Source organism: Belonocnema kinseyi, chromosome 4, assembly GCF_010883055.1.
Source record: "Belonocnema kinseyi isolate 2016_QV_RU_SX_M_011 chromosome 4, B_treatae_v1, whole genome shotgun sequence".
Lineage (NCBI taxonomy): Eukaryota > Metazoa > Arthropoda > Insecta > Hymenoptera > Cynipidae > Belonocnema > Belonocnema kinseyi.
The window spans coordinates 26,092,837-26,164,399 of NC_046660.1; the positions used below are offsets into that span (position 1 = coordinate 26,092,837).

The following is a 71,563-nucleotide window of genomic DNA, read 5'->3' on the forward strand; positions in this document are numbered from 1 at the left end:
TGCGAGGGGGCTGCGTGGCGATATTCAGGCCATTTTTAAGAATGCAAAGTTAACCAAGGTGGGCCTTGCCACTATGAGGAATGCCTTATCAATTTTTTGGGCTTGAGTCCCCGTGTAGCGCAGTCGGCCGGATTATTTTTAGTAGAAATGTATCGCTATTTCGTGCGAGGTACCAGCTCATAAATGAGGGAAACTCTTTTCGTAACAAACAAAGGCAAATTGGAAGGATATTTTCCTAGCCAAGCCAAAACTGTTACGGAATAAGTGTGATAGCAAAGAGGTTTTTTATCCAATGACATAGTTTCCATGACAAACCCAAGTGTCTTACTTACCAACGCAGCTCCAGACAACTCCAAACGAGGAATTCATACATATTTAACAGGAGCTACTTTAAATTTAGCCATTAGTAGGCAAACATGAGCCTCCTTGAAATCTTTACTAAAAAGTATAATGTAAACGGAAGCTGAATAAGCTTTTGACGAAGGGTCAGAAAAGTCATGAAGCTCGAATTCAGAGTTTGTATACATTTGTCGTATCCATCTGTGAACTTTAAGTGTTTCTAATATTTCTGGGGAACCATAATAATTTAACCATTGAATTTTAAGATCATCAGATAGTCTGCTGCCCCAGTCGAGTTTACGCAGCCAAAGTTCCTGCATTAAAAATTTTGCCACAATTATGACTTGAGTTATCCAACACGTAGGATCATACAACTTATCTATTGATGAAAGAACAATCGGTTTTGCTGGATTTTCGACTATAGAAGAAGTCACTTTAAAAAGGAATGAATCAGGCTCGGGATCCCAAAATAAACCTAGAACCTTGAACTGAGCATCCACCGCGAACGGAAATGCGGTAGCACGTTCGCGTTCTCCTGAGGGACAATCTTCCAATAGTTCGGGTTAATTTGCGGGCCATTTTCCCAAATGGAACCGCCAGCTCCTAATAACAGTGTTATTTGAGCTCGCGCCTGTTTAGCCTCAATCTGACTATCTGGACCAAACAAAACATCATCGACGTAAATATTATTTTCTAATATAGTTTGGGCTATAGGAAATCTATTTCCTCTATCATAAGCTAACTGTTTAACCACTTTGTTAGCCAAATAAAGAGCACAAGCAGTACCGTAAGTCACAGTTAAAAGTCTATAAGCAACGAGCCTTTCATCAGGATAAATACAGACAACTCTTTGATAGTCGCAGTCCCGAGGGTAAACTAGAATTTGTCTAAACATTTTTTCAATGTCAGTTATATAAACAAAGCGATGTGGTGCCCAATTCATAATAATTGAAACCAAATCATTGAGAATCTTGGGACCGATGCGAAAATGAAAATTCAAAAAAGAATTATTGGAAGTTAAAGTGGAAGCGTTGAAAACAACCTTCAACTTAGTAGTGGAACTACTTTCTTTCAAGATAGGGTGATGAGGCCAATACACAGTTTGCGGAAAACTATCCAATTCCTGTTTCTGAAAAAGTTCCGTGTGTTCAAGGCTTTCATATTCTGCTAAGAAACTGGAGCTCTGTAACAATAATTCCGATTTCTCTGATAAACCACGAATTACTTTATTTAAAAGTAGCTTAGCTCTCTTCAAGGATGCACCTATTTTTATGGGAGGAACGTTCTTGAAAGATAAGCGTATCATGTAACGTCCGTATTTTGTTCGTTGGTAATTCGTGGCGAAATGCTCATCACAAAACATCTGGCCATCTGTCAAAGTATTTTGAAATCGAACTTCCTTTAACTCCCAGAACCTGGTTAAGTCTTCATGCAAGACTTCTGCTGAAATAGCCTGATGTGCTGTAACTGGAATGTCAATTTATATTTTATTTGTGACTGAAACCAACCCAGATAATATCCAACCGAAAACAATACTTTGCACAGTAAGATAACCCAATATACCCTGTTGGAGACCAGGAAGTAAACATGAGCCATATTTATCGGCTCCTAAAATCAAATCAAGTAGATGGGAGCTAAAGGGATTTGGATCTACTAACCCTAACTCTTTTAATTAATGATCATTCCCCACATTGAATTTTACAGGAGGAGCATATGAGGTAATGTGTAATAATACTAAAGCTTGGATGTGGATTTTAGGACAGTTCGTATCTGTATGAATTTAATTAAATTCCGCTAACTTTCTTAAAGAACCAATATTAACTTCTCCAACCCCATATACTACTGCTTAAACCTTTTTGTAGCGTGGACTTAATATTTTCATTGCTCTCTCGGTAATAAAACAACATTCAGATCCTTGGTCCAGCAAAACTCCAAATCTGTGACTTCATCCATTTGCGGCTTGGAAGGAAATAACAACCTTAGCGAATAAGGTTGGCGTAACAAAATTTTAATAATTATTGAGAAAATCCAACGAAACTTTATCGTCTGCTTCTTTAAGCACTACATGATTCACACCCAACTTCACGGTGGAATTGCGGGGATCATTTGATTTTGACGGCAGAGAACCTGAAACTGCCAATTGTAGAGTTAGTTGGTTGTAAGGTAGGATTTGAATTATAATCATCGGAATGCTACCGGGAATTATGTCTCCTACCCCACGTGTAACATATGAATTTACGAACACAATTATCAGGTCGATGTCAACAATTATTATTTGTAGCAACTTCCCTACGCCTGTCTACAGACAGAGCTTTGAATTGGTTGCATTTTAATGAAGAGTGATTATCCTTACAAAGAAGACACTTTGAGCTAGAAGTTGTATTGTGGCTCCTAACTTCCGATTTTTTTGAAGCCCCACTCTTTTCTTGGAAACTTGCACCAGGTTTTGAAGCTTTAACAGCCTCCAAAATAAGTATGCGAGTCTCCAAAAATGAATAAACTTGTTGATAAGTAGGATAGTCAGTGATAGAACTAATCACTTTAATGTTCTGTTAGGCGTTCAAGATTCTTGAGAGCAGCCAATGACTCATTTCTTTTATTGCCTAAGTTTTTTAAATCTTACAGAATATTATTCGACACATTAGGAACATTGATAAAGGCTTGTAAATGAGTTGAGATTAAAGCTCTCTTGTTGTGAAATCTGGTCTTAGCGACTCCCAAATGGAGATCAAGTTAGCGTCAGTTATCGAAATATGTCTTAAAAAACCCTCAGCTTCGCCCTTTATGGACAATTTCAAATAGTGTAATCTTGTTACATTTTAACAGGAATCGTTTTGAATTATTAAAGCATTAAATAAATCGCGAAAATTCTCCCAATCCTTGCAGTCTCCTGAAAACTCCGGTAAAGTGATCTGAGGAAGTTTAGCAGGTAAGGAACCATGTAGAATGAAGTGTGGATTTTCGACTGACAGCTAGAATACGTCATAACAAGTATAATATATCAAAAATGCTTATGATAAAAATTTATAAAAATATTGAAGTCGAGGTATAACTGCCTAGCATAATGCATTAACTTTTTGTTGAAAATAATACAAGAATACCATGAACTGTTCTTAACAGATTTTCTTTCATTTTTCAATTGAAATGTTTGGATTTTGAGATTGAAAGTTACTTTTGGAATATTGTTTTATTTATCTATGAAGTCCTCTTGCTTTAACTCAAACGTATTTTATAAAAAATTGAAACAATTTATGAAAGTAAAAAAATGTGTGTCTCTCCAGGTGTTTGGGAATAAATGTATTTTTGAATTGAAAGCATTTAAACACAAGGTGACTTGATACGAGAAAAGGAAACTACTAGACGAAAAACCGAGTTTCGATTATCAGCTATTTTAGGTAGATATTCCAAAAGTTAGATATTTTTCAAAATTTTGTTTACCAATTTTTTTAGGATTAAAAAATTTAAGTAGGCTCATTCGTAGTACTCAGAAAGCTGATCAATTTATTTTTCAACACTTTTATTTTTAACAAAATTTCAGAGTTATAGCATTTAAAAAATTTTTTAAAGCAATCGAAAATGAAAATGTCAGGCCAAAGAGCGTCCGATGTCAACTGGAGTAGAAAAAAGAAAAACGCTGCTTTTTGAAAGCCCTACAAGACTATTGTACCACGTTTTTAAATTTTCCTAAAAGATCGAAAATTCAAATTTTAATCAAACAAGAAATTATAAAAAATCCTGTTTGGTGGACAACTATTCAAGAAACGAATATAGATAAATAAATGAAAATTGTGCTATTAAAAATGATTTACAAATTTTGTATTACTTACTTTTTATTAGGGTGTGTGTTTTTTATTTATAAAAAAAATTTTAAATCAATCAGATTTTTGGAAAATCCGATTTTTGGACAAGCGAAACAGGCTACTAAGGTTGTGTAACTAAGAAATAACTACAGTTTTTTCTCAAATCGTTTTTTTATACGATATGTAGTTTTTGTTTTAATTGTTGACAATCATATTCAAAATTTAAAAAAAAAATAATAATTTTTGGAGAAACAACATAAGCTAAGAAAAAAAAACAAGTACACATTCACAAAATTTTTAGAAATTTTAATCGTAAGAAATATCTTTGGCATACTTTTTAGGCTAAAAGAAGAACGAGTTGTTAACGAAATTCTTTGACAACGGTTGATAGAATTATTTAAATAATTTTTACAATCGTTTAACTGTTTTGAATTCTTTCGGATCCAATAAGTATACATATATATATATATATATATATTTGAATATGTTAAATACATTGCATTCTATTTGATTATCTGAAATTCTTAATTTTTTAAAAGTATTTCTCGAATATTTTTTGAATATAATTAGATTGTTTAAATCCTTTTGAATTCTTTTCAATCTTCGCATTTCTTTAAATCTTTTAAAACTTCGGGATTCTACGAATTTATTGAATTCTTTGAATTCTTTAAAAGTCTTTCAACTTTTTTGAATTATTTTTTATATCTGAACTGCTTCTGTTTTTTTTTTAATTTTTGCATTGCATTGAATTTTGTTTGAATTCTTTGAACTCTTGAATTCTTTGAATAATTTCCAATTATTTTAGATATTATATTTCAAAGATAAGGTATTAGTTATGACTAAAATTAACAATATGAAGAATTAGTTTGAGTTTTTTGAAGTTATTGAAAAAACTTCTTGTGAAAACTGAACTTTATGCTTTAAAGGAGGAACACGAAAACAAAAATAATAATTTTGACCTCAACTGAGGAGAACGCTAATATTTATATTATTTAAACAAATACTTTTGAATTATTTACTGCTCTTAAATTCCTTCCATACTTTTTAATTGTTTAACTGGTTTGAATTATTTGCAATTGCTTGAATTCTGTTGAATTCTTCGCATTCTTAAAATTTATTTTTATTTTTCTAATTCAAAAAAGAAGTAATTCGTAAAATTAAAAGCAAATACCTCAAATTAAACATTCATTTCAATTCTTTTATAATCTTTTGAATGCTTATGAATGTGTTTAAATTCTTTGTGCTCTTGAATTCTTCAAGCCTTTTTAAATTCTTTGAATTCTTTTGTTTTACATTGTTTCGAATTTTAAAAAATTGTTTGCATTCTGTTGAATCCTTTCAATTTCTTTGAATTTTTTAAATTCAAATCTTCATTACAATTTGAAATTAAAAGCAACATCCTAAAAGTAATAATGTATTTGAATTCAACGAATGCTTTTAAATTATTTAATTCCTTTTTAATTTTTTTAATTGTTTGAATTCGCTTGAAATCCGTGTAATTTTGTGAGTTCTTTGCACTCTTTGGCATGGTTCTCATGCTTTGAATTAAAATCTTAATTCTTAATTAAAATTTATATTAATATTTTTAAATCAAGAAGTATTTATTTGAATCCTTTGAATCGATTTTGAGTCTTTCAATTAAAAAAAAATTAATTATTTTTATTTTTTTATTCTGTTAAATCTTTGGAATTGAGCGAATTCTTTAAAATCTTTTGAATTCTTAGAACACTTTTCGAATCTTTTCAATTCTCTGAATACTTTTGAATTTTCTTGCCATCTGTCGGCTTGTATTCACGTTTTTCAATTCTTTTGAATGCTTTGATTTCGTTTGACTCTGTTCGTCTGCTATTTGTATTCTATTGAATTATTTAGAATCTGTTGCTTTGTTTTCATGCGTGAATTTTTTGGCTTCTTTGAATTCAAAAATTAAGCATTGCTTATCATTAATATTAAAACTTAAAATTAGGGAGAGTTCGTTTGAATTTTTTGAATGTATACGGATTTTGTGAATGCTTTTGAATTTTTTGAATTATTTTGAATACTTTTCAATTCTCTAAATTCTTTTGGATAAGTTTAAAAGTCTTTAATTTGAAAATAAACGATCACTTTTTACTCAACAAGAAATTAAAGTGTATAGTAAAGTGTAGAACACCTTTTTTTATGATTCTTTGAATTCCTTCAAATTTTTTGAATTCTTTTTATTTCTTTGAATTCTTTAGAATTCTTTAGCATTCTTCAGGATTCTTCAGAATTCTTAAGAATTCTTTGAATCCTTTGAATTCTTTGAATTCTTTTTATTTCTTTGAATTCTTTAGAATTCTTCAGAATTCTCTGAATCCTTTGAATTCTTTGAATCCTTTAAATTCTTTGACTCCTTTTCAATTCTTTTTAAATCTTTGACTCATTTATATTCTTGTCAATCATTTAAACTTTTTTCATTTCTGCGTATCCTTTAAAATTATTTGCAATCTGTGGCACTGTTTTCGTGCTTTGAATTTTTTGAAACCTTTGAATTCAAAAATCAAGTATTACTTAAAATTAATATTAACAATTTAAAATTACGAAGATTTCGTTTGCATTCTTTAAAACTATTCAGATTCTTTGAATTCTTTTGAATACTTTTGAATTCTCTTAATTCTTGTGAATCCGCTTGAAATTCATCAACATCCAAACAAAGAATCACTTATTCTTACTCACAAAGGAAGGACAACCGCCCTCATCTACTCTCTGGCTTTCAATTTCTTAAAGTGTAGAACATCTTTTTTATGATTCTTTGAATTCTTTAAAATTCTTTGAATTCTTGGATTCTTTTGAATACTTTTTAATTCTTTAAACTCTTTTTAATCCTTTGAATTCTTTTGAATTTTTTTGAATTCTTTAAAATTCTTTGAATTATTTTGAAATATTTTAAATCGTTTGAATTCTTCGAATTCTTTGAATCCTTGTAAATCATTTTAACTCGCCTGAACTTTGTGTATTTTTTCGAATAATTTTCAATGTGTAGCACTGTTTTGCTGCTTTGAATTTTTTGAAGCCTTTGGATTCAAAAATCAAGTATTACTTAAGATTAATATTAACAACTTAAAATTACCAAAATTTCGTTGGAAATCTTTGAAACCATTCGAATTCTTTTAATTCTATTAAATACTTTTGAATTCTCTTAATTCTTTGGAATCCGTTTGAAAATCATCAAAATGCAAATAAAGAATCACTCATTGCTTAACAGAAAATGAATCATTTAACAGTAAATTTATAATTCATGATTTTTGGATACTTTTAAATCCTTTGAATTCTTTAATTCTTTTGAATTCTTTGAAATCTATTGAATTCTTTACATTCTTTTAAATTCCTGGAATTCTTTGGATTCTTTGAATTCTTTAAACTCTTTTGGATTCTTTCGAGTTATTTGAATTGAGATCTTTGAATACATTTCTGGCCGTTTGAAAAGAAATTAGCCTAATGGCAATGAAGGCAAGACATGAGCAGGACTTAGTAAATATCCGGCCAATTAAGGCAAGACATGAGCAAAACTTAGCTAATATCCGGCCAAGTAAGGCAAGACAATGGTCGTATTTATAATTAAAAGCATTCAAAATTAAATAAATAAAAACGAAACCCCTTGAAACGTTCATGCTACTTGAAACATGCAGTACGCTTCATGGCAGTATCAATGTAGGCCGTCTTGAGCATGGCAAATGTTTCAGTTGCAGATTTCCCGAGTTTCACACAAAATTTCACAGCAATTTGTTGCTCTTTCAGGCTGTCCATTTTACAATCCGACAAACAAAAAAACGCTCTTTACTTAAAACCGTGTAGCTTATCAACAAATAAAGATATCTGCGACTCGAATACCGCGTTTTAAACAGCTGATCTGTACGAATTAAGCGACACCAAGCGGATTCTCCTGAAACCAACTCAAGCCGGGAAATTCAAACAGTCCGCTTATTTTTTGAACAGACCTCGTGATTAACTTTATGTAGACAAGGCGGTATTGAATAATTTGATCCGCTGTTCAAATCGTCTGTTGTGTGCGCAATATACATCCTTTGTCATACATGAGATAAGAAATCGGAATCTCTTTTATTATCTTATCATAACTAATATGAGAAAATTCTGAATATGGAAATCTTCACTGATTATAAAATAGATATCGTAATTAATTTTTGTTGAAAATATAATTCTATGTACAACAGTTATGATATAAAAGAATCAACAGTTTTTTTTATTGATAATCAAATTCAGATATATGCCGCTTAGAAAATCGATGTCAGTTCTTGTGTTAACCGATATTCTTTTGTTAACGCGGTGGCTAACTTGGTAATGGAAGATCTAGAAAGTAGTGTTCTCAAAACAGTTCCAAACGGAGTTTAATTTTTCTTTCGCTATGTTTACGATATTCTGTCTTGTGTGCATAAAAACAACATCGATGATTTGTTAAAAAGGTTTAAAAAATTGAACGCAAGGATTAAGTTCACTATAGAGAGAGAAAACAATATGAGTATACGCTTTCTAGACACTTTAGTAAAAAGAGCCAATGGCAGGTTGAGCGCTGACTAACATAGGAAGCCCTGGTCGGGAAGGTATCTAAACTTAAATACATTTGCACCTATAAAATATAAAATCAGTGTTGTTAATTCCTTGTTCGACAGAGCAGTTAGACTTTCTGACCATACATACAAAAATAAAAATCTTGATTTATAGAACTTGAACATTTAAATAGAAAAATTATATTTTTTTATTTTTGGTAGGGCTTGACAATGTAGTTTAATTATTCGAAAATACAGTGGAAAAATAGAACATTTAAATTTTAGATCCAAACGATTCAAAATACATGGAAAAGTCTTAAGAAGGGATTATAACTTTTTAATAGTCCTAAATAATTTTATTCTGATAATTTTCTATAAGACTTGACAATTTCGTTTAATTTTACGAAAATACCTTGGAAAAATAGAAAATTCACAGTTTGATCGACACGATTAAAAATACAGCGAAAAATCTCGAAAAGGAATTAAAGATTTTGAAAAGTAATTTTGAAATTTTGGTTCAAAAGATTCAACATATAGGAAAAAATCTCAAAAAGGAAAAATAGAACAAATTGTGGATACAGACGATTCAAAATACGTGGGAAAATCTCGAAAAGAAATTATATCTTTTGAATTCGTTTTAATTTTACAAAAACAAATTGGAAAATGAAAATTGCAAATTTTAATCCAAACGTTTCAAAATACAGGAAAAAATCTCAAGAAAGGAATCATAAATTTTGAACTGTCCTACAAAATTGTATTTGATCCGTTTTTCGGTAGGGCTTGTCATTTTAGTTTAATTCATCGGAAATACTGTGATAAAGTAGAAAATTGAAATTTCGAGCAAAATGAATCAAAATAGAGGGTAAACTCTCAAAAATAAACAATTATAAATTTTAAAAACTCCTAAAAATCTGTCTTGTAAAGTTTTATTCCTATCAGAAAAAAATAAGATAGAAAATTTTTGATTAAAATCATATTGATTCTTACCTTCAATCTTACCAAGTTTTGTAATGCCTGGCAGTATGTTTTAAAATCTATTTCCGAAATTTCAAACCAGTGGGGCCATATCTTCAGAATTAATTTATGCAGTTTGATTTTAAAATATCATATGGAATTTTACTATTTCAATTTAACAACTGTGAAAAATTGATTAACATAAATATTTTAATCTCCAATAGTCAAAACGGATGTTACTGTGATCTTACAACGATTTCCACGTTACCGACGCAGTTTCTAGAGACTGGCCACTAAGCTTCTGTAACTTGGCGCTGTCATCTATTTCCACACATGCTTTTTTCCGCTAGGAGACAAACACTTCTGCTATCTCGTCACCTCACTTCCTTACTACATTTTAGTTATTTCATTTCAATTCGAAATAATATTTTGTTAATTTTAATATCACCTATCATTTAAAGAAAAAATTAGCACTATATTTCAATTTCCCCGTTTTTAATTTCGAGAATATTTTTAAACATAATTTGTTTGACAATTTTTTAAAATCAAAATATAGCGAAATCAAGTTTTTTCAAAACTTAATTGTACAACCCTTTCGTGAATATAAGATTTTGGGTCATGAACTAGATAAACCATATAGAATTGAAGGAGTTTGAGGCATAGTTGATTTTAAATTTGTCATTAGTTTTTCAAAATAAATTTGTTTAAGCAATTTGTTTAAATAAATTATTTTGAATAATTTGGCTTCGTGAATCTCTTTGAAATTCATTTACAAACATTTGTACCTAAATGTTGTTTGATTTGGTTGAGATTATTTATTCCTGCACAATAAATATACATGGTTTGGAAAAAGGAAAATGTAACAGCTTTCAATGTTAATTTTCATTTCTTAATTTATATTTTGAAAAGCCGTACATATAATTTTTAAATATTGAAAAAAGCAATCTCTAATATTTTTTAAATGCTTTATCTTTTCATTTTTTGTCCAAAATAGCTGGGTAACGAACTCGCCTTTTTCAGCCTTAAAGAAGTATGTAAAAACTTAATCTACATACAGATAGCTTCGTAAAAATCAGTTTTTCTGACTCAAGGGTTTTCAAAATATTAAGATTTGATGAAAATTATCTTGGTCGAATTTAACATAAAAGCAATATTCTCTCATTAGAATTAAAATAAAAAATTCTAAACGTCATTGACCTTGAACTCATGTATGTTCTCTATCTGAATAAAAATGTGTTTGGGCCAACTATTTACAACTCTCAAAATGAGCTAAAATTCGGTTTAAGAACAATAAATTTTGGCATGCAAATATAAGAATTGAAATTTTCATTTTTAGACCATCGAAATATAAGCTACTACAGATTTATTACCACCGTTTTACTCTTAGACGAAAGAAATATTTTTATATAAACTTTTTTTCAATTTTATCATTTCGGAAACTATAAAAATGTACGCGTCACTTTTATTTACAAAGGAATTAATACAGAAATTCAACAAATACTGAAATAAAATGTCCTAAGAGTTCAGTCTGTTTTATTTAGTTTGTGTACGCAAGATTGCTCAATTTTGATTGCACAACTCGCGAACTTGATATATTACTACTTTAGTACATAAAAGTTAAAAGTATGTAACAAATTTTCCAAGATTATGAAATAAATATGAATTGTCTTGCATTATCTTGGAAACGGTGTATTTTTTTCTAAAATTAAATGTTTGCAATTTTTTTAAGAAAAACGAAAGAGTAAGAAAAATGATAAGAAAAAATGGCGTTTCTTTAGAAAAATCTTTTTACCACAAAAACGATTTGGCCTGCAGACAAAGTGCCGAATATTGTTTTGATACAATCTGGTTTTTTTTTATTTGATTCAATATTTTTGGAAGATCTCTGTACAATGAAAATATTTTGGTTTGTTTTTTGCAAAAAAATGGTTGAATTCGAATATAGGTATTATGCCTTTGTATCAATTAATTTTTATATACTTTTTTCATACTTTACTTTTAACGTTTGATAGTCATCTGGTAAGTACATATTAAATAATGATATTGCCCTTTACATTGTAAGACCTTGTTTTTGTTTAAAATTGGCCTAAGTGCGTATATCATCAATGTTAGGTAAATTTGAAAAATTGTGCAGATTTTCTTGTTAAAACTTAGTGATCGTCAGTATAAAAACCAGTGTGTTAATTAACAATTTGTCAGCTACGCTTATGAATTGAACCCGGCGATAAAAAAAATGAAGATCTTTACCGGAAGTCTCCTTCTCATAATCGCAATTTTTCTGTTTAATTTTTTTGGTGGGTACAATAATCTACAATATTTTATATAAAAATTCTAAAAACGATACCCGAATTAAAAAAAAAACTTCTCTTGGAGTGACCGTCGAAAACGACAACTTTTGCGTTATTTTTTGTAAAATCACCACTCCATTTTTGAGTTGAACTCTATTTTAGGAATTCGCAGAATTTAAGCAATTCACACAATTAAAGAAATTCACGGAATTTAAAGGATTTGCGTAATTCACCGAATTTTCGAAATTCCCGAAATTTAGGGAATTCGCGGTATTTAAGGAATTCACAGAATTCATATAATTTAATGAATTCAAGAAATTCACGGTATTTGCGGAATTTAAGAAATACACAAAATTCGCGAAATTTAAGCAATTTATGGATTTGAAGGAATTCACGGAATTCGCCGAATTTAAAGAATTAATGGAATTCATGACATTCAAGCAATTTGCTGTATTCATAGAATTAACGGAATTTAAAGAATTCAAGGAATTCACGAAATTTAAGGAATCTAAAGAATTCGCGGCTTGAATTTCTTCTGTTTTGGTAAAAAAATAACAATATTTGTCAAAAGTTCATCAGTTTTTTTCAGGATCAAATTATTTTGTTAAAAATTAGTATTCTTAGATAAAAGCAACTATTTTTGACTGAATATAATTAGATTTTTGTTTGAAATACCAACTATGACATTTTTTATTGAGACAAAAAATCGAGAGGGAAAATTTTGCAACTTTATCAAAACAATAACGAGGCTAGAACCGAGCGAGTTAGTCCCCTCCATTTTTTTACATCTCGTGTCTGGTCGTACCGTAAATATTTGTTTAATTTCCAATGAATTTTAATTAACAGTAGCTCATTTTATTTACTTTTGATTATTTTTAAAATTATTTTTACTATTTTATTTATTTATTGTTTGTTCGATTTAAAATTTATAGATATTTAACTAAATTTTAATTTTCGAACTTAATAAGTGAAAATAACTTCACTACTTGCGGAATAATATAATGCCAATACGAGGATTAAAAATAGTTCACTAACAAGCGTAATTTTAAATCCCAAAGTCTTAGGGTTTCAATAGGTCCACTTCTATGCGTAAACCATACGTCAGTGAATAATAAAGTGAATTATACTAATAACTATTAGAGATTTTATTGCTCTCCCAGATTCATTATTTACATCATCACCTGCGTCAAAAGCGTAAAGTCCTACATTACGAGAAAACCAACCAGTTTAAGAACATGGTTTAGCTTCATTGTTATAGTTTCAGATAAAAATGTATTCATCATTTTTAGCAGTTATGTGGTTCAATCTGCGTTTTAGTCTGACGTATAGTATATTCATTTAATAGATAGACAATCGCTTATTTTTCGGTCTTCTTGCATTAAACAATTGACTTGCTTGCGATACCTCCATGATTATCCCACTCCTTTCTACCTCTTTAAATTCCTCCAACCTCTATTCGATTCGACTCCCCTGATACACGCCCAGAAACCTTTGAGTACTTCCAAAAAAGTCAGATGCAGCTTCAGATTATCAATGGTTGTGATTGAATTCATTCAGCAATTCTAAGCCCACCTTCCTGAAAGAAACATTTTCACAGGCCCATACCCAGTCAAGTAAAAGGCATATGCTACAAAAGGTTTCAACAGCAATTCTACGACACCTGAATAATAAAGTTATATGGAATGACGGCATGTTCTGTGTTGCGACAAATAGCCAGGTTTTTCCCAAGCCCGAAAAAAAAACAGCTGAACTGAGTGATAAACTTTGTGGAGATTTTTCTGAAGAATTCGACCTCTGGTTTATCGACTGTGGTGTGTAATCGTATAACGCAGCGAGACCGACGGCAAATGTCACCTATAAAACAAAACCAACAGATGATCATAGACCAATATAACGGTACATGAACGCAGCACAAAGTTCGACATTCAGTGTTTTATTAACTAAATAACATCTGGCAGTAATCTCACAGGCCAAGGTATATACTGACTTATCTGGACTCTTCAAAGATCCTCCAGTAAATGTCGGACATCCAACTAAACCAGAAGAGGTCGAAGCATTTTTGAGCAACGTCTACGAAGTCCAGTATCCCCTTGCAATGTCTACATAACACCAGAGGAAGAACACTTTGTATCTGCGACGATGGTCATCGCCAGAGCCATCCCCATGGATATGATCACCAGAGAAAAGCATCAGAAATACCTTGAGAGGCATAGAGGTGTTCGAAGGGACGATAATGACCGCCGTGTGGCGACTGTGATCGAGTGGTAGTTGCACTGGGACCAAGAAGAAAAGGGTCGTTGAACACACAAGTTTCTACTCCAAATCTGGTAATGGTTGCAGCGGGTCCATGGTCAACTGACGTTTCACCTAACACAGTAAATGTCAGGTTATAGAGTTTGCATAAAACCTGCACTACCTAGACAAGAGGCCATAGCCATGCTCTCAATTTTGCTCAACCTCAGTGCAGGAATTATCCTGCATGGGGAGCAGACGAGAGTCGCTACAGAGCGCCCTTGCGAAGAAGAAGGACGAGGAATCACATTGGGTGACGGTCCTGATAAGACTGGGATCGGAGATTTCAGCCCTCTGCTATTGTGACTAGCCAAAGGCAGGGACGAATGATGTCGCTTCCCACAAAAACTAAGCTCAAAAACCCCAAATGTACGCACTCTTCGGAATGAACAGTGATGTATAGGATCAGTCGCTGCGTATTTACAAATTTATTTTGTAATCTTACAAACCCAATACCCTTAATGCAATATTTGAATCTTACTTTTAGCCTTACTTAGTAACAACGGCGTAGACGTAGTCAGTTTTGTTACCTTTGGGGTGCTTGTTTAACGTGAGCCCACTTGCCTCTCATGACTGGGGTGCTTTTTCAACGTTAGTCCCTTGCCTCTCACGACTTGGGAACTTTTTCAACGTGAGCCCCCTTGGCTATTCCGCAATTGTTCTCAAATGTTTATCCTTCATTCCATAATAGCGTGTTTTTTTCATCTTCAAATAGACCTTTGAATCGGTTTTCGTGTATGTTTTATTTTAGTTTCACGTTTGAGACTCCAGCAGTAATCTGCCATCATATGGCTGTTTCAAACACCCGGATATCTTTGTTCAATAACCTTAAGATCATAATAAAATCTTTCATCTTGCTCCTGACTATAGTTCCTCAGATTTTCCGGGAAAAAATCAAGATACAAATTTATAAACAAGATTTTTAAAAACTTTCCAAGCAGCCAGTTCATGTTGTTGTCATTTTGTTTTGAAACTCTTTGACTTTTAGAAGAGTTCTTACCTGTGGCCCATGTGCAACGGACTCGTAAACTTTACCTTGAGATAAATTTGGGAATTTGATCATGAATTAGTTGAAAGCATTATTGCTATTCGATTTCATACTTTAATAAATTGCTTAATCAACCATAGTTTTATATGTAATGATTGTAAAAGAATTCTTGAACTATTTACTAAACGATCCTTAAGAACATTTTGTGAAGCGGTTAACAAACTTAGCCAAATCACCCAATTTTTTTACATAATGATTTTGAGGACCACGACTATCCTGTTCACATGGGAAACAAGGAAATATAACAAACCAATTTTTTCGTTCAAGTTATGTTCATCATAGTTTATTTTGAAAAGCAGAAATCGAATATCAGTGTAGCACTCTTTCAAACTTCTGTAATAAGCTACAGGAAGTGATGAGTATTTTTACCATTATGCAACATAACTGCTTCAAAGCTTTTTGTTGGGTTTGTGATTAAAGAAGATTTTTTTCTTGAAGCCTAGATGCGAGAATGTCAGAATGTCTGTACTTTTATCAATAGGGGCTTTAACCGCATTGTTTCCGATCGGCATTGTAGCGAAATCGACCAATGGATTTATAATATTACCTCTGCTCTTTGAATTAAATCCAAAGTAGAAGTCAAACAGAAATAACAGTCGTCTTTATGATTTTCTGGCTCGCGCTGAATCATTGGAAAAATAAAACGCTTCTTCTTTTTATCTCCCTTTTGAGACTCAGTAAGAAATTTCGCATAGTAAACACACAAAGTACTCGGCATCCTGCTCTTATCGAAATCAATCATAGAATTTGGATAGCAAGACTTATGAATATTTTAATAATGATCAGAAAAAATGTTTTCGTATCTTTTTAATACAAATACGCCACAAACAGGATACAAATCTTCTGGATTCTTCAAACACATTATTTTTTTATTCTAAAATTACAACGTAATCTAAGCTTACGAAAAACCTAAGTCCATAAAAGTCAAATCCAATTACCGCAAGCTTAAACCAACTGACAGAACAGAGAGCAAGAGACTGACATTCAAGTGTAATTATGGACAGCAAACAATTAACGATTAACTCAATTTTAAGACAGAAAACTAATACTCTATTTTCAATCAATTCAAAAAGAATAATACAGATAAGAGAAGGTTTGAAGGCATACGATTTTTGGGCTTGTGACTTGTGGGATTAGGCTTGGGGTTCGGATTGTATTAATTTAGGCTTTTGGTTTGTAAGTTTGGGATTCGTAACTTTTGTGTTGGTGAGATTAGGGCATTTGGGGTTGGGATGTAATGGTTTGACGTTCATAGATTTAGGATATGTGGTTTCGAGGTGTGTGAGTATGCAGTGTGTAGGCTTGAGGTTCGAGTGCTTGGAATTTAAAGGTTTAGGGTGTAAGGGTTCGGGTTGCGTAGATTTAGTCTGTGTGAGTTTCAGGTGTGTTTGTGTTGGGCTTTGTGGGTTTGGAATTTGTGGTTTTAGGGTCAATGAATTTGGGGTTTGAGTGTTTGGGGTTGGTGGGTTTTGGGGTGTGTGGGTTTGATGTAGGTGGGTTTGGTGTTCGTAAATTAGAAGTAGTGGGTTTACCATTCGTGGGTTTAGCGTGTGTGGGTTTGAAGTGGGTGAGCTTCGGGGTTCGTGAGTTAGAGGTTTATGAGCTTGCGGCTTCTGAGCTTGGGGTTTATAGGTTTGCGGTTGGTATCGTTGAGGTTTGTGAGCTAAGGAAATCTAAACTTGGAGTTTGTAGGCTTGGGACTGGTGGCCTTGAGTTTTTTGGGTGCTGGAATGAAGGAAAGTTGAATGAAATAGTGAAGGAGCGAAGAGTAAAAAAAGCGTTGATCTGATGTTTGTAAATATGAAGCTTTTTAGCCTGTTTCTTAATTTACTCTAAATCCTGACGTGCTGGCGAAATTGTGGGAACGGATTGAGTATAGCAACCCAAAAAACGTACAGTACATCTAATCAGGTCCCAGTGAATGTATATTTTTCCATTGTAAATTTTCGAAGCAAACAATTACTTATTTCAAGGGTTAAAAATTTAAATGTTAAACAAAAAAGTCCAGCGCAATTTCTATTTCTTTTCTTTTTGTCTGTTTTGCTCCCACGGGAAAAGTGAACAAAATACAGGCTTGAACGCACACGAGCTTAATAAATGAATACCATGGTTATTACATATTTCAATTAAAAAATTGCTCTAGAATACAAAAAATTTTCTTGCCCTTTTTTTTCTAATTTCTTACCCTGTTTTTCTTGTCCCGATTTCAACGTTGCAATGTATATTATATGCATTACTTGAGCACTCACCTACTGCTTTTCCTTCTTACAGAATTAATATGTTCAGAACCCACGACTTTGGAGGATCTGTTTCCTGGATGCAATGGTGTCATGCCTCCGCTTGAAGAATTTTGGTTTGAAGGTCAGTGGCAAAAATTTAAAACATATGGTGATAAACCTATCAGCCTCATGATCACTGTTCTGGCAAAAAGGGGTCATATCATATTTGGAACGTATGATGACGATTTGATTACTGATTTATACCGATTATTTCGTTCCTTGGAACCTGCATTTTTCGTATTTGACATACATAAAGAAGAGTGGGTTACAGTACCTCGTGATTTATCTCGAAAATTGGGTACAGGCCGTCTTTTTGACCTCGTCGTTGCGCGTGATGAAGTTGCTGCTAAACACGTATCAAGATCGAACAATCCAGTATACAAAAAATCACACATTAGAGCTTGCAGATATGCAAATGATAGAGTAGATATTGTAGAACAAGAGCAAGTGGAGCTTATAGAAGAGAGTGAAACAACTATAAAAGACAGCATTATAAAAATCAAGGAAGAATACAGTCAAGCATATGAGCGAGCATTTGCGCTTCATATATATCATCGGGGAGAATATAATTTCAAAGGGTATAGAGGAAGCCATACCTAGAAAATCATTAATGCTGAGGTGACGTTACAGACAAACCTTAAAGAAAACAGTAATATCTATTAAAACACAGAAAAAGTTGAAATATTTAAGCTTTGTATGTAATTTCAGCACCTTAAAAGAACAGTAATTCCCAGGTGATCCGCATTTAGCAAAATGGTATTGTATTGATCAGAAAAAATCTTTATTTGATCTATGAAATGACCTAAAAGAGTTTTCACTAGAATCAAGGAAAAGATTGTGTACGAATGCTTTAATCCAATTCAAGTTAAAGTCCACGAGGAAAATTTAAAAGTGTCGCAAGTAAAATAGAAAAATGCAAAAGTAAATAAAGGATCCGCGCTCTAACCCTGTTAACTCACTTTTCAGAAATTTTACACGATATCGATACCAAAACGCGATTTTTGAAAATCCATAAAAAAACTAAAAGGCATTTTGCCGTTTCGCTTTCGGGATATTATCTCTATGTAAAAAATCTTCAAGAAAATAAAGAAATATAAATTTCTAAAAAAATATCAGTGGGGCGGATTAGACCGCGATCCTTCAGATGTTAATGAAAGTTAAATATAAATACAAATTTAAATTTAATTGTAAATGTGATTATAAATATAACCGTAAATGTAATTGTAAAGGTAATTATAATTTTAATTATAAATGTAATTGTAGATGTAATTTTAAATGTAATTTTAGTATCTAGCGTAGACAGGACGAGAACACTAGGTTGTAGAGTCAGTGGCGTTTTTTTCTCGAAGGACCCCATCAGATAGGTATACTATTGACGCAAAAAATTTGTCCATGCAATGTAATTATTGATTCCAGATAACACATAAATAACTATAATAATATGGAGATGTGCGCAAGACTTTTATTTACAAATGATTTGATACAGTCATTCTGCAAACTCTAAGATAAAATATGGCAAGAGTTTTGTCTCTTTAATTTAGATTTTGTGCCTGAGATTGAAAAAATTTAGTTTGATAACCGGCAAACTTATCGTATTATTACTTTCATAAATAAAAGTTTTACTTATTCAACAAATTTTGTTAGGATTATGAAATGATCAAGATAAACATGCATTAAGTTTTCTAATTTTTTTTAGGTATACGTTACAAATGTACAAATAATATTCATTTTAATTATTTTAATAAATTGCAGAAATTATTGATTCATTTTACCAAATTCATTTCAGGTTACTGGAAATCAGACAATTTTACCATTTTTGCAAAGTTATGAGAATTTTAAATTTTAGGGTTGATTATAAAAATTCAAACTATTTCTTTAAACCTTTTTAACTTCCAACCTAATTTAAAAGTTTCTTTCGTACGTTCAAGGGAGGCTTCTGATTTCATGCAGACCAAACCATTTGTTAGCAACACAAAAACAAATGATAAAAAAAAGCTAAGAAAACACAACGTTGATTTGCAAACATGCTTAAAACCAAATAATGATGCAACCTGTATACAATATTTGAGACTTTAAGTTGTACTGAAATTACACAGGCCCACAAAAAAAAGTTGTCTGAACTCTGTACGAGAAAAGTATATCTTTATGTTTTTTGAGCCGCGGAATCCGAATTCGATCTTGGAATTTGGATTTAACGGTTAAGTTTTCCCCGAGCCTAGGGAAAATGTCTAAAATCTAGAAAATTTTGGATTCTACACAGGTATTTATTTAAAATAGCAAAATGTCAGTACTTGTAATGGTAAAACAGGCATTTTTATGTACTTTTAGTCGCTGAACCCTAATTTGACCTCACGAATTTCCCTAAGTGCCAAATTTCCCCCCAGCCTAGGAGCAAGTCTCAAACCTAACAGAATTCTGGGACCTGTTAATGTAATTTGTTTGATGGCAAAGTGATGCGAAACCTGAAGCTTATTTAGTAGCTGAATTTAAATTTGACTTTAACCTTGATTTACAGGGTGTCAAATTTCCCCTAGCCTAGGGGAAACAACGGAAAATTGAGAAAAATGAACAGCCTTCTGCACGGTATGTGCATATACACTACAGAGCTTCTCTTTTTTCCTAGTCTAGGGAAAAAAGTGAATAATGAAAAAAAGCCTTAAGTTTTATGCAAACTATATTTACGTACACAGAAAACGATAAATGAATACAAAATCTGTTTCTATTTCGCGAAATTTAATTTAAATGTATCATCGGTGTTAGTATACACTGTTTCAATTTTTTTCGCATCTAGAGTAAAGGGTAGAGATGTCAGAAAAATTAGTGGTTAATTAAAGGGAACTATTAATTTTTACAAATAAATTTCAAATACATTTTCAAAAGTATATGAATTACGTTTTTATATGTTTCCTGGTTCTTTAATCTGTGAACCTCCTGCGTAGTGATCAACCTATCGCCATTGATAACGACGCTCCATTTCCTTGATATTCTCTGTTCTTCACTTTCATCATCTAGATTTTCAGGAAAGTAATCCACATGTGAGTCTAGAAAATGCAGTTTCAGATTCAACAATCAATTTTGATCGTTGAAATTCGGAACCGTACTTTCAAGAACATTTTGATAGTACTCGTTTTTGTGGTTATCTAAAAAAATTTCTGCAACCTTTTTAAAAGTCAGCCAGGCATCTTTCTCAGTATTAGTCATGTCCTCAATGAACTTGTTTTCTTTTAATATTTTTATTATCTGAGATCCATTAAATACCCCTTCTTTTATTTTGGCGTCAAATAAGCCTGGAAATTTGCTTTCTCAATATGTGAAACATTCTCCTTCCTTGTCCAATGACTTAACGAATTGTTTCATTAGGCCAAACTTAATATGAAGGGGAGGAAGTAGATTTTTCGAGGGATCTACCAGTGGCTCGAATAATATTTTTTTTGAGGCAGGTTCAAAAGAAGTTCTTTTCGGCCACTTTTTTTTAAAGTGATTCTCGTGATTTTTACTATTCCACAAGCAAAGGAAGCTGGGATATTTTGTGAAACCTGATTGTTGCCCTAACAAGATCGTAACAATTTTTATATCTCCGCAGACCTTCCAATTGGGCAGCGATTACTTAATCAACTGCAAAAATTGTTTAAGGTTTATATATTTTTTCTTTAATATGTTCGAGTGTGCTATAGGTAATGATGCATATTTGTCTTTATTGTGTAGCAATACTGCTTTCAGACTACGCTTCGACAACTCAATAAAAAGCTTCCACTCGTCATCTTTATAAATGTTCGGTTTTAGTTCATTCATTAAACATTCAACGTCTAAACAATAAACTAAATCAGTATCTCGAGAAAATACTTCAGGAACTCTTTTTCTCTATTTTGATAAATGGCAGATTTGGTTGCTTCTGTTGATAAATTTCTTTTCTTCAAATTCAAAGCTAAGTGCTCAGCAGCATTTTTAGGCAATCCTAAATTCCTGAAAAGGTCATTTAAGTCCTTTTGTGTATATAATTTGGGTCGCTTTTGTTCTCTTGAAGGAATAAAGTCATCTTCACTGTCATCACTTTCATCGTCACGAGTGCCAGCATCCAGGATCCTGGTCCGATCGCAGGTGAGTCTGCCGTCCTAGATTTGATAACCCTCAGTATAAGGTCTCAGTATAAGGCCTTTCCTACTTTCACGAGAACTATATCAACTCGTTATCGGACACACTACGGCTGCATCCTCACACGCTAAGGTTCCCATGCAGGGCAGTGCATTGCCACTGGCATCAATACCTCGACAGACAAAAAGAAGAATCAGACCACACATCCCCTTTCGGGGCAGTGTATCGCTTCAGTCCTTCTCTAAGCAGCAGGATTTGTGCACGCTCTCTTTTCCTGTACCAAAGAAAACGCCTCCCTAAGGAAAAAGCCGGGGAGAGAAAATTAATCAGGGACCCGACCGGAAAGACTAATTCCTCTCTTCGCGGAAAGGGTCCGCAGACCCCCCAAAACGCGCAGGAAAGTGCGCCATTATTGCCCGGCCGGGCATAAATTTTGTAATTTCGATTAAACAATAATTATGCGTGTGATCAAAAAATGGAAGAGGCACTTTCGCCTGAAAACGTTGAGATCTACCTATCGTTAATTGTTTCGCATACACTGCAACTAATAATACGAAAAGATGTTGTATTTTTGTATTAATTCATCGTTTTTTTACATTGCTGAAGTCTACGTAAAACCGAAAGCTTTTTTTAAGTTTCTAAATTTCTTCTCTTGGCTAGGGCAAAAGAGGAACTCTGTAGCATCATGGCTACACATGTGTTAAACGACCGGCGGTATATGGAGAATTTAGATTTACTTATAAACTTAAATCAACTATAGTGTATATGAACATACCCTACATGAAGCCGTAAGGTTTTCTTAATTTTCTACTATTGCCCCTCGGACAGAGGCAATCTGACGCCCTGCAAATTCTCATGCCTAGGGAAATTTGTGAGGTTGAATTTGGGTTCAGTGACCCAAAATACGTTTTAGAATTTTTTGCTAGGCTAGGGGAAATTTTCACTGTTACATCCAAATTCTGAAGTTTTAATACAAAATGACAATTTTAAATAACTGTTAATTTGTAGAGTTTCTTTTTTCAAGATTATAGAAACATAATTCTTCTAAGATTATTGAGAAATTTTGAAAATATTTATAAGCAGCTTAGATATGTCAAATCTAATTGACGACACTCGATTTTTCTAAGTAAAATCATACGAAAATGGATTTATTGATCAAAATAATATTTGGTACATTATTAAAATTCGCTTTCCATACATTCCTCTTTGTGATATTTTTTTATACGACTCGAAGGTCCAATTTCTTTATATATTTCAATATCTCTGAATTTTGTACATAGATAAGAGTGCACGCTAGCAACTCGTTTTCCTAGATCTAAGACAGCTCTAGCAAATCTAGCAAATCTATCCCTTAAATCTTTATTGAAGAGAGAGGATGCCTATATTTAGAATACTCACACCAGAGCTAAACGTTACAACCGCCAGTTCATGTGTAGTATTCACAATAAGGTTCTAGTAATACCGGGTACTAAGAGTACAACTTGTAGTCCTGTGCCCAGTCTCAACCTGGTCCACCCTCGCTCGCTAGCGAGCCCCTCAATGCCGTTTCAGGCTCTGCATCCCCTGTCGAAAGGAGAATCTTCAGCTAATTGTAAGGGGATAGATGTTTACCACACATTCTTAATTCGTATTTTAATCAAAAATAATTCTATTTTAAATATTAAATAGTTGAACTTACACGAAAAGGAAACATTTTTAGAAAATTGATAGAATCCTTAATAGGCCTAGATTAATTTTTGCCAGTTGTATTTTTCACCTGAGAAGGTGACCTTGTTTTCCAAAATAGATGAAAAAAATACCAAGGCACAAAGGCTTCTCTCCTGGCAGTTCTTCGGCCATATCGTTGCCCACTGCTGCCATACTCGGATACGTAGTCTGAAATAGAGACCCGAATGGAAAAGACAAATCTTTCACTGGAGAGCCCCCTTTTCTGTATTCCCATTTCAAGCGCGTATGTGTGTGTGTGTAATACCACTTACTCTCCTCTGGATGATCTGTTTGAAAATGCGTGATTTATAATTTTCCTTCAGAACTTGCCCGTTACACATACAAGCACTTCTAGTATTTTAATTTCTTTTATAATTACCTTGGAGGAGAGTTACAACAGGTTTTTCAGGAAGAGTAACAGTACTTTAAAAAAAAACTCCTTTTCCCTTCTTTACCTACTTAATTCTAAATCAGAATTTTTCTTCGACAAATTACAAAGTGCAACATAGACTTGACGAAGCTTCAGAGAACATCAATAGCTTCAAGTAGCTGTGTCATGCTCTCATAACACCTGAGGAAGAATGCCCACCTATCACTGCCGAGGAAGTGGGAAAGTATTAAAAGGTATAAAGAACTATTTCGCTCCGGGACCAAATGGTATCAAGACCTTCCGGTGAAAAAACTTTCCTTCAACCCATTAGCATTTGACCCGTATTTTCAGCTCATATTTAAAGTCTGAAGGGCTAATTTCATAGTGGTAGGTGGAAGAGCGCACAGTACTCCTCCCGAAAATGGGCAACTTAGCTGACCAGAAGAATTACAGGCCGATCACTAGTCTGAACACACAGTATAATATAACCACAGCTATTCTAAATGATAGGCTTGTTCGGGAAATCAGACCTGTATGATAAGAAATGTATGAACAACGCAGCTCAAACAAAGGTGTAGCAGGATGTCGGAAGAACCTGCTCATCGATAGATGTGTCTGCAAAGATTTATTATCCTATCAGCTTGACTTATCAGTGGCCTGGATTCGATGCCGCTTTGGAAAACCAAATTTACTATCTCATCTGAAAAAAAATCGTTTGACAGCAAAGAAGGTCACCTTTCAGGGAGGTGTCTTTCAGGGCGACACCATGAGGCTACTCCTGTTTTGCTTCGGATTATTGCCAATGTCTCTAGCACTTCGCCATTCCTAGGGGTACTTTTGCGGCAAACCTGAGAATCGAAATTACAAGATCATGTATGTATTTTACATGGATGATCTTAGGATTTATGCTAAAAACAAAAAGCAATTACATCTAACTATAGGGATAGTTGAACGATACACTAAGGAAATACAAATTGAAATTGGGTTAAACAAATTTTCCAAGGTTTATATAAATAAAAAAAACATAATAACATACCTGAAGACCCTGAGCCCGTCGCTAAAAGCCATATACGACATCTTTGCGCTAGAGAGACTTATACATACCTGGGCGTGCCACGGAGCCGCATTCAGGATGTGAGATTAATGGAGGATACTCTCCAAAGCAGGTGCAAACGTCTCATCCGACAGATTTGATCTTCCGAACTGTCAACGAGAAACGAAGTATCTGCAACAAACATGCTTGGCATCCCTGTAGTACTTTATTCATATGGAGTGGTTCCATGAACGAAGAGCGAGCTTGGATTCCTTGATTTCGGGACACGAAACGTTCTGCGCATAAACAAAATCATGCATCGTATTAAATTGCATTGTAAGGACAAACTTTCGATACTATCGGGTTAGATCTTCGTAAAGATGTATTTAACCATGGACAATTGATGAACAATTGTATGTAGCATTTTCCCGAGTTCGATGTTGGCATTCACTAAAAATTTGCCTAGGAGAGCAGCGGCAAAATAATATTATATAGAATTATGTCTATACAGAAATATTTAAATAATTTTATATTTTTAAATGGTTAAAAATAATTTCTATAATATTTAAGTTACATTATAAATTGGATATTGCAAAATCAACAAAAGCAATTTCATAAATTCTTGGTCAAAAATATAGGAGAAACATAACTAAGTACATCTGATAGTAAAGACATACATAAAATAGGATAAAACATAATACTTTCAAACAAAAACGTAAACGTACGCGCGAAAGCGCGCGTTCTGTCTCATGATATTAAAACAGACGTTCTTTGATTGTCTCTTTGAAAAAATGCGCTTTGCTAAAAAAATTTGTTATTCAACATTCTGCTGCAACTTCTGCCGGTTTTTCAAAAACTGAATTTACTCATTTCCAATTTTATTTGTACGATTTTAACGTAGCACATACGATATAAACATCAGCCTTACCTTTTTTAAGTTCTAAATTAAATCTCTATCTTAGTGAATAACAAAATTTCCATTAACCAGGGTTTAAGGGCGGGGGTAGGGCGATTAATTTCAACAAAAGTCACAGCTGGTTAAAAAATAAAATTAAAAATGGCCATTTTATCTATTTGACGTTCACAGTGCTCGTCAATAACAGAAAAAGTGTTAAAATCACCTAAGTTTCATAAACTAATATTAGCTAAAGATGTTCCAATATTATATATTAAACAACAAAATTTTTTATAAGCAAATTATTTGCTGAAAAAATGTTTTCTATGATTTTCCATATTCATACGTTATTTCTAATTATATTGCAAGGCATTTGAATGGAGATTAAATGATATTTAAAAAATTGCTCTTAAGATTATAATTCTTTATATTATAAACCAATTTTATGAACAAATGTAATAGTCGGGCAATAGTTCAGCAACATTCAGAATAAGTTGATAAATTTTATTATTTCTTTAAAAATTTTTGCTAAACAAATGCATTAATCAGGCATTTGTCGACAGAAAAATTAGTTTTTTTTCTATGACAACAGTTTTAATTAGGATATCGAAAAAAAAATTTCTATAAAAAGATATCGGTGAAGATTTGTGGGCTGTTTGTTATTCCGAACTAAACAAGTCATTTTTTCCCAATGCGCGGCACTCCTTTGAGTCCGAAACCAAAAGCTCTTTTTTTTCAATAATCTTGTAGGGCACTGAAAAAGAAACATTTCTCTTCCTATCAGTTTTTTTTAAATCGTACGCTATTTGGCATAAAATGTTGATTTTCGTGTTTTTTTTTTAATTTTGTAAATGCTATAACTGATAAATTTTGGTTTCATATAAAAAGTCATTAGGATAAATTATTCGTCTAATTTAATGCTATGAATATCCGTTCAGAGGATTTTCGAATCTTGAAAACAGTGGACTCAAAATTTTTCAAAATACACTCACTTTTTGAATATTCACCCAAAATGGTTGGCTAAAGAACTTGACCTTTATTTTTGGACACTAAAAGAGTATACCAAAGGCCAATGCAATCTGTCAATTCTTTCGAAAGCTCTCGAGCTGAACAAATAAGTGCGAGAAAACAAACACTTCAGGTCTGAGCTAAATTTGTGCTAACCAATAATAATAAATTATATTTTTCGAAAGCACCTCATAATACCAACAACTACTTTTAACTAAAAATAAAGACATTACACAAAACCAAAAAAATTTATGCATATTGTAACACCGTTTTCTGCTTCGAGGGATACGAAGAGAAAATGGCGCTAAAACAAAAAATCTAACCTACATTTACAAGGCGCCAGGCAACCTTCCGGTGCCACCCGGCGGAAAGAGAAATGAAAAAAATAGAATTACAAAACAAATTATCTCTGAAAAGCTTGAATGAATGCCCTAACTCTTGGTAGATGGATTATCCGTGTGGCAAGAAACGTGTAGACCCTTTTTTTCTTAACAATAATTTAAAACGAGTTTATTAATGTAAAAATAAAATGAAATGATAAATTTACAAATGTCCGTTTAATTGAATGCATAGCGGCATTTGCCAGAAGGGCGTGACTTGCAATTACATGTTAATCGGATATTCCAAAACCTCTGCCATTTTCTTCCTTAAAAGCGATTATGCACAAGCATTATTTTGAAAAAAAAATTTTTTTTAACATTCTTGGCAAAGAAACAAGAGAAAAAACAACGTTACGGGATTATGTTTGAAACTACAAAAAAATAAGGAGACACAACAAGATACCTCAAAGGGACACACTTGTAAACCCCGAAGAAAGAAAACAATACATTCTTTTACCGCGAGAAACAAGTGAACACTCCGCGAAATTCATTTTTTTTCAAAGACAAAAAATTGTAACCATAACGAAAGGAAAACCAAGACGCCTATCTTTTTCTCCTTGAAGCTGATTTGAATCGAGGAAGAAAAGTCCTTGCGACCCATTACAAATAGACTGTAGAGCGTGGATGACCAACACGAACTGACTCTTGCCTTGCTTTCTTGGCGCCTTCCCCCTTGTCTCCGCATGTTCACCGTTTCGGTCCGGGAGGTGCTGCCCTCTGTAAGCTTACTTCTGACTCGCACGGTGTGGTAGGTTACATCGTAACCAATTCGATGATGGTACACTAGTCACCACCCGGTGACTAGCACAGTTCATTTTGCACAGTGGTGCAAAATGCTAGTAGTGATAATGATGGCCGCCAGTTGTTGTGACACGTGCCGCGCTGGATGTTAAATTTGTATTTTCATTAAATAAAATAAGTGTTGTAGTTTGGATGACAAGTAAGTGTTAATACTGAAATCCTCCTGAATTTCCTCGAAAACTTCGGAAATGTTGTTTCGGATTCATTATTCCGGATCTCAGGGAAACGCAGACAGGACTTCTAATTTTTTTTAATGCAGAAAGTTTTCCTGACCCTAAACTACAAATGGTGATAAACAATTAATCGAAGTGCCCTTCTTCTAAAAGAAATCAGTCATGAAAGTAAGTAAATTTAACTCAATCTGCCCTCATTCCACAGTTATCAGATTCACTCCTTAATGAATCAGCTTTCTGAGTTCGTGCTGGTTTTGGTGTGTTTCGCGATTTTTGATATCTTGATTAATGTTAATCGCAAGGTGAGGAAAGAATCAATAACGAGTGTTAACAAAACACCTCCTAAAAATGCAAAAAAAATATCATACATTTCTTCTTTAAAAAAGGTCTTAGCTATAACGAAAAAGCCCAAAATTCTGATATGCTTATATTTAATTTAGGTGCACATTTAATTTTAAGGTTAGTTTTGAGAAGATAGGGGTTGTTTTTCAAATTTAATTTTTGAATTTTCGAAGAGCACAAAAAACCCCAAAATTATGGCCCTATTGATTTTTGCAATTTTTAAAATGTTCTGTGCTTAAGGAGCTAACGATCAACACCTTCACCTAAAAGTCCGGCTTTTTGAGAAAAATAAAAGAACCCAAAAATAGGTATTGGTAGTCGTCAAAAAAATTAAGGATTTCCTAGAGACGTCTTTGGGACATCCCTAAGACGCCTTTTATAACATGTCAGTACGAAAGATATCCCGAGGGCGTCCATGTCTTTAAGACCGTTTTAGGTCATCTTTAGGACATTGAACGTCTTAGAGACGTTCATTGGCCTGACATAGGACGCCCTAGGAACGTTCCAAAGACGTTCTTTGAATTGTAATAGTTTTGTGCCCACTGGGTTAATGTTTGCATTTTTTAAGAGCCCAAAAAAACCAAAATTTTGGCGCTGTTGATTCTTTCAATTTTTCAAATTTTCTCTACTGGAGGCGTTAGCGGACAGCATCTCCACACAAAAGTCGCTTTTTTGAGGAAACTAAAAGAGTCCAAAGATCGGCATCGTTACCAAAAAAAAACCCCAAAATTATGGCATAAAGAATACTGAAATTTCGTTGTGGAGGTGTAAGCCTAACGCACCTCCAAAAAGTTTGAATTATAAAAATTAATAAGAACAATTTTCAAAGACCATCTGTGGCAGATCGAACATCACATTACTATCGGCTTGTTATTTCACAAGTTGACAGGCTGCGTAGTTTTTCGTTTCAACAGTGCTCCAAAATTTGTGTGGCGCGAATGTTTCGATTGAAAAATAAGTATTAATCCTAAGCTTGACGAATGTGTTCTTTAATATTAAAGAAAACTAATTGATAATTCGTATATTCCCTTCCGCCTTAACATGGACGGAAAAAAAACGGCTGGAGGAATTTGTGCGAGTCTTTACAAACAGCAGAGCTGCATAAAAATTAGGAGTTTTTTAAGATAACAAGCACACTGTTTCAATTCTGAAAGCTTTCTCCTGTTAAGATGCCTGCTTTTGTTATGCATTTGTATTGTACAATTTATAAAAATGTGCGGAAAACAATCACAACGACAATGAGATAGCAAATTTAAAAATGCAAACGAGAAAAATATTCTTTTTCTTTTAATTACGTGATTTATTACGCCGATCAATTTTTACGTGAAAATTGTGAAATTTCTAGTGTCAAAATAAATTGGGAGTCAGTTTTTATCAATGACTATATCCATCTACTGTAGGAAATATAACGTAGCGTCATTCGCCCAAATTGGGACATTTGATTCGTCCAAACTGGGTCAGAGGAAAAATTTAGTCGTTCAAATTGGTTCATCGGTAAAGCATAAAATATTCTTTATTATTCAGTAAAAATGGTTAGTTTATATCAATAAGCAGACAAAGTATTAATGAAAAATCTTCAAACTGTGCAGTATTAGGAACTTTTGTCGATTCGTACGATTTAAAATACTTTTAACAAGCAAAATACGCCAAGCAAATCCTTACATTCGTCCAAATTGGGACATTTACCTTACCCCTATATTAAATATAGTCTTGGAAACTTGTTGAATTTTGTATTTTAAAATGTCGAATCTTGAAATTGTATTCGATGAGACTGTACACTAAAAAAAAATTTTCATTGAATCAAGTACGCTAGTTTACTTGGCTGATTTTACTTGAAAGAAGCAAGTATTTTCTTTTTACAAGGTGCCGATTTTCTTGAATTAAGAAAATAATAAAATCAGGACAACTATTTGAATCAAGAATATATTTACTCTAAGCAAAAAATATTGAGTTAATTTATTTCATTATACTTATTTGCGTCAAGTTTAATCAGATATTGAATCAATTTTATTTATGAAAATGTAGGTAGGAATTTGCAACTTTGATAAACTACACCGAAAAAAAATTGTTCTTGAATCAAGTAAAAGACGCGCTCTACCGACTTCGCTATCAAAGCACTTGGATCTCGGTGACAAAATCTCGAGTAAGAATTTCAAGGCAGTTTTCAATTTATCCAACTCTGTTATTGTATATAATACTCTCTTACTTAATTTTTAATACAACATAAAATTTCTTAAACAATAATATAAAATATGTAAACAAGCGAAGTAAGTTTCCCTTATTTAGCAAGGGAGTTAACACTTGTTGTTTCTAAATATTTAAAACGCTTAAAAATGACCCAAAGGTAATGAATAAAAAAAATAATTTAAAATAATTTAACTTCACTTATGTTTCAAAGGGCTCAATGCTTTTTTGTTAAAAAGTAATCCGCTTAAAAACGATCTAAAGCTTATAAAAAATTAATAACTTTTGAGTTGAAAAGCGCTTTTATACCCTCAGTGACAAATAAATATTTTCTGTTTTTAAAAAAGTCTGTAAAACGCACATTTTTCGATTTACTTAATTCTTTTATAGAACTTTTTAATTCAATTTTTAATTTAAAATAACAATTCCAAACAAAAATAAATTAAAATATGTAAATTGGAATTGATCGCTAGTTTAAATATTACCCCTTTAGAAAAGTCCTGGATATTTTATTTTTATTAAAAGTATAAAATACTTCGAAATCAGAAGAAAAAAGAATTCTGTAAAGAAACGTTTGGTGCAAAGAACTTGCAGGTTAAAAGTGATAGGGTGTTAGGTGGTCGTATGGAAAATATTTATTTTCTTTCTCCTTGCATTCTCAATTCTTTTATTTGAAAAATTCTAATTGTCAATTTTTTAATTATTCTTTCATAAAATGAAATGCATTCTTAATAAACTTTTTAAAAATGTTATTGAATTCTTTTTCCTTAATTTTTTTTTCTTTATAAACCGATAACGTTATTTTTAATTATCAAAAAAATGTAATAATTGTATTTTTAAGCATCTTTTAAAGCTTATAAATTTGTTTTATGATGTCATATATTTATTTTTTATTATTTACAAAAATGTTTCACGGTTAAAAAAATTCTAAATGACTTAATTTTAAGTATATTAATACATACAAATAATCAGCAAAAAAAATTATAAACCCAATGCATTTATAACCTTTTAATAATTTTAGGAAATATTTAGGAGTATTGCATAATTATTTCAAAATGAATAACACTTTTCTTAAATCCATTTGAAAATTTTTAATTCTTACCCACAAAAACTTAACGACGCAATAAACTTATAATTTTTTAAATAGTTTTATGAGTGATTTGTTTTGCATATCAGCGTAAAGTTTGTAGTTTATCAAAGTTGCAAATTCCTATCTATATTTGCATAAATAAAATTGATTATGTGCATCAATGTTTTGGATTTTATAAATATTATTGAATCTCAAAATAATTGTTTGCGGCGAAGAGAACCAACTTCATATCATGTCAACTTAATAAGATACTTTTGCAGTAAGAAATAAATTAATTCAGACCAATTCAATAAAATCAGTCTCTTGTAAAAAGAAAATACTTGCTTCTTGCAAGTGAAATCAGCCAATTAAATTAGCCTACTTGATTCAATGAAAATTTTTTTCAGTGTAGTTGCAGATTGTGGATAAACTTCAATCACTGAATTGTTAATAATATTTGAAATGCTTAAAATATTTTTGAAAGATTTGTGAAATTATTGGAATCTCTGTGAAATCATTGGAAAATTATGCCTTTGTGAAATCTTTTAGATTTATCATCTTTGTGAAATCTTTCAGATTGATCATCTTCGTGAAATCTTTGCGAAATATTTGGTAATATTTGTAAAAATCACTGAAATCTTTTGTTATGATCAACTAACACAGATTTTGCATGATTTGTAATGGAATCAATGATAAGATATTTCTCGCTGTGTTATAAAAGTCTCCAAAATGCTGTTCTTCTGTATGGTCTGAAATGTCCTGACTTGAGGTAGAAGGGCAATTCTGACTAAATTTCTTCAGATTTAAACAATGCACCATTGCATCTTCTTAGGGTCAGTGAATCATTTACCTGATCGCAGTCAAACTCTCTCTTTCTAATTGAAGAAGATGGAAGATAATCAGAACCACTTTTCATCAGTTATGCATCGAGGAAGACATTTGGTTGAATTGGCTCAGCGTCAGCAAAAAAAAAGGTAAGTGCACTATATTCTACACATTTATTAAAAATGTCTTTGCCTATTACACGTCGGTCTATTCAGGGGGTAAACCAGGGTTAAATTTTCAACAAAACAGTAGAATTTTTGAATTTTCAACCGAAAAGTATGACTTTTTAACAAAATGGTTTAATTTTCAATCTAACAGTTGCATTTTCATCAAAGAAAGATGAAATCTCCCTCTAAACAGATTAAGTTTTTTCTAAAATTTCTTGTTTCAAATAGTGGTGTTCACAAATAACAGATTTAAATGAAAAGTAAATTTTTTACAAAGTAGTTGTACCATATTTTTAAGAAAAGAGCAGAATTTTCGGTTAGATTGCAGAATAGGGGTGTCACCTCTATTTTGACAGGAAAAACAATTTTTGTTGGCAAAACACTATTAGAATCTTTAGATGAAAGATAAATATCGGTTTGATAAGGCAAACATTTAAAATTATTTTTACTCTTGTTATTGTGATATCTTAAATATTGCTGAATCGCTAATATCGTAATTATCATATTTAAGGAGAAGCTGGAAATGGCTGTGGATTCGAACAACATTATTTTTTGTACTGATCATAGAGGTACCTTCCCGTCTTGTTAAATCGCTTTATTTATTGTTCAGTTAAAGATTCTAATATTTTTTTGCCAAAAAATTAGTTTTCCTGTCAGTGTGCACTGACTTTTCAGCCAAAAAGTGTGACTTATCAACAAAATGTTGTAATTTTCAAACTAACAGATGTATTTTTATTTAAATATAAAATTTAAAACACGAGTTAAATTTTCAATCAAACGGTTGCATTTTTCTTCAAGAAATGTCAAATTATGATCTTCGTCAATGTAAAAAAAATAAGAAAGAAAAATAAACCTAAAAAAAAATGATAAGCATTCAGAAAACGGAAAGTTTATTTTAAAAACAAGCTGTTATCATCAGTAAAAACGTAGTTTTAAATGCTGAAAACTTGTATGCTCCGGCATTATTGAAATTTGTTTTCTCTTTCGTAGATAACGAGAGGATGAGGAGAGAAGAGAATGTAAAAAACTGTGCATCACAACAGATGATTCTTCAAAAGCTGCCAGAAATAACAAAAAATGTGGAAATTAAAGAAAACCAACACGCCCAGGTAAAGAAACGTACTATTTTCCTCCTGCTTGTCACAAACAACCTCAATAATATTTAAAGATGAGCGTAGAATTCAGTAGAATTTTTTTTCAGATCTCAAAGCCGAGTATCAAGTCAATTGAAGCGGTTAATCAAAAATATAAGATTTCCTTGTCACCAGGAAGCTGACATGAATCAAATGAAAATTCAAGGAACCCGGATAACAGCAATAAATTAACAATGCAGGTGATAAAATTGTTTATCAAACATTTTAAAAAAAAATACTTTTGCATTCGAATTATATGGAGTGAACGTGAAATTCAAAGATATTCGTCCGTTTTGTACAAGATAATGATATTTGTGTCCATAATTTATAGGTTGATTCATCTATTCATAAAGAACTTAATCATCCTACGGAATACGAAAACATAGATATTGAAAATATCCCAATGTTTATTGGCACGGAGGAAGAATTGGTGGTCATGAATAACAACAATAGTATAAAAACAGAGGTAATAAGGTTATATTCAAAAGTTGTAATATTAAAATGAATTCATTAGGTTTATTAACGACAATTCATTTTTCAGTACATGGAAAATTCACCGGTAGGTGATTATGAACCTGTAGTTGAGCTCATAAGGATCGCTTCTAGCAACTGTCCATTTAGTAATCATTTCGACTTCGATATATATGAAGTTGCTTCAGGTGAAGTAAGAGATTCTTCATCATTGGGAGATCCAAGTCTTAACATATCAATTATTGGTCTACTTGACGCAAGTACGTCCACCCGATTCTCTGTGGATAAATCGCTCCTGCTGCAGCCATACAATCGTCATCAAATAGAAGAGAGTAACAATTCTGGTAATACAGTATTATCAACACTTGTAAACTTAATATTTGTTCGAGCATGAAATAAAAATATATTAAACTTTTCAGTTGCGGACAACGAAGAAAGCCTTTATGAAATGCCGTTGTCAAGTATAGACAACTCGGACACAAGAACATTTAGTACTTTAAACTTAACGTACACAAAGTCCGAACAATCTTCAGATCAGCAATTCGACTGCAATACGTTGCAAACCTTGATAACCACTCAAATGTAGCGGGCACTAGGGCACCTGCTGAGGAAAATTTAGATGTCGACCCATCCCAAGGAAAAACTGGAGAGGGAAAAAAATACGCATGCCTTTATTGCAAGGGATTGTTCCAAAAACTCGGTCGACATTTAATAAACAAACATTCAAACAAACTCAAGGTCCAAGAATTTTTGACCTTTCCATCAGGAAGTATTGCCCGGAGAAGACTAATCGGCGACATTTCTAAATCTGGCGCCTACGTCTTCAATACAAGCCTAGCTCAAACCAGTGGGAAAAGGATTGTCATGAGGCGTCCCCAAGAAAAATACGCGAAGAATGGTGCTGCTTTTGCCACGTGTTTCTACTGCAAAGGGTCCTATTTAATTAATTCCCTACGGCGTCATTTGAAAAAATACTCTGGTAAAAATAGCAACAAGGATAAATGCATAATAACCCTGAGAAAGCAACTCGTTAGCACAATTCACGAAACGGCATCCACTAAATTACGCGAAACAATTTTCTCCGTTTTACGGTTAGACGATGTTGTCCGTGCCATCAGGTTCGACTGGCTAGTGATTGACTATTGCAATAAAATGTGCGTAAAGTACATTTTGCCACGCCAGCCCACGATCCAGTCAACCAGAAGAACACTGAGGACTTCCTTAAAATCTGAGAAGAGGATTTTGGAGTTTCCATCACCAAACTGGCACTGGAAACGCAACACAAAGTCAAAAGGAGAAAAAAATTTCTCTTCCTATCCTAGGCGACATTAAAAAATTGTACTTTTTTTAAGAGAACAGATGAAAGATGCTCTGTTAAATTTACAAGAGGAATTTACTTTCGAAAAGTGGATTGATTTAGCAGAGCCCACCTTAACATCCGTACAACTTTTTACTCGTCGAGTTGGTGAAACGGAACGAATAGAAATAAGTGACTCTAAAGTTCGTCAAAAACTTGACGAAAAAACAAACAAAAACTTAATGTCTACTCTTTCACCAGCCTCGAAGGAGATAGCGAAAAATTATGCGAGGTTTACCATCCGAGGCAAGCTGGGGAGAATTTTTCCTGTGTTGCTGAGTCCGTTGCATCTTCAATGCATAGAGATGCTTCTGCAACACAGGCCAAACCTGCAGATTGCAGGTTTGAACGAGTTCATCTTTGGGTTGCCCAGTTCACGACATGGAATACCCAAGCACCTGAGAGCCTGTCATTTGCTGCGCAGATTCTCGAAAAAACGTGGTGCGGAGATGCCCTCGAGCTTGCGAGGTACAACGCTGCGAAATCAAGTTTCTCAGCTGGGCATACTGCTAAACTTGAATGAGGAAAAGGTGGCGTAATTGGAAAATTTTATAGGACACGGCAAAGATATTCACAAAGAAATCTACAGACAACCCATCATAAGTAGAGGAATTGTAGAAATATCGCAACTGCTACAGACAGCTCAAGGTGGGGCACAAATAAAATCAGCTTCTGATTCTGAGAATTGCAGCGCTGATGAACAAAATACTCTCCAACGGAGTCTCGAGACACAAGTACCTATCTATAACACAGAGGTCTCAGAGGAACTTGAGAAGTTTCAACATATTTGCAGGAAGTAGCAGCATATCAAATAAAAGGAAACGCTCTTGTGAGTACCACACTTTTGGTTTGATTAGGAGGTGCATCAGAAACTTAATTATCACATTATTTTGTATTGTCCTCTGTTTTCAGCTTCACCACAACGTAAGATCATACAACGAACTAGGTGGGAGCAGGAAGAAACGAAAAAGGTCCGGGACTTGCATGGAAAACATCTTTTGATGGGCACGTTTCCAAGCGCAGTAGTCATAAAAAATGACATAAAAGAAAACCCAGTTCCGCACCGAGGAACACATTTACAGATTAAAACGTGGATTAGCAATGAAAAAAAGCAACTGAGTAGGATTATTAGGAAATATCAGATTTCATAAATTTTAACGGGATTTGATAATATTCAGTTGGAAAAAGTTCATTCATAACAATTAAAGAGATTTCAAGATTTTTTAGATACTTAAAGGTATTTCCAAAGACTTAAAAATTGAATTTTTTGATTGAATATTGTAATAGATTATATCTTATATAAATTTATGTTTTCTTTTAAATTTGAGTATGTCACAACGATAAATATATTATAATGTATGCACTAAGCAATTTTTTTATTACATATATACATATATTGATATATGCAAGCATATGAAAAAGTTTCATTGCCTTTGCATGCTTTCAATCCTAAGAGAGTCCTTCCTTTCTTCGAACATGTCTATATTTCGAGGATTAAACGAAGTATTTGTAAGTGGATATAACAGAAACATTATCTTTCTCAAAATTATTTAATTCACTCCTCACTTTTTTAACCTATTACTAATATTTGAGTTCAAAACTTCGTTCATGCTATTTTCCTCCATTATTCTCGAATTAAATCCAGATCTGTGATTTAAACCTCAAATAAACTACAGTCATAAAATTATAAGTTCTCCACAAATAAACATATTAATCAATTTATTAGATTATTTTATATTAAATTTTATACTTATTCATATTTTCATTTTCATCTGTTAAGCCCCCCGATCAATTTGAAAATCAAATTATTCTCTCTTGGCGATTTACTAAAATTGCAGCGGTTCAACAATTCTCTAGTGTTTTTTGCTGTCTAAGTGCAAATGAGAAGTATAAGTGAATTGGATAAAGAACAAGAAAATTTGGAATTTTCAGACAAAATATTTTGTTTTTAAAAACAAGTCAGCCTCAAAATTCACTACCAGGATTCAAAACTTTTATTTCCGTGAAAAATCTTCAGTTTTCTTGAACAACTGTACCGCAAATAGCAATAACTTAAAGATTCAAGTACTAAACATTGTTGACTAATTACCTCTGTCACTTTTATAAGGCAAATTTTTTTCTAATTGCAAAACTTGTTATTTACCATATTCCTTGTGATAAATCTGAATAGTTCATTCAAAAAATTTGTTTCCTTACTTAAAAATGTTTAGCTGTGACCTTTGTCAATAAAATTTTTTTAAAAGAATAACAATAGCTCATAGTGAACAGTTTGTAGCTTAGCCACTTAAGTAATGCATCATGGGGCAGACTTTCCTTAAAAGACAAATATTCGGCGGGAAAATGCCAAACTTTGTCATTTGCTTATCCAATTCGTTTACAAAAAACGACAGATGTTAATACCATCGAGTCTATTATCATCCAAATTATTAGAATTCTTGGACAGCCACTCTCCATGGATTCAATGGATTCATGGAAATCAAGACATTCACAGCAATTACAAAAATAACGGAATTCATGGAATTCAAGAAATTCAAAGAAATTAAGGAATTAATGAAACTCATTGTATTCATGGACTTCATGTAATTCAAGGAATTTATTAAATTCAAGGAATTCATGGAATCAATGAAAAGCAAGGAATTAAAGCAATCAACTAATTATGAATTTGGCTAAAATCATCATGAACTTCTCAATTGAAAAGCCTGAAATTTAAAAAAATAATAATTTGTGTGTTTACAGATGCCCGAATAATTAATTTGTTTATTAAATTTGTTTTAAAAATCATAACATTTGTCAACTTATCATGAAGATTGCCGAATTTATTATCAATTTCCCAGTTACAAGTCTGGTAACGTAACAAAAAAAATTTTCCGTCGACAGATGCCCCAATAATGCATTTGTTTATTAAATTTGTCTAATATTTGAATATCTTTAACTAATACTATTTTATGCAACTTAAGCTATTTCAACTACGAGTTTCCCTTTTTTTTCAATTTTTTTGGTCAAAATCGGTGAAGTTTTGTGGGCTGTATGTTATTCCGAACTAAACAAGCCATTTTTTCCTAATGTGCGGCACTCCTTTGAGTCCGATACCAAAAACTCTTTTTGTTTGATAATCTTGTAGGGCATCGAAAAAGAAACATTCTTCTCTTGACTTTTTTTATATCCTGCGTTATTCGGCTTAAAATGTCGATATTCGTGTGTTTTTCGAAAGTCATCGTGCTTACAGACTAAAAATCTAGAAACACACAAACACACACAGATAGACAGACACATTCGTAAACACCTGTTTTTCGTATTCAGGGGGTCTCAAAACGTGGACTTTGACAAAAACAGGGAGGGTTGGTTCAATTTTACACAAATTTATTACCTTCTCTTGATGAGAATTTAAAAATTAATTTGTTATGAATAATATTTTGGTAGTTCTGTTTTTTGCTCGAATCATGAAAGACAGCATTAAGAACATTAGAAAAAAAGTAAATATTTTTAAACCCCACACAAGAGAAGAATAAGAAAATTAAAAAAACATAAGTTGTAATGAGAATCTGCCCACGCAGCGGGCTGATTTTTTATTGTTAATATAATTTTTTACGAATAAAACACAAAATACGCATGCTATCTGAAGGTGATTCATTAAAAATTTGTAGATCTATTTAAAATGCAGAATTTTTGTCAAGCCATCTTTACACCTGTTTTGCATAGTTTAACCGCAACATGGAATTGTTTATTTCCCATTATTATTTCATGCTGTCAGAATTTGAATTTTCGATTTTTAAAGAAAATTCAAAAAGTTGTTATGATAATCTTGTAGGGCATTGAAAAAGAAACGATTTTCTTCTTCTGACTTTTTTCATATCGTGCGTTATTTGGCTTAAAATGTTGATTTCCTTGTTTTTTTTTAACATTTTTTTAATACTATAACTCTGGTCAATTTTAGTTTTATAAAAAAAAAGTCATTTTATTAAATTGTTCGTCTAATTTAATAATATGAATGTCCGTTCTGAACTAGCCTTACCACATTTAACAAACCAAATCTCATCTGCATTTAACAAAAATCGCTACAAAAATTTTAATTAAAAATAATCAGCCCAGAGAACTTTCCAAGAAGCTATTAAATATATACATGTCTTCACAGTCATATTCCACATCCCCTATATGAACTACTCTAATCAAATTAAACGATCCACGTCTCATCTTCTATTAGTTAAAAGCAGCAACAAAATTCAAATAAAAGATAATAATAGCACAAAATTTTTTCAGACCCCGGTTAGTAAATCTATTCCCACATTTGTATGCCATAATTTTGGGCTTTTTTGGGCTCTGCTTAGGGACCAATATCGATTTTTGGAGTCTATTTTTCTAAATAAAAACGGACTTTTCGGTTGGAGGTTCTGTGCGCCAATACCTCCGCTACAACAAATTTAAAAAAATTTAATCAACCTGAAGAGAAAGATGTGGAATAAGTGCGAGAAAACATATACCGCAGGTCTGAGCTAAAGTTTTGCTAACCAAAAATAATAAATTATATTTTGCGAAAGCACCTCATAATACTAACAACTACTTTTAACTGAAAATAAAGACATTACACAAAACCAAAAAAATATATGCATATTGTAATACCGTTTTCTGCTTCGAGGGATACGAAGAGAAAATGGCGCTACAAAAAAATCTGACTTACATTTACAAGGCGCCAGGCCAGAAGGGCGTGACTTGCAATTACATGTTAATCGGATACTCCAAAACCTCTGCCATTTTCATCCTTAAAAGCGATTACGCATAAGCATTATTTTAAAAGAAAATTTTTTTTAAAACATTCTTGGCAAAGAAAGAAGAGAAAAAAACGTTACGGGATTATGTTTGAAACTACAAAAAAAAATAAGGAGACACAACAATATACCTCAAGGGAACACACTTGTAAAACCCGAAGAAAGAAAACAATACATTCTTTTATCGCGAGAAACAAGTAAACACTCCGCGAAATTCATTTTTTTTTAAGCCAAGAAATTGTAGCTATAAGGAAAGGAAAACCAAGACGCCTATCTTCGTCTCGATGAAGCTGATGTGAATCGCGGAAGAAAAGTCCTTGCGACCCAGTACAAATAGACTGTAGAGCGTGGACGACCAACACGAACTGACTCTTGCCTTGCTTTTTTGGCGCCTTCCCCCTTGTCTCCGCATGTTCACCGGTTCGGTCCGGGAGGTGCTGCCCCCTATTAGCTTTACTTCTGGCTCGCACGGTGTAGTAGTTTACGTCGTAACCAACTTGATGGTGGTACGCTAGTCACCACCCGGCGCGCTAGCAGTGGTAATGATGGCCGCCAGTTGTTGTGACACGTGCCGCGCCGGCTGTTAAATTTGTATTTTCATTAAATAAAATAAGTGACAATTAACCTAGATGGCATGAGTTAATGATCGAGTCGTAGTGTAGACAAATTGGACTAGTGAACTGTGCATGAGTGGCCGGTAATAGCGGTGTGTTGTGGTTTGATGACAAGTAAGTGTTAATACTGGAATCCTCCGTCAATTCCTCCAAAACTTCGAAAATGTTGTTTTGGATTCATTATTCGGTATTTCAGGGAAACGAAGGCAGGACGTCGGGAGTTAACAAAACACCTCCCAAAAAATGCGAAAAAGAAAAATCATACATTTCTTCTTTAAAAAAACTCTTAGCCATACCGAAAAAGCCCAAAATTCTGATATGCTTATATTTAATTTAGGTGCACATTTAATTTTAAGGTTAGTTTTAAGAAGATTGGGGTTGTTTTTCAAATTTAATTTTTGAATTTTCGAAGAGCTCAAATGACCCGAAAATTATGGCGCTGTTGATTTTTTCAATTTTTAAAATATTCTGTGCTTAAGGAGCTAGCGATCAGCACCTCCACCTAAAAGTCCGGCTTTTTGAGAAAAATAAAAAAGCCCAAAAAGCGGTATTGGTGTCCCAGAAGAGGCTAATAAAAGTCCCAAATTCTAATGTGGTTACATTTAGATAAGTGCATATTTAATTTTAAGGATAGTTTTTAGAAGATAGGATTTATTTTTTTAAATTTCGCAGTGGTTAAAAAAATTAAAAATGTCCTAGAGACGTCTTTGGAATATCCCTAAGACGTTTTTCATAACGTGTCTTTTGGTCATCCTAGGGATGCTCATAAAATGTCTAATGTCAGTACGAAAGATGTCCCGAGGACGTCCATGTCTTTAAGACGTCCTTAGGTCATCTTTAGGACATTGAAAGTCTTAGAGACGTTGATTGGCCTCACATAGGACGTTCTTTGGATTTTAATAGTTTTGTGCCGACTGGGTTAATGTTTGCATTCTTAAGAGACCAAAAAAAAAATTCTGGCGCTCTTGATTTTTTCAATTTTTCAAATTTTTTATACTGGAGGCGTTAGCGGCCAGTACCTCCACCAAAAAGTCGCTTTTTTGAGAAAACTAAAAGAGCCCAAAAATCGGCATCGTTGCCAAAAAGAAACCCAAAATTATGGCATAAAAAAGCACTGAAATTCCGTTGTGGAGGTGTAAGCGGAACGCACCTCCAAAAAAGTTTGAATTATAAAAATTACTAAGAACAATTTTTAAAGACTCTGGTTAATGTACCTATTTCGCGAAATTAGTTTCGAAATCACCGAACGAAGTTTTTTTTGCAATAAGAAAATTTTCATGATGGAAATTGAAATAAATTTTAAGAATTTTTTAAATCTTTCTCCCTGAATTGAAAAGTTACACCGTTCAAGTTAATCACGTATTTTATGGCGGCTGGCGACATCTTTCTTCAACGTATAAAATCAATCGAAATAAAAAACTAGATTTCTACTTTTTTCGATGGTCGATAATTATTTGCGTTTTGTGTCTTTATTTTAACTTTTAATAACAGCTGTTATTTTTAATGAATTATTATGATGTATTATTATTTCAATTTGTTTCTCTTAATTCTGCAATCGTTACATTAAATTACTGAAGATACTTTTCACCAGAATGTGGTTTATTCAATGTTACAGATATAATAATTTAAAGTTTATATTAAATATAATTTTTCGAATAATACAAAAGAATATTAAATTAATTGATATATTGTGAAATCATGAAGTTTAATTATTCATTAAATTATAATTAAAATTTTTATGAAAGCATAGAGTTATTATAAGCCAAATTACAATTAAATAAATTTATTATATTAATGTTTTAATTATGTTGATGATTTATTGTTTAAAACTTGTTATTTTTAGATTGAAATTAAATACTACCGTATTTTTTTAACTTTATCTAATCAAAATTTATTAACTATTTAATATTGGAGCTATATTAATTCTAAATTTCACATAATTGAGTTATTAACAAAAATTTTCTTTTCGCGTTTTAGCTATGATAATAATATTTTCATGATTTATATATTTTCAAATTATAAAGCTTAATAATATTATGTTGTGCATGCTTATAATTTTTATAATAATATTATATTTATATTTCATATTTTAAAATTATTCACAAATTTAAGATTAAATATAATTTCAAAAAAAATTTAATTGGTTTATTTAATGTTACTGGAATAAATTTTTTAATTTTATCTTAAAATCTAATTCTCTTAAATAATATAAAATATTATTAAATTAAGCACATAAGGATTGGATTTAAATTGTTTAATATTCAGAAAAATAAATATGTTATTTCCTCTCAGATTATGTCATTAAATATTAGCTTTTACTTTCGTAATAAAAGTTTCCTTTTTTCTTTTAAATACTTGTATTACAAAAAGTTTTTACAATTTCCTGGTTTAAAAGAAAAACAAAAGAATTGTTTAAACACCTGTTCCATTTTACCTTACTTTATTCACTTATCAAATAATCTTTTTTCTGCTTGTCATGTAGCCACAGCCATTTGATGATTCATCATATTATTTAAGTAAAAATTAAAAAATCAAGGGAATCATCAAAAAGTGGAGTCAGGATAGCACTTAACATTTTTTTCGGTTATTTTAGAGCTAGCTTTATAATAAATTTAACGAATTTTTCTGTTAGGATATATGTTTTAAATTTATTGTAAAGTCATTTCCCACATTATTAACAAAATCAGAAAATCTCCATTGATTTTCATTGTTGGAAAATTTTGACTCCCTTGCTTTAATCTCAAGGAGATTTTAAAACAATCCTTAAAATAAAAAAAAACTACTTTCTGTTATTATTTTTTCCCTAAATTAATTGTAAATTAATTTCCAAAAACATTGCAGTAAAAAAATCTCCCGTTTTTGGGTTTTATTAAATGTTGGTTTCCTTGCTTAAATATTTAAGAGACAAAAAATATTAATTTTTAACTTTCTAAATGTTCTTGAAAATTTGTAAATTCATATTTTGACCCCACAAAATATGATCAAAAGTAAAGAATAAAAAATTCCATTTTACCTTCAAACTATTCAATATTCGAAAAAAAATAATATCACGAAAATTATTGATTTTAAAATGATATACAAATTTCTTGTTAATTATTTTCTTTAAGCACGCGTAGCTTTTGTTTTATTCGTGAAATTAATAATATAAATTAAAAATTAAATTTTTGGACAGACGACACAAACTACGAAAAAAAAATAAACAGAAAAAACTTCTCTAGCAAAAAAAAATAAGAAATTGTTTTAGAATTATTTGTTGATATAATGTGTAGTTTTTGTTTTGATCATGAAAAAGAACATTAGACAAAAGAAAATTAAATTTTTCGAAAAACGGGGCAAGTTACGAGAAAAAATTAATAAACAAAATTTGTACATTTTAAAAAAATCTATAAGTTTCTCGGTCATCATTTTTCGATGAGGCGCGTAGTTTTCATTTAAATTAATTTCCTAACTAAACTTTTTGTGACTTTTTTATTTTTATCTTTTTTATATTTTTTTTAGTTTTTCTTTTTCAGTTTAAAAGTATTCTATTTTATTAGAAATTTGTCTTGTTCTTAATATAACTTTATCTTTATTGGTTCAAAATTTAATTATTAGGCCAAAACGTTTATGAAAAATAAAACTATTTGGTTGGAATTAATGTAATTTATTAGCAATTATTCTTTTCTGTTATAAAATTAATATCTTTAATTAAAATTTTATTTCTTTTGTTGAAGATTAGTTTTTTTAGTGGGAGTTAATTTCTTAAGTTAAAAATGTAACTATTCCATTTATGGTTTTAATTTATTTTTTTGCTAATTAGGTTTTTGTAATATTTTTTGCATTTTCCATTTTTATAACATTATTTAAAATTATTATATATTTGGTTTCTGACTTTTCACTAATCAAATCTGTAAAATTTCATTATTTAATTAGTTTATTTTTCTCAATTTTGGTTTGAAGAGACTTCAAAGTATCTTTTGCAGATAGAAAAAAGCAATTAAAATTAAATTAAAATAATTAGAATAACCTTTTTCAGGCACTTAATCTGATTTTTATGTAAACAGATTCTTTTTGAAAGCAAAGAGCTTTTACTTTTTCTTAACTTTGTTTAAACAATTAGAAAGAGATCGACCTTTAAAAAAATAGTTTTGTCACAAAAACTGATAAATCCTTTAGAAAAAAAATTATTTCTCAACAAAAATTTTAATAGCTGATATTTCCACTAGATTTTTAATAACAAAAAATGAATTTTCTACCAAGCATGTAATTTTTTAAATAAATAGGTGATTTTTTTCATCAAATAGTAGAATCTTCTACCAAAATAGTTTAATTTCAACCAAAAAGTTGAAATAAAAAATAAATAAATAAAAAATAGTTTCATTTTCAAAAAACAAAATAATTTTCTACTAGTAAAATTTAATAAAAATAGACAAATTATTAATAAAATATTTTAATCCAGAGCCAATAAGAGCAGTTAGAAAAAATAAGATTGATTTCCTACCCAACAAGTCGATTTAAAAAAAAAATAAATTGCGTATTTGAACTAGGAAACACGAATTTTTAAACAAAATATTGAATCCTTTACGAAAATAATGATTTTTTAGGAAAAGAATAATTTTATGATAAAAAAGACGAATTTTCAACAAAATAATGATCTTTTAACAAAACAGTCAGATTTTTGACTAAAAAAAGATGACTTAAAAAATAGTTGAATTTTAAACCTAAAAAACTGAATTTTTATTAAAAATGTCATTTTTAGTCAAGAGAAATGAATATTCAACGAAAAAAATGTCTTTAACCTAAAATAGGATGGTTATATTTTCAAATAAAAAAAACTAAAAAGGACTAAAATTTTAACTAAGAAGCACGAATTTTTAACAAAAAAACTTGAATATCCCACCAAAATGATGATTTTTCAACAAAAAAAAATAATAATTTTCTTCTCAAAAATATGAATGTTTAAAGAAATTCATTAATTTTCTACAAAATAGTTGAATTTTATACCAAAATAGTTAGATATTTAGCCAAACAGTTAATGCAAAAAAAATGTTCACAATAATTGGAACAGTATCATTTTCAGTTAAAACAATTAATTTTCAACGTAAAACACGATTTTTTACCAGTTAAATTGAACCATAAAAGAAAATTTTTTACCAAAATAATCAATCCATTGATTTTAAAATTTCTATTTTTTTGTTTTATTATCTTTAATAATATTTATTATGATTTTATTCATTTTTCTGTTAAAGGTTAATCATTTTAGATTGAAATTCATATTTTGAGTCAAAATTTAACAATTTTGTGAAAAATCCATTTTCTACATAGGTTCATTTTTTTAACTGAATTTTTGATATATTTTTTTTCTAAATAATTGATCTTCTTCGTAAAAAAATGATGTTGATATTTTATTACTAAGATTCATCATTTTAGATGAAAATTTATATTTATTTATATTTGTTCTGTCCTTTAAATTAAACTTTTTTTTGTATTTATCATTTTTAAGAAATCTTATCTCTGGTTCAAAATTAAACCTTTTTGTTGAACAGTAATTTTTTAGTTGAGAATTAATTTATTAAAATCATTTGCCAATTTCTAATTAAAATTCGATGTTTCTCAGCTGAAAATGTCACTATTTATTTCAAACATCATCTTTGTTGGCTGAAAATAAACTTTTTTTATAATTCTAAATATCTTTGAAAAAAAACAGGTTTTTGTTTAAGAATTCATCTATGTGGTAAAAAGTTCAACTATTAAATTATAAAATCGTTTTATTTTTTTTTTAAACTGGACTGATTAGATTTCAATTGAAAGTTTTCAAAATTAATTTAAATATTCTTTTCTTGAACTGAACATTTTCTAATTCTCATATCTAAACACTTGTACTTGAGATTAGTTCGATCCGGAAATAATAATAAAATAATAATTATTTTGTGAAAAATGAAACAATTCGATTAACTGTTGAAAAATTTTGTAAAATTTAATTTTTTTTTATTGAAAATTAATCTCTTTTCTGAAAAATTTACCTATTCCATTTTTTGAAAATGAATGTTTTTCGTAAAAAAAAACTTCTAAGTAACATGTCGAAATCTTTTGTCCAAATTTTATTTTTTTAAAAGATTCATTAATCTATTTAAAAATGCATCTCTTCACTTATTTATTTTTGAAATTAAAAATTGTAACAAAAATTTACTATTGGATAAAACTATATTGTAAATAGTAATAGGAAAAATCTTTTCAAAAAAAATTCAAAAAAAATTTTGAACCGATTATTTTAATTCCTGATATTTTTCTAAAGATTAAAAAAAAAAAATTTTTATTTTCAACCCAAATATAGAAGCTTTTGAAGGATTTTATAATGTTTCAAAACAATAGGAAAAAATTCTTAAGAATCCTGAGAAAATTTTTAATAATTTTTTATTTTTCAAATTAATTTTAAGAGATTATTGGAAAAGTTGGCAAAAGATTTCGAAAATTATTAAAATAGAATCTGTAAAATTCTAACGCTATTTTAAAAATTTCACAAACAATTTGAATCAATTCTTGGAATTCCTTAAATTTTCTAAAAGGCATAAAAATAATGTTTAGTTTTAAAAAATTTCAACAAACTAAAACAAAATGAAGATATTTTGAGATTTCCAATAAAAAATTTAGCTGATTTTAAAGGATTTTTAAAGTTTAAAAACAATAGAAAACGATTCTCAAGATTCCTGGAAAATTTTGTTATGCTTTTCTATTTTGCAAAATAATTTAAAGAAAGTATTGAAGAATATTTCAATATAATTAGAAAATTAATATAAAAGAATCTGAAAAGTTTTGAAGTCATTTTGAAAATGTTACAAAAAATTCGAATCAATTCTTTGAATTCCCGAAATTTTCTAAAAGACAATGGAAAAAAATTCTCAAGATTCCCGTGAAAATTTAAAATGATTTTTTATTTTTAGAAATAATTCTAAAAAAATATCGAAAAAGATTGCAAAATATTTTTTAAATTATTAGAAAAGAATCTGGAAAAATTGTAATTCCTTTTTTAATACTATAAAAAAATTTCGAATGGATTCATTCAGTTGTCTGAATTCCTGAAAATTTTCGGGAAATAGAAAAATAACTTTAATCATATAAATATATAAAAAGAAACTCAAAACAAAATAGAAATTAAAAAAATATCCAACAAAAAATGCAAAAACAGTTATAAGTATTTGGAAAGATTTCAAGCCAATATAAGAAATTTATTAAGACTCCTGGAAAAACTTTACACGATTTTTTATTTTGTAAAATAATTTTAACAGAATATAGAAAAAGATTTTAAAATATTTAAAAAACTATTACACAGTAATCTGGACGATTTTCGTAACATTTTTAGAATTTTACGAAAAAATATTGCAAAATATTTTCAAAATTATTTTAAAAATATCTGTTAGATTTTAATTCAATTTAAAAAATTTTTAGAATTTTTTTTTAACTTAAGAAACATTCGAATCAATTCTTCGAAATCCTGAAATTCTCTGAAAGATACAAAAATATTTCTAAACTTAAACGATTTCCAAAGATTTTGAAACAATAGAAAAAAATTCCTGTGAAAATTTTTAATAATTTTTAATTTTGCAAAATAATTTTAAGAAAAATTTTATCAAAGTTTTTGATATAATTTCTTAAAAGATTTTTATTTTAAAGTTATATTAAAATCAAATGAAATCATAGTATTCATCTACCTAATGTGTACCCGAATCGAACATATTTTTAAAGCTTCGAATTTATAAAAAATACAATCAGAGATTGAAATTGTATTTTTTACATCGATAATAGTTTTTCAGTAAAATGTCAAGAAATAATTTACGATTCTCTTGTAAATAGGGTCCAATCTTTTACACTATAGAAACAAAAAATTATTATTGATTTTTTATTGATTTAATTTAATTTTAATTAATATTTATTTTATTTATATTTAATTAATTAATATTATTTATTATTATTATTATTATTATTATTAATTAATATTTAATGAATTAATATGTATTTATTACATTAATATTTTAATTTAATTTTTATTGATTTATTTTTATTAAAGGTGTTAAATTTGTCGAGGCTTAAATGATGATGAGTTTGCTATTATTTCTGCTCTTTTCTGTGATGAATTTAGCTTGCATCAATTAAATAAACATCCCACGTGATTAGTTATTCAGTATAAAGGGACGACTTTCCAGATTAAGATAAAATATTTCGGGTTCTTCTTGGTTTGAAAGTGAAAAAAAAAACTTTTTCAATGATGAAGTGGTCGTTATTTTTTTTGGCTCTATGTGCCTTACAAGTAAGTCACCTAGTTGATAGTTAATAATTATTTATTATTCTGTATCATCATTTACTGATTTTTGTTTAATTATGTAAATGTAACATTTTGAAATCTTAAAAAAAATGAAATTAGATTTTTTCTTGGCAAAAGGAAATTTCCCAATGAAGTAATAATTTATTTTGAGAATTATTATTGGAAAATCCCTATTATTAAGAAAAAACCGTCTTGATGTTTCATTTGTTAATACAAAAATCATCCAGGCGAACTAGTGTCATAATATTCCCTACAACTATTAAAAAATCTATGCTAACCATTAATTATATTGTTCATTCTTCATAAAGTTTCTTTGTTTATTTTTCATAACAATTAGAAAAATGAAAACCCTCAATGGACAGAATTGATTGTATTGAAATTTTAGATTGAGAAGTTTATTCATTAAGTTTTTTTATTAAATTATGTAAATTCAAAATTTGAGGACATTAAAAACATATGAAATTCGATTTTTCTTTGAATTTTGAACAGTTCAATTATTAACTTTTGAATAATAATTAATCCAGCCGCCCATAATTTTTTTTAGCGCCTGTAAGTTTTGGTTTAAAAAATTTTTTTAACACAACTGAGTCAGTGAACTGTTATTGGAAAATTTCTATTGTCTAAAGCAAATCGTCTACCATTTTAATTTTTTAATTAAAAAATTATCCAGTCCAACAATCATCATAATTTTCTCTGAAAATATTGCAAAACCTATTCTAACAACGACGACAATCTTTGAAAAGTCGTGCATGAAGACACTAATTACACAAAATTAATTTCGAGGCCCTTCAGTTATTATCATTTTATGAATCTAACAAAAATTTAATGTTTCTCAAATTTTTTTAAACAATTCGAGGTGATGTTTTTAAAATGAATACAGGGTAAATCACCTTGAAAATTTCACAATATAGTCGCGGCCATAATTTTTTTAGCGCCTGTAGGTTTTGGTTCAAAAGTTTGTTTAACACAACTGAGTCAGTGAATTGTCATTGAAAAATTTCTACTGTCTAAAGCAAATCGTCTACCATTTTAATTTTTCGAAAAGGGTCAAAAGTTAATTTCTAATTTTGTTCTTTTTTAATCCGAATAAAAAACCACGTTTGTAGAATTTCACATTAAAAAAGGGAGCGAGGAAGTTTGAGCTACGACAAACTTCGAGCGAACGAATTTTCCGCCAATGTATTGGCCAACTTTTTGGAAAATCGCAATTCGATTTGATTTTTAGTTCTAGAATTACAGCGAGTTTAGTACGAGCTCGCCACGTGACAACACAGGATTTTTCAGGGGACGCCGCCTAAAGCCTGAAACATCGACCTTACCCATCCTTTGTTTTGTCCACTCGCTCGCACTGGTCAGCGTTCCGGCGGCGTCCCCTGAAAAATCCTGTGTTGTCACGTTGCGAGCTCGCACTAAATTCGCTCTAATTATGGAACTAAAAATCAAATCGAATTGAGATTTTCCAAAAAGTTGGCCAATACATTGGCGGAAAATTCGTTCGCTTGAAGTTTGTCGTAGCTCAAACTTCCTCGCTCACTTTTTTAATGTGAAAGTCTAAAAACGTGGTTTTTCATTGGGATTAAAAAAAAACATTAGAAATAACCTTTTGACCCTTTCTGAAGACTGTAGCCTCCGCTAGAATGTCACGAATAAAACTCAAAAAAAAAAGGTTAATAAGTTGATAAATGAATTACTTACGGCGAGTTGAATGTGAAAAACATGGTTTTTTCAATTAAAATAAAGGTCAGTTTTTATTTATTTACTGGAAAATTTGCAGCCCAAGAGAAAAACTGTAAATGGAGACTCAGGTTCATTTCTCAAGAGCTATCTAACTATATTTTTTGTTTTTTTCAAATTTCGAATTTCACTTTTGTCCAGAACTCCTCAAATTATGTCTGGCTTATAAATATATAAAAAAATTTATACATTAGATTCAAATAATATGAAATTTTAATGGTTGCAATTGAACAAGTTTAAATTTAGTCCTTTTAAATTAAACATCTTCTAAATTATCAATTGTCTGCGAGATTTTTTCAAATATTAACAATTTTTTACGAAAAATGTCAAATTCGAAACTACTGCATAACCGATCCTGAAGCAAGCCTGGACTTTAAAAATAATAAAACTTAATAATTCCATTTTTCAATTTTAAGTTTCCTAAATGAAGAAACCTGCACTTTTATTTGAGCTTAAAATATAACTGGAAAATAAAATTTTTAAATTTGAAATAATTGCATCCATTAACTTTTAAGTTCACAATATAGTTAGATCTTTCATTTTAATTTGTGCACGGTAAAGTATATACTATTCTCATTGCTTGAATAATTTAAATTCGAATTAAATAACTACTCCGAAAAAATTAAATTCCCGACACTGTAAAGCTCCCGAATTATAGAATTCCTTAATAAGAAAATTCACGAATAACAAAATTGCAAAAAAGTAAAGAAATACCGAATTGTAAAATTTCCGAATCTTAAAATTCGCGAATTATAAGATTTCAAAAAAATAAAAATGCCGCATTGAAATATTCTTCAATAATAAAATTCTCGAATAATAAAATTAACGACAGTTTATAATATTACCGAATTGGAAAATTCTCGAAAAATAAAATACCTTGTCAGAAAATTTCCTAATTATAAAATATCCGAATTGTGTAACTCTTGAATTGTAAAATTTCAAGAAATTCAAAAATTACAATTTTTTATAAATATATTTTATTGATCGCAGTTTATAAATTCAGCAACTCAATAGCTTCAATCTAAATTTTAATTTTTTGAACTTGAAATTTGGATCCATGCACATTAAAAAAATGCGTCACAGAGAAATATTTTGTTTAAAACTATTGTTATTTTAAATTCAAAAAATTTTCGAAATTTTAAAATTTGTAAGTAATCGGAAAAATTGTTATTTTTTTATTTGTAATCAATAAAATATATTTATAAATAAAAAATTAATTATTCAATTTCTCGAATTCTACAATTTGGGAATTTTCCAATTCGGATATCTTATAAATAAAGAATTTTTTGGCAAGTGTTTTATTATTCAGAAATTTCCCAATTTGGTTATCTAATAAGCTGTCATGAATTTTCTTTGTCGGGAATGTTCGATTTTGGGAATTTTATAATTCGGCAAATTTATTATTCGAGAATTTTATTATTCGAAAATTTTCCAAATCGATATTTTTATTTTTTGGCAATTTTTTTCAGAACTTGAAGAAACGTTTCTCTTGATCTCAAACAAAATTTCTTTCTGCGTGTACGTGAAGAAAAGATTTTAGAGTAATGAAAGTAATTTACTTTCTCTCAAATAATTTAATTATTCTCAAATAAGAATCATTTTTGTTGAAAATTAATTCCATTTAACTAACAAGTCTTCCCTAATATTTATAGTTTAAAATATTTCTCCTTTAGATAAAAAATAATACTTTGCTAAAAATTCAAATAGTCGTCAAAAAGTAATATTTTTCATCGGAAATTAAACTAGCCGGGCAAAAGTTCAACCATTTTTTCAAAAACTTATTTTATTTGTTGAATAAAATAGTTTTTATAAAATTAGGGTTTCTTCTTCAAAATTAATTTTTTCATTGAAAATTCAACTAAAATATTGTTTTTTGAAAGTAGGAGAGCCCGAATAATTTTTTTTGTGACAATATGATGAGAGTCAAAAGTTTCATTTTTTGTCAAAGATTAATAAAAAAAATTTTTTTAAATTATTCTGCTCATTAAAGGTTTTTCTTTATAACAATTGGCTGAGAATAAAAAACAAGAGATTTTTTGAACAGCACACAATCTTATCAACAAATGAAGGGTTTTTTTACAAGAATTCACTAAAGGAAGTTTTCTCAGCATGGAAAGATTTTTTTATTTAAAGAGATCTAACCTGGATATTGATGTTATAGATGTTTTAAATTTGTCTGAGCTACTGCAGTTGAAATATCAATGGTGAAAAATTTGCGGAAATTAAATTTGTATCTGTTAGATATAAAGCTGATAAAAATAAAACTTTAATTTCTGAACATGGAAAATTCAAGTCCTTAAAAAAAAGAAAATTAAAATTTAAGATTTTGGAAAATTAATTTTCTTTAATTTTCAAGTTTTAATAATAAGCTCTAAATTTTCTTTAACTTTCAACAGTTCAACCTCTAACTATTAAGAAATTTTGATTTTTGGTGTCCTGATAATTTAATTGCTCAAAATTGAAGAAAAAGAAAACTTGAAGCACTGAAAATGAAAAATTCAACTGATATACACTTCAATTTTCTACTGTGGAAAATGCAATTTTTACTTTTTTTATCAATGTTAAACAGTTTTATTAATAACTGTTAGAAATTAAAAAAATTTCGAAATAAATTTTTCATCTATTAAAAATTTGAGGACATTAGAAATTCAAGGGTTTAAAAATGAATTATTAATTTTCTTCAGTTTTATATTGTTGAAAACTATTGTGATTTTTCTTCAATTTTTAATAGTTGAAAACTTAACTATTACAAACCCAACTATTTAAACTTTAATTTTCCACTGAGCAATTTTCAACATTTGAAAAGTTAAGAAAAATCAAAGTTTAACTTTTAAAAAATAAAGAAAATTTAATTTTCAACTGCTCAATTTTTCAGTTATATGACTGAAACTTGAATTGTTTAAATTCAAGGGAAGAAAAGCCATGAGAATTAAAAAAAAAAGAAAGTTGGTTTATCTGCTTGGCAGTCTGCATTATAACTATTGTTCATCATTTCAGACTGTCTTCGCTAATTTAATAACGGATCTGGAAAATTTACATAAACTACGTATGGGCACACTGAAAGGCCTCGTGGACAAATTAACAGAGGATTTCAAAGTAAGTTAGTTAAAATGGTTTAATTTCTTTAAATATTTGTTTGATTACAAAAATTAAAGAATTTTATCTAATTGTTTTTTTCATCTTGCCCACTAGGCTGTACTTCAGAATAAAGAGACAAAAGGACTAAGATTTGACGTTGTCGAATGTCAGGATGATGTTGATAGACTCGAATTGGAATATAAATCTAGAGTTAATATATTTAATGGTTGTTCTGAATTTGGCATTAGAACCCAAAGAATTCAGGTACATAAAAAAAATTAAATTATTTCTTGAAAAAAGGTCTTCTCCTTTCGCTCCACTGGCGAAAAAACCACAAAACTTCTGATATCCGGTCAAGTTCTTTTCCATTAATCTATTAGAGCGTTAGGAATAAGAACTTTTATTTTAAAAAAATAAAGTTAATTTTTAGCAAGATGTTAAGGGTGCCAATAATTTTTTTCAAAGAAACTGTTATATTTTTTTGCGGATGGTACTTTTACTTACAGCAAATAATTTTGTTAAGAAAAATTTAATTTTAGATTAGAAAAAATTGTTTTCCATGTAGTCTGATTAATACTTTGAGCATTTTCTTTTATTGAAGATTCTTATCTTGGTCGATATTGTGAATTATCTGCCTTTGCGTTTGTTTCCTTCAATTAACTACGAGGGGTGTTCAAAAAATAAGTTTCCCTAGAGTGCAGTTTTGCCCCAGCGCCATCTAGCGAGCTGAGACCGAACGTAGTTTTAGTTTAGGATATACCGATAAGAGCGGAACCGGTCTTAGCTGCCGAAAAATTTTTGTCATCAGTACCGGCTCGGAAACCATGGAGCTACCTGTGAAAAACGTGTCCACTTGTGAGTTACGTCCAGTTATTCGCTTTTTAACTGCAAAAGGGCTTAATGGCAACGAAATTCACGCTGACAAATATCGATTTCAGGAGGCATTGAGTCAAAAATTCTGTCAATTGTAAAGCGCCTATCCGCCAAAACGATTTTTTCGACTGCTGCGACTGCGGCATCTGTAATGGCTGTTATTGGCCTGCTAAGACCGGTTCAGCTCTTATCGGCATATCCTAAACTAAAACTAGGTTCGGTCCCAGCTCGCTAGATGGCGCTGGGGCAAAACAACAGACTGGGGAAACTTACTTTTTGAATACCCCTCGTATATTTAGGAATTCATATGTTGGAAGGTTTCAAAGTACTCAATACAACTAAAAAACACTAGAAAGAATTGAAAAGCGTCCCAAGAAATTCCATAGAATGAATAAAAACTTCATTTAAATTACCACCAAAAATGTAGAAAAATTAAATTTGAACTAATTATAATTTAAAGCTAGTTAATTTAAGGGAAGATCTTCCTATATTTTAGATAACGAAACTGCAGTAGATAATTGTTAATTGAGAGCAAAGATATATTTTAAACAAATCAAAATTAAAATCACAAAATAATAATATGTAGTGGAATTTATTTAAATTTGGTTTTTTAAAGTTCAATCCGAACGAGAAGCTCAGATGAGATCCTCACGAAGATTTTCAATTCTTGAATATTTTTGTCTATAGATGGCAGGTTTAAAATGGCTAAAAAAATTATTTATTTCTCTACAGGATGCAGAAATCTGCTGGACTCAGCAAATTAAATACTTCAGAAAAGAGGAAGAGAAGCGTAGAATAAACACCAGGAACTGCATTCTAAAGCACTTTGTTAAAGACCGAGAACCTTATGTACTACTGTGATTGTGTAAGGATCATAAAGTAAACAATCTGAATAAAATTCCGTTCATAAAATTCACTTGCTTGAATATTATTCTTTAGAGAAAAATAAACTACTCTGCAAAACGAAAAAACTGTCTTTGTTAAAAACTGCACTGAATCCGCCAATATATTGAAGTTATTTTATTGTAAATTTAAAACAAAATATGACTTCAACATCCAAGGTTTTTCCATCAATTTCATTATTCCTTAAGAAATAAATTAATAATGCCTATTCAACTTCTTTTTGGGATTTGAAAATCAAAACTTAAATTTTAAATCTTTAAATTTCGAATCGCTTTAAATTATAAAAATAAATTGAAAATTCCTCGACATCCTTTGAAACATCGTCAAATATTTAAAAGCCTTAAAAATCTCTTGAAATTTTTTAAACTTCAGATTGAAATTTAGAAAAGAGAATTATTTTTTTCAATCTTAACCTTTCTATATATACTATTATTTACGTAAGTCTTATATCTGCTTCCTTGTCTCTATTTCTTGCGATAGCGCAATTTAGAACTTATTAGCAAACGAGTGAGAGAGCGAACGAAAGCGAGAGAGAGAGAGAGAGAATGAGAACACAAACGCATCTTAGTCTACTTAACTTTTATCTTACCATTACTTACAATCTGTACACTTCTAATCTAAGCGACTTCCGTTTCCTTTTTCTTTCACTTCTTTTATACCTCCATTTGCCTGTTTTTCACAAACATTCTTTCATTCTCTCTCATCCACTCGTCTAGCAACCTCCAACTCTTTTATCCATTCTTCTCCTAATCCATCCTCCCCTAGAATCTTAGTCACATTCTCTTGCCAGCTTCCATTATCTTCCATTCCTCTCCTACATGCTTCCCATACATGCTCCCATGTTTCCTCCTCCCATTCACATATTCTACACTTTCTGTTATCTTCTCTTTCCCAGTACACCCTGTCCCTTATCTCGTTTCCCAATCTGAATCTTGCTATTCTGATCCGCCTTCTCTTTCCCCATCCCTTTACTAAATACTTTGGCACTCCTTCCTTTTTTATAATCTTATACCATTTATTGTATTTTGATTACTCACTCATTCCCCATCTTTCTACTAATTGTCTTTTTCTCTCCCTTTTTTCCAGTTCTTCATAGTTTACTCCAGTCCCGTCTTCTATTTCTCTATCACTAAAGAACTCCCTCCTTTCTTCTTCCCATCTCGTTAATTTGATCGCCCTCCCTCTCCTCTCTTCTGCCTCCATCAAACACTTTCTTGCCAAATCCCCTCCCTTTCCGTCACACAGCTTCGTCTTAAACTTCCATGCCCTCTTTCCCGCTTTTATACTTAACTTATCCCTTTGCGCTTCTTCTCTCACCATTTTTACAATTCAAAGTTTGAATACTTGAATCCCATTAAGTTGAAAATTATTCATATTTCATCATTGAAAATTTGTAAAAATTAAATTTCGACAGCTTTGAATTTTTATTGATCTCATTTTCTAAACTCTAATCTACTAACAATTTAATATTTAGCGTTTTGAAATTTTTTGGTTTTCTAAATTTGAATCTGAAGCTTTAAGAAATTTCAAGAGATTTCAAAAGATTTTAAATATATGAGGATGTTTTAAAATATGTCAAGGAATTTTCAATTTATTTTAATAATTAACAGGAATTTCAAGCAATTTTAAAGAAGTACTTTTAAAATATTTTTAGAAAATTTCAAGGAATGTCAAAATATTTTGATCGTATTGCAATATTTACAGTATTTAAAAAGGTTCCAAGGAATTTTTAATTTATTGCAGTAATTTAATACTATATTTTAGAGGGTGTAAAATATTTTAGGTTATTTTTAAAATTGCAAGGAATTTTGTAGAGTTTTAAAAAATTTGAAGAGATTTTAAAGGTTTGAAATATTTTAGGATGTTTTTAAACATTTTTGGAAACATTTGTTTTCTGGAAATTTAACTATTTTGTAGAACATTATTCCATTTCCGACAGAAGGTTTCATCTTGTGAATGAAAAACTCGATTTTTGACAATTTTTACTATCAACTTCTGGATTAAGAATTAATCTCATTTGTTTACAAATTCAACTACTTTGTTAAAACTTTAAACAAAAGAGATTAATTCTAAACGCGGAATTTAATAGCCAAGACTTTCAAAATGAAAATCGAATTTTTAATACAAAAGATGAAAGTTTCTGTCGAAAATATTATAATGTTCAACAAAATAGTCAAATTTTTAAACAAAAGCGATTAATTCTGAACGCGGAGCTTAATAAAAAAATGTTCAATTTAAAATGCGAAGTTTTAATCTAAAATATAGAACTAGCTGTTCGAAATAGACGAGTGTTTATCAAAATAGTTGATTTTACTACCCAAAAAAGATGACTTTTTAGGAAAATTTAGATAAAATCTTCCACAAAAGTAAAAAATTTATCTGAAAGATTCCCAGTTTTCCTCTAAACTGACCTGAACTCGTGCAGTTCTGAAACTTTTTGTTAATTAACATATGTGGTTGACTTTCTTTTTTTTAAGTCAAATATTCAGGAGTTGATGTTGATAACCCAATGATTCTTCGATCGCACCTGGTGCGATAATTCTGAAAAAAAACCCTGAAAACAATGATTTTAAGGTCAAATACTAGAAAGTTAAAAAACACGAAATTGGCTTATTTATCTCTCAGATTGTAGCTGTCGAAAAGTGCTTACTTCGCGATCGAACAGTTTTACTCGGTGTGAAATACCAACCATCTAAATTTTAAATATTTAAATCTGCCTGAGTCAAAGCCCATACCAGGTTGTGTGCGTGCGGTATACATACGATGGCCACGCGACGCACACATGCAAAGTGTTGAGAGGCCACTCACTTACCTCATGTCGGTCATTGTCGGTGGTGCAGAACTTACCACACCGACCGAGTTTTTGTCAACTGATATTTCTTATGCATTGCGAGTCTCTATTTCTCTATGGTACATGCAATATTTTCATCGGTACCCACTTATTTAGCTAGCGAAATGCGGTTCCTTTTAAAAAAAACTCGAAAAAACAGCAAAATCAACTTTTAAATTGTTAAAATTCGGATTCTACGTTAAAATTCGCTGTGGAAGGTCACAGAATAATGGCAATAGTTTTTTTTCGCAACGGTAAAAAGTTTTAAAAATTTAAGACGTATAACGCCTCTCGCTCCTACACTTCAAACAAATCCCCTGTAAGTAGCAGTCAACAGGCGTTATACGTCTTTTTTTTTTAACTTTTTACCATTTCAAAAAAAAGTATTGCGATTATTCCGTGACCTTCTGTAGGGAATTTTAACGTAGAATCCGAATTTCAACAATTTAAAAGTTGATTTTGCTTTTTTTCGAGTTTTTTAAAAAGGAACCGAATCTGGACCCAATGGGGTCTTGACGGGTACTTTGTAGAGGCTCCATTTGGTTAATTCAGTCTGCAAGACAACCTCTGGATTTTCCAGTCAGGGACAAAATAAAAATTTCATATCATTCACCGGAATTGGAATTTTTTCTTTTTGCTAACGTTTGTACGTCGTTCATACTATTTATTAATCCATTATTTTCGTGTGTACAATCCAAAGATTTTCCACGTAAAACAAATACATTTTTTATCTGATAATGGTGACAAATATTACCGAACCACGTCCAAAGATTTTCTACGGAAAACAGAAAAAAATTTTGAGATTGATAATAATCATGAAAGTGAAACTCCGAAGGCTCCGTCTTATATTCCCAATCCCAAAATAATAATTGGAATTCCCAAAAATTCACGGTCAGGATTCTAAATGAACCAGGTTCAAAGATTATGAATGTGAATTAGCTTTTAGATTCAAAAATTAGAAACAGTCTCACACTCAGCCTCAAAAAATATCAGGTTCCGTTCCTAACACCATACAAATATTAAAAACTCACAAATCAACCCCTTAGCAATCTTGGCAAAACAGATACGAATATTCTCCACGTAAAGCAAACAATAAATTTATAATTAAGAATGGTTACACAAGTCCCCTACAAAACGCTGCAACATATGTTTCAAAAATTCAAATTTAGGGGGATGACCCAAATTTCTATTTCCCACTTGCTGGGCATCGAAGAGGGTACAAATGAAAATACTGTTTGTAAAAACAGTACAAACGACGTAAAAACGTATCCAAAAAGAATATATAAAAATTAAAATATTGGAAATACAAACAGTAATAAAGACGCATACGCGTATGGTAAAAGAAAACTTCAAAAATTAGAATTTCGAGGGGATGACACGAAATTTTTATTTTTCCCTCACTAGGCAGCCAAAAAGATAACAAACGAAAATGGGTCCTCGGCTTCTTGCGCCTAAGTCCCGCTGTGGCTTGTATCTTGCCTTGCATCGTTCTTCTCCTTACGAGTTCTCGCTCTTTTCTGGGCCAGGTGGGGGTCGCGATTATGGTGTAGGTGTTGAGGATTAAATTGGTTGAAGAAAGGGATAAAACGAAGATACTTCAATGGTAGATTACTTAATGGAATGTTGCTCCTAAACTTCTCGTAACTATGGTGATTGGGATGAACACTAAACTACCTTATTGCTATAGAAAGAAATGAAGCAAAAGCAGTTCATCAGTATTGATTCAGCTGCAGTCAGATCTATATGAATTTCAGGAAGTAGATGCGATGCGACGAAAACGTCGAATGCTAAAAAGAAGTAAATCCTATAACGAAAGTGTGTTAAATAAAACGTTCAAGCCAATAGCGACAAGGCAAGGGAGACAGCGTCCAGTGCAAGTGAGGGGGAGGATCTCTTGAAGAGGAACAGGGACAGCAAAGAGAGTCCGGAGAGCAGCGCGCTAGACAGTCCCTTTAAAAAAGTATATACATGTAGGTCACCCCCCCCCCCCCCCCCCAATGGAAGAGAAGACAGAAAAGTACTGAGAAGGATAGAGAAAAGAGGATGAAATCAAGAAAATGGAAGGGATGAGGGCGAGAAGCAAGGTAGAGGGTGGAGATTATGATAGGAGACAAAGTAAGAGAGCATAGGAATGAATAGGAGAAGAGAGAGGATAGGGAAAGGTTAAGGTCAATGGAGTTGAATATGGAGAGAAGAGAGAAGGCAGATAGGAGAAATAATATAATAATAGGAGAATTGAAGCTAAAAAGCGGGGAAGAAAAGAAAGGGGTGGATTCGCTGCTACAGATAATAGGGTGGGTTAAAGGCAACATAAGGAAAGATAGAATGAAGGTGAAAAAGAAGAATGAACTATCCCTGGTAGAATTGAAGAGCTGGGCAAAAAAATTAAGGGCAATGCCTAACAAAAATAGGATAAAGAACAAGAAGGTTTTTATCGATCTAGATTTGACGAGAAAGGGAAGGGATGAGCAGAAAATGCTACATGCCAGGGCTAGGAAAAAGAGAAGTAAAGGAAGAGCGGCGAAGGTAGGGTATCGGAAAATAAAAATAGAGGAGAAAATGTGTGTGTTGGACGAGTAAAGGAGATAATGAAGGAAGTGCAGGGGAACTTGTTACGTGGGAAGTATGGGTGTGGGGATAAATCAGGGTGCAGGAGTGTTAAAGGTGCTCTACTGGAACATAGCAGGGGTAAAGAACAAAGATGAGGTTTTCTCCATGCATATTGAGAAAAGAAAGGGCTCGTGGACAAATTATAAGAGGGGATAGGGATGGATTAGAGAAAGAAGTTCAAGAAGAGGGAGGGGGGATGGCGTGCAAATGAGGCCTGTAAAGATAGGAGGGGCAACGTATAAGTTTGTGACTGTGTACAATAAGGATTGAATGAAAAGGATTAAAAAAAGGGTAGAAAACTTACTAGGAGAGAGAGATGAGGGCATGGTTATAATGGGGGGGGGGTACTGAAAGAATTAGGGGGAAAGCAGGCCTTTTTACCAGGAAGGGGAGAACTTCGAAAGAAAATCGGAGGATAAGATAATAAATGAAGAGGAAGAGATTATAAGAGACTGGATTAGAAGAACGAGGGAGGTAGATGGAGAGAAGCTGAATGGCGAAAAGATAAAAAGTCAGATAAGGAAGTTGAAAAAATCTAAGGCAGCAGGGCTGGACGAGGTGGAGAACGAAGCGTCGCTGTTTGGCAAACAATAGGTAAGACAGAGGCTGAAGGAGGCAGTGAAAAAAGTATGTTGGGGAAGGGATTCTCAAGAGGGTGGATGGAGGGGTTGGAGGAAAGGGATGGAGGAAAGAGGATAGCTAGAGACAGGAAAGGTATAGAGGAATTACGCTGTTGAATACTGCGTATAAAATATACGCGATGGTGTGGGCAGATAGGCTTGCGCAAGAATGTTGACGGGAAAGAAATATTGCCGGAGATGCTGGCCTGTATTAGGGAATGCAGAAGTACTATTGACAATATTTACGTCTTGCAACACGTGTTGGAAAGAGAAATAACCAAAAAGGGTGCCAAAGTGTACGCGTTTTTTGTAGATCTGAAGGGCGCATTATCTTCGGTGGATAGGGAGAGGTTGTGAGAGGTAATAGAAAAGACAGAAGTGAAAGGCGAAGAGCGAAGAGTCTTTAAAGGAGATGATGAAAAGGTTGAGAAAATACTTCGACAAAAATAGATGAAAGTTAAATGCGGACAAGTCGGAGGTTATGGTGTTCAGGAAAGAAGGTAGGAGAGATCATTAAATGAATTCAAATAAATTATTTACAAATATTTTAACTTTATCATATGTTTTAACGGTGTCATATATTTAGTACAAAATTTAATTTATTTTGATTAAAAAAAAATGTATTGGCTTTGCAATCAAAATAAATATTCTCCGATTCAAATAAAGTTTCTTCTAATTAAAAAAAATTTAATTTCCTTAAAAAAACATTTTTGATTCATCGAAATTTTTTTTAAATAAGAAGAATTTCTTTAGCTTCGAGTCAAAAAAAAAATTTCTTAGATTCAAAGGAATTTCTTTTGTTTCAAAGAAATTTTTTTGGTTGAAAGATATGGTTTTGCGTCCCAATGAAAATGTAAGTTCTTCACGCAACAAGGATTTTTTATTAAAAATTTGAATAACAAAAGTACTCAAAACAAGTTTTTATAAATGAAGATAATATAATATAAATATATAAATATAATATAAATATAAAGGAAGACAAGTATAATTGCAAATTAAATTAATCTTTTATTTTATTTTGTAAATTTAAAAATATATTGAATTATTTAATTGGTGTCGAAAATTTACATTACTCTTAATATTGAAAAATGTGTGGTTATAGATTTTGAGATAGTGTATGTTTCTGATATAATAAAATAAAATTGGTATTTTTCAATAATCGGAAGGAGTAAAAAAGAATAAGCGTAGTTTGTTTTTTGCGGAAAAATAATTTTGCTAATCATTGCCGGAAAAGTAGATTTACGCAAAAATTATCATTCCTTTTTAAATTTTAATAACCTTTTTGGCTGTGTTGGTATCAGATTTAAATGCAGACACGTCAAATGCTAAGCTTCTCAATATTTCTGATCAAAAATATGCCTATTATTTATAGATTTAGACAAAAGATTCTTTGATACAAAAAAATTCATTAAATACAAAAAGATTCAGTTTAATTTTTTTTAATTTTGGGACTAAGAAGTGGTTTCTTGTTTAAATTTTTTAAAAAATTTTGTTTTCAAATCATTTTAATATCGAAGGTATTATTTATCTGATGAAAAAAATGGTGGTAAAGAAAGTGTCTTTTAATTTAAGACGAATATCATTGTACCTATATGTTTAATTTAATAACTATAAAAAATTCTTCAATTCAAATAAATTTTGTTTGAATCTAAGAAAAGTAATTATCAAAAATCAGTCAAAAAAGCTCGAAATCAAATTAATTAATAAAAGGGCGACATAAAGAAATAATTTTCCTGTTATTCGTGTACAGTTTTTATTAGTTAATAATAATAATAAAAATCGGATAAAAACTACGTATGACTTTGTTTTTTAGAGACGTCTTTCATTATTCAATAGTATTTCACCTTGAAACAATGAGACCATTCTGACATAAGTAGTAATAGACTAAAACAATATGAGAATTTTATGTCAGCGTTCTTTAGTTTTATTGGTTTTGGTGAGCAAACTTTTTAAGGCAGCTTGACGAAATGCCACAACATTTTCCAGCGAACTTCATCAGAAATAATTCACTTGTTGGCAAATTTTGTTGGGTGGTGACTTTGCTGCTGCTCGACCTTGGTGGTTCTGTTGATTCTCTTGTTTGTGAAGATAAAAAACTTTCCTCCGTTTGATTCTTTTTAACTCCTCGGCGACACTCTCGCGGAATTTCAGGCGTATTAGCCTCTGCCACTTCCGTATTTTTCAGTTTGCGTAATCGAAGTGTGCAGGTGTATACGTTCCTGGGGTTATTTTCCATGTGGGAAGATTGTTAGTTGCTTCTCTCACCATAACGTCATCTTCTCCAATGTCAAGATTGCATTAGATTCCCACGTTGAAGGGCACGCTTGGTCCTCTTGAGTTCAGCTTCCTTCGCATTTTCCTCATCCCCTCTACAATTTTCCTTCCAACGGTACTTTCTGAGGTCGTTTGCGTGGTGCTGCCCTCTCTCTTTCCCGTTTTCGGTACTTTCCAAAATATAAACGTTTGTGACGATTTTCTTCCTAACTCTGTACGGTCCTGCCTATAGCGCTAAGAATTTGGCCATTACCCTTGCCTCTGTGTGGGATAAGTTGCACGCTTTTACCAGTACCCATTCACCTATAGAGAAGTTGACGGCCTTCTTCAATTGATTCAATTGGCCTAATTGCTTTTCCCTTTTCCGCTTAATTTTTTCTCGTATGACCCCAATTAAGTCGAGCCGATTGGCCGCTTCTCGAGGGGCGTATGTGGCAGCTTGTCCGTCCACCATCTTTTTGGTTTTCTTCCCCATAGTGCTTCATATGGCCTGACCTCAGTGGTGTCGTGATATGATTCGTTAAGAATTGTCTCCACATTTTCCACTTCAGCGAACCACGAGCTATGTTTGTCTTGTGGTAGAAGTGTCCTAAAGAGTCTGGCCGGTTCGCGATTGACTCTTTCTACCATGTTGACTTGTGACTGTCAAATTGATGTTAGAATCATTTTGATTCCTCGCTCGTTTAAAGCTAGTTGCTATTCGTTGCTTGTAAATTGCGTTCCCCTATCCGAGAGTGTCTTCTGGGGCCGCATAATCTCTCCCGTGAACTCGTCTATTTTCTTTATCGCAATGTTCGCCGATTCCTTGTAATGCATGGTCCAATCCTCGCATGAGGGCGGCAGTGCTAGTTTTCAAGCTGAATGGGACTACTCTGAATTCGTAGTTCCTCCCTCTGTGCTGAAAAGCCGTGTATTTTCTCAAGGTGGGATGTAATAGCACCTGCCAGAAACTGCTGGTCATGTCCAGATTCGGCATTATATTCATTCCTTTGCATTTTTGGAATAATACCTCGGCTGGTTCTAGACACTCCCAGTCCTCGATTAAAATTTCTTTGAGCCTCCATGCGTCTAAGCATAGGTGGATCGTTCCATCTTTTTTTTATTACAGGGACGATAGGATTAATATAAGGACTATTGGATTTCTGAATAATCCCCATTTTTAAAATTCTTTGCACTTTCTCGTCTACCCTTTCACGATGCGCCATGGGTATTGGGTAACTCCGTCCAGCAAAGGGTTGGCTTTCCTTCACTTTTAATTCGTGTTCGTATTATGGAAGTAATCCAGGCTCTCGCCGGAATACCTTTTTGTGTCCCACAGGATTTCTCCAAACTGTTTCTTTTCTTCGTATGTAAATTCTCGGCTACTGTTTCTTCTCGGTCCGTAGAAATCTCCTCCCATTTAGTTGATTCTAACGTCTCTGAATTTACGTGACAGATATTATAGCTCTCATTATGTCTCTCTTTCACTTTGTCTTCTACGTGTCAATTAGTGATCTCGTGACGATGCCGGCAATTCGTACATTGACTATGTAACACTTTGATCTTGATTTGGATATTTTTCCTGGAGTCTCTTCCAATACATCTTCTCGTGTGTTCGTCAAGACGTTTATACGGTATGCTGTGTGAAGTGCCACGTCAACCCCGAGTGTTTTTCTTTCATTGACGTTGCTCCTGTGCTCGTTTCCCGCGTCAAAAACAGCTTCTTTCTGTGGATATTCATCATCGCTTGGCGGTTCAATTTCCATATTTTGCACTTAAAAAGCGGGAGTTTTGAAATTTTGACGCCACGAGTTATTGTCTTGTGGGGTTCGTTTCCCCCAGGTTCCTATGTTTTACTGGTTTTGATTACGTGGATAACCATTGTTCTGTGGATTATTTCGCCAGTTGCCTTGATTATTATGGTTATTTTCACGTTGAGGATTCGGACGAATTCTTTGTTCAAAGAAACCAGTCTTTGTGTTTCCAATTTTATCAAACTCCTCGAGTAGCTCGATGAGTTGCTCACACTTGTTAAAGCCTCGCCCTATGATCGCCTATTTTATTTCATCGCTGAAATGTCTCGCTAGTTTTCTGATTACTTCCCCTTGTTCTGGGACCGGTAACAAAACACTCACGTGGGCAAACATTCTAGTAGCATATTCAGATCTCGACCTGTCTTTGTTTAATTGGAAGTGTCCAAATTCCAGTTTTTTTTTCATTGTGTGTTGGGTGTGCTCATTTTAGTATCTTGCTTGGAATTTTCCTACAAATATTTCCATGTCCGTGACATCCCCTTTTATGACTAGCCACCAATCATTGGGTGGTCCTGACAGAGATTTTTTTATCAAGTATTCGGTTTCACATGACCTTGGGTGAACCACATCCCAGTATTGTTTTAATTGCTTAAGATAACGCATGGGGCTTCCTTGTCCATTAAATTCAGGAAGGACATACTTAAACGGGGGCTTCGCCAGCGCCACGGGGTTTTTTTCCTGCGAGGTGAAGCTGTCGGTTATTCGTTCGGCAACTCAAAGTGGGCGGTTTCGAGTCTGTTTATTTGTGCCTGCATTCCTAGCTCACGATCTAGTAGAGTTCTCTCTCTCTCTCTCTCTCTCTCGCTGATGCACGCTGTTCATAATATTTGCGCTCTTCAGCCAGGATAAGCTCAGCACGTTTCTCAAGTTCTTCTAATTTTCAATTGTGTATCTTTCTCGAAAAAATATTTTGGTTTCTATAATCACCACTATTTATCCATTGCATTTACGAATAATCATGTATTGTCATACGAAACACTTGTAAATTCACTAACGCGTGAGTCTTTTTTCATATTTACTAATAATATTCTCTGTTTATGAGAGGATATCTTTCACTTTTCTATCTAACACGAGTGTCTTTGGCAAATTTGTTTGACTTGTAGGCGGTTGTTGGTAAACCCGTTTAAAACTTTTGTCTCCTTTAAAGATGGGCTGAACTAATTGGTTTTTATCCATTTTTACAGTTTTCGCAGAAAAGAGAAGGAATCTTACCTCTTTTTAGACTTACATGCCCCACGTTGGGCGCCAATTGTAACCTGCGACAACTTATGTGAGTTATTCGAAGTTCTCATTAATGAATTGTACATGAAATTAAATAGAATCAGTGTTAATTTACGTAAAAGATAAAATAGAATGAAAAGGGAATTCATGTAAGTAGACGCCAGATTCTGTTTTTACAAAATGCGTATATTCAAAAAAACCCTAGTCTATGCTTTTACAGCTTAGTCCCTATCTTCTGGCTACCTGGTCTAGAGTCCAAGGAGAACCTCGGGTCTATACGTCTGAAAATATTACAGAGTACTATTTAAAAGAAAATTTAAACCTCAGATGCTTTGCAAAAGTCACCTTTGAGGTGTCACTTGATTATACAATCAGTTATAGATCATCGTTCTAAATCTTTGGCCTCACGGGAAGGTGCTTACTGCACGGTACGAGGGACGCTTCCTTTTAGCTTTGGAAAGTTAAGTTGAGTCCTGAGAAGTCGAAATTTGGTAATTCTATTTCTTTTCCCGATAGTATGAAAGCTTCGAAAATTCAGTTTGTCTGCTCCCTGAACTAGCGTTTATGGAGCACTACGAGGCTATTCGTCTACAGATGCGTTTTAAACTTTGAAAGCTGAAATTAATTTAAGTTTAATTAAATATTCGATGCTTAAATTATATCCTTTCAAGATTATCTTCTCCTTTCAAAATAATAAAACTCGAAACACTCTAAGGCGAAACGCTGAGATTTTTACTCGTAAAATAAATTCAAACACTTTTCAACATACCAACACAAGCATTGCGTCATTCCTGCCCTCTACTTTCATGGGCGGACGAAAGGGAGAATTTACGAACTTGCGCTATGAAAATTCTCCTAGAGACTGCAACACTGCATAATGTCTTCTAGGACGAATCTCCTATTACCTATTTACAGGCTTACTTTTGGTTTAAAATTCGACCTTTTGACAGAAAATTAATCATTATCATTAAAGATCCGTTTGCTTATTTTAAAAATTCTTCTCTTTTAGTAGCATTTTCATTCGTTAAGATATCAAATATTAGATTTTTTGTTAAAAATGCATATTTGCAGATTAAAAACTCAACTGATTTGTTGGAAATTAATTTCTTTGTAATTCAACTCTCGCTGATATTTTTAGGTATTTGTAGGTATTTCTAGGTTGAAAGTTAAACCATTTGTTTAAAAGATATACTGTTTCGTTGTATGTTCAACTATTTAATAAAAACAACTAGTTTAATGAGCCGTCAATATACAATATTAAAATTTTTAACAATTAAAAAATTGTTAAAGATGCACAATAAATTAAATAAATGAACAAAACAAAAAATATTTAATAAATATTAATTTTCAAGTACACCGTCATTTTTCCAACAAAATATATATCACTACTACCAGAAAAGTATAATTTTCAACAAAGAAAAAATCCAAATTTCACCCAAATTGTTCAATTTTATACAAAAGAGATTGATTGAGGATTCAACAATTTTGTTGAACTTTTTTTTGTAAAAAATTTAATTTTATATTATTTATAACATAGATGTCCAAATTAAAATTTTTTTCTGCATCGGAAAAATACAAACTGAAGTGTAGAACCTGCCTGATAAAATAATTGAATTTTTATTGAATATTTGAATTTTGAAACAGAAAGATCAGATTGAAAACAAAACTGTACCAGGTATTTATATTTAATAAAACTGCCTTGTAAATAATAATCTGATAAATTCAATAATCTTCTAGTTAATCCTTTTCATACCATTTTTCACGTAAAATATTAGGTATTTCGAGTTTTTCAATATTGTTATTTGTGTATTTTTAATTATCAATAATATTGGCTTCCGTTTCCGCTACCGATCGCAAAAGAACTCTTTTTTGTCATGTAGTGTATTTTCTGCTTTGGTGAAGGAAATAAGGGTGATTGGATGCAGAAAAGGCAGAAGGTGCGGAGATCGAGTGTAAAGGAAGAAGGGTGAGTGAATGCAAAGGTGTGAAGAGTGAAAGTGAGTAGTTTGAAGTGAAAATTTGGAGCGTATGAAGATTTGAGGTTAGGAGTGAAAAAATAGTTGCTTGGTCAGAGGGGCAAGATGTAGGTGATAAAAGCGGGAAACGTCACGGAGCTTTGGGTACGGTAGGATGCCGACGGCGCAAGTTCCAAAACCTGGCGCCAGAGGGCAACAGTTACTGAACGATAGCACAGAGCAGAAAACCGTAATAGCTGCAACAGCTGACGTTGCTGAAAGCATTGAAAGTGGGGGGATGGGTGACTGCTAGTCGCAAGCGCGACTAGCAGTGAAGGGGAGGAAAAAAGAAAAAAAGTGGCTGGGGAAGATGAAGTAGAAAGGGACCAGGAGAACAAGAGAGTTAGAATTAAAAGGAAAACACCAGAGAGAGAAAGGGGGGATGGGGGATGTTTGAAAAATTGAAAGCTCCCATTATAGGGTTTAGAGAGGAAACAAGAAAGAGACTGGATGACATGAATAGGGATATGAATAGGCAGGGAAACGATGTAAGGGAGGAAGTGAAAAAAGTCAGAGAAAAATGGGAGGAATGAGATAAACGTTGCAAGGAGGAGAAAGACAAGGTTTGGGGTAAGCTAGAGAGCATTGAGAATAGACAGAGAGAGGTTGACGAACAGAGATATAGAGAAATAAAACAGTTAGAATAACGGGTATCCAGTCTAGAAATTAGGAATGCGCATATGGGAAAAAAGACAGAAAATGAGGAAATAGTTCAAGGAAATGAAAAGAACATCCGAAGAGAAAATAAAAGATTGAAGAAAAGGTTCAGTGAGATCAAAAGAAGATAAGAAGGGGAACAAAGGGCAAAGAAGATAAATAACATAGTAGTTGAGGGATTAAAAGTGAAGAGTGAAACAGAAGAAGTGGAAATAACAAATCTTTTGCGAGATATTAGAGTGCAGGTAAGGGTAGAAGGAGTCAAGAGAATAGGAGGGGCAAAGGAAGAAAAAGAAGGAATGTTTCTAGTAAAGGTGGGGAGTGAGGAAGAGAAAAAGAAAATTATGGAGGAAAAAAAATTGTTGAGTAGAAGAAGGGAAAGAATTGAAGAAGATCTGACATGAAGGGAGAGGAAAAGGAGATGGCAAATAGAGCAGAGGGCTTAGGTAGAGAGGAAAAGGGGCCATATGGTGTGGATAGGGAGACACGGGTTATAGATAAATGGGGAGGAATGGTGCTGGGATGAAGAATTAGAAGAATTAAGGAAAAAAGGAAAAGTCTTGAGAACGGTGGGGGGAAGGGAGTCGAAAAAGTGTCTACAAATAAATCAGAGGGGTTTCCAAACGGCAAAGGGGAAACAAAGTGAAGAGGAGAGAAGAGGAAAGGGAAGAGCGAAACGTGAAAAGAGCTTTCTGAAATGTGTCAGGTTTGAAGAACAAGAATAAAGGATTTTGGGAGGAGCTAGAAAAGTGGAATGTAATTATGATGAGTGAAACTTGGGCAGATAAAAAGGACTGGAAGGGAATAAAATAGCTTTTACCGAAAGGTTATGTGTGGACAATGCCAGAAGCAAGAAAAGAACACGTTAAAGGAAGAGGGATGGGAGGCATGGTGTCAGGGGTGAAAAAAGAATTAGCAGTAAAAGGGAGAGAAGATGGGGACATGAAGGAAAAGGATGGAACAATGATAAGAAAAATTTTGATTGGGAAAGTAGAAATAGCGGTGGTGCGTGTATACAGAAGAAGAGGGAAGAGGAAGGCTGGAGAGTAATAAGGAGGTGGATGGAGGAAAAGAAGGAAGAATTGGTTTTAATAGGAGGGGACTTAAATGCATGGACTGGCGAACAAGGCGGAAGGTTATGGGATGAAGAAAAGGAGGGATTTTTAAGAAACTCTAAACGTAGAGAGACGGACAGGGAGCGGAGGAAGTTACTAGACATGATAGAAGAAACAGGATGGTTTATATGCAATGGCAATATGAAAGGAGATGAGGAAGGGGAGATCACATTCACAGGAAAGGGAGCAACAGTAACAGACTACATCTTGGCTGAAGAAAAAATGCGGGATATGATAGGGAGTATGAAGGTAGGGAATGAGATAGTGTCCGAGCACTTCCCGGTCATAGTTACACTAACATTAGTAATGACACAATTCTCAGCTAAACTTCTTTTAATTGATTTAATCTTAATTCCAAAGTAGAAACAAAAAATTTTCGACATTGTCAAAAATTAACTTTATATTAGCGCATTATTTTCTACTATATTTTTTTAAATTTGCGCAACGAAACTGCAGCTGGATTCTAATTATTCTTGAATATTATTGTTATACTTTAATGGCAACCTGCAGTTTCTTTAAAGTGACCTGAGTTATCATTTTCATTTGATCAGTTTTCTGGATAAATTCACATGTGAATGCACCACCCCGATTGAGTCGCATCTTCGTAAAATTCTATTTCGTTTGTTTTCCT

The 71,563-nt window shown here is 31.8% G+C and overlaps 1 protein-coding gene across 1 annotated transcript; it reads left to right on the top strand.

Moving 5' to 3' along the window:
* Positions 1-27,903: 27,903 nt before the first annotated feature.
* LOC117170798 lies at positions 27,904-55,755 on the top strand. Its single transcript, XM_033357836.1, has 4 exons — positions 27,904-28,153; positions 53,941-54,039; positions 54,136-54,285; positions 55,627-55,755. Exons 1-4 carry the CDS (start codon positions 28,148-28,150, stop codon positions 55,753-55,755), a joined length of 384 nt encoding a protein of 127 aa, XP_033213727.1. The 5' UTR covers positions 27,904-28,147.
* Positions 55,756-71,563: the final 15,808 nt, after the last annotated feature.

Excerpts from the sequence above, each read along its gene's own strand:
- LOC117170798 (XM_033357836.1), top strand. Across the intron at positions 54,040-54,135 it reads AATTAACAGAGGATTTCAAA|GCTGTACTTCAGAATAAAGA; the intron begins GTAAGTTAGTTA and ends CTTGCCCACTAG. Across the intron at positions 54,286-55,626 it reads TTAGAACCCAAAGAATTCAG|GATGCAGAAATCTGCTGGAC; the intron begins GTACATAAAAAA and ends ATTTCTCTACAG.